The 72,089-nt window shown below is 39.5% G+C and overlaps 3 protein-coding genes, 2 long non-coding RNA genes and 1 pseudogene across 6 annotated transcripts; 3 read left to right on the top strand and 3 right to left on the bottom strand.

The window, feature by feature from the left end:
• The first annotated feature begins 10,756 nt into the window (after positions 1-10,756).
• LOC121795157 lies at positions 10,757-12,634 on the top strand. The gene is made up of 4 exons (XR_006049404.1): positions 10,757-10,912; positions 11,325-11,500; positions 11,595-11,760; positions 12,355-12,634. It is a non-coding gene; the product is annotated as an uncharacterized LOC121795157 (long non-coding RNA).
• Positions 12,635-39,480: 26,846 nt separating this feature from the next.
• LOC121795115 (F-box/kelch-repeat protein At1g80440-like) lies at positions 39,481-40,947 on the top strand. The gene has a single exon (XM_042193561.1). It carries the CDS (start codon positions 39,790-39,792, stop codon positions 40,861-40,863), a length of 1,074 nt encoding a protein of 357 aa, XP_042049495.1. The 5' UTR covers positions 39,481-39,789; the 3' UTR covers positions 40,864-40,947.
• Positions 40,948-43,951: 3,004 nt separating this feature from the next.
• LOC121795156 lies at positions 43,952-47,220 on the top strand (annotated as a pseudogene).
• A 193-nt stretch (positions 47,221-47,413) lies between these two features.
• LOC121795122 (splicing factor YJU2-like) lies at positions 47,414-49,922 on the bottom strand. Its single transcript, XM_042193569.1, has 7 exons — positions 49,583-49,922; positions 49,204-49,488; positions 49,034-49,099; positions 48,851-48,901; positions 48,655-48,774; positions 47,839-47,914; positions 47,414-47,739 (listed from the first exon to the last, which is right to left on the bottom strand). The coding sequence occupies exons 1-7, from the start codon at positions 49,778-49,780 to the stop codon at positions 47,531-47,533; spliced, it is 1,005 nt and encodes a 334-aa protein (XP_042049503.1). The 5' UTR covers positions 49,781-49,922; the 3' UTR covers positions 47,414-47,530.
• A 940-nt stretch (positions 49,923-50,862) lies between these two features.
• LOC121795099 (protein MLN51 homolog) lies at positions 50,863-55,879 on the bottom strand. Of its 2 annotated transcripts, none has more exons than XM_042193546.1 (11): positions 55,114-55,879; positions 54,092-54,194; positions 53,788-54,008; positions 52,866-53,701; positions 52,531-52,648; positions 52,191-52,334; positions 51,948-52,006; positions 51,814-51,859; positions 51,513-51,725; positions 51,353-51,438; positions 50,863-51,077 (listed from the first exon to the last, which is right to left on the bottom strand). In XM_042193546.1, exons 1-9 carry the CDS (start codon positions 55,632-55,634, stop codon positions 51,698-51,700), a joined length of 2,076 nt encoding a protein of 691 aa, XP_042049480.1. In that variant the 5' UTR covers positions 55,635-55,879; the 3' UTR covers positions 50,863-51,077; positions 51,353-51,438; positions 51,513-51,697. The 2 variants fall into 2 exon arrangements, with proteins under 2 accessions (XP_042049480.1, XP_042049478.1); XM_042193544.1 differs by having other exon boundaries at positions 50,863-51,265.
• Positions 55,880-69,877: 13,998 nt separating this feature from the next.
• On the bottom strand, positions 69,878-70,977 carry LOC121795158. The gene is made up of 2 exons (XR_006049405.1): positions 70,837-70,977; positions 69,878-70,203 (listed from the first exon to the last, which is right to left on the bottom strand). It is a non-coding gene; the product is annotated as an uncharacterized LOC121795158 (long non-coding RNA).
• Between the last annotated feature and the right edge of the window lie 1,112 nt (positions 70,978-72,089).

Below are 72,089 nucleotides of genomic sequence, written 5' to 3' on the forward strand. Positions count from 1 at the left end.
TGCAGAAACAGCGACAGAAGTAAGTCTCTCCCCATACCGGGTTCTCACAGAAGTAATCGCGTACCAACGCGGCGACTTCCTCTCGGTTACGATGGATGTAAATCCGGGATCGCCTTTGAGGCGCCGCGGCTTCCTCCTCCTCTCTACGTCGATCTTCTTCTAGCGATTCTTCCATTATTCGACGCATTTGCTCAAATGGATCCATGAATAGATTAAATTTGGGAGAAGAATAATGTTTTGAGATGAAGAATGTAGAGTGTTTGAGTGAGAATAGAGATTTTTTTTATGGTGGATTAATTTGTGGGAATGATTTGATATTTATAGAAGTGATTGAGGGCTTAAAAAAATACAAAAAAAATTAAAAATTTGTAAAAACGGCTATAAACGGCTAGTATATTTTGGGTTTTTTTTAAAAAATTTTCAAATTTTTCCTGAATCTTAAAAAAAACAAAAAAAAACATTTTAAACGGAAATTAAAGATGCCCACTCGCGGGCGTCACGGACCAACGGGAGCTCGCCACGTGGGCAAGGCGCGTGGCGAGCTGGCTCGTCAGCTTCCTCTTCCGGGCGAGCTACGGGACGAGATGGGGACGAGACGGGATCTTGCATCGCTGTCTCGATGCAGTCTCGTCTCGGAGAGATGAAATCGAGCCCGCATCGAGACGCGATGCGGATGCTCTAAGAAACTGTGGGCAATTGCTCGGTATTTTCAGAAACCAAGCACTACACATCCTAATTGGTTGTTATTAGGCGAAAAGAAAATTTTGCAAGGGATGCTATATATAGAAGCAGAGCTTCTATTTGCACAAGTAAACAGGCCCTAAGAGCACCACCAATAACATCACAATGATTAATAGTAATAATCAGGGTAGTGCCTGGAAAAATTTACAGTATATATATCGATTTGCAAGGAAGGCTATATATAGAAATAGTGCTTCGATTTGCACAAGTAAACAGACCCAAAAAGCACACCAATAACAGCACACGAAGTTATCAACAATGACACAACATCAAATCAATGCAATATCAAAATACAGTCTCAACCATTCAACATCAGAATCATCTTACAAAGCCTTAATGTCTTTCAAACTTTCAAATTGAGAATTAGAATCCAGAATTCAGTCATCATTAGGGTACCAAGTATCAATAACGTCAAAGAAATGAGCGACAACCGAAATTGCCCCGACCCCGGCCAAAAGTGGAACATATGACGTTCCGGAGAAGGAAGAAAGCAGACATAGGTATAAGAGAAAGTACACATATGGTGACGAGAACCCATGCCCTATCACCCCCAAACTCTAAGTAAACCACGGCCCCAAATGCTATCAATAAGAGTATAATTGCTATAAAAAGTGATAGAAGAAACAAGCACAACCGTTTAGGTAGTGCGATCACAAAGTCATGCTCAAAATAACGTGAGTTAAGTATAGAATGGAATACTAGCAGGGATGTCATCGAGATCACAAGTGATAGAATGTTTGCCCAGACAAACACGCCGAAAGCAGCTGATTTGGCGAACATCGGGTATCCCGATGCTTGGTCGCCACCTAGATATGTGATTGCTGCTGCACGACTATGGCGACTATCATTGCTGCTATGATGGAACACGAATTTGAAGTGTCCTTCAAAAACTTCTCAACCTCTTCCTTCATCCCTTTGTGCTCCCTTGTAAATATCATATTAGTTGTTTCTCCATTCTTGTTCTTTTGTCCCCGGATGGTAGGATCAATAACAAATTTGTCTGCTTCCTGAACCAAATAAACACAAGATTATAGTATAAGTTATCTATGTGTTTTGTGTCCGTTTATGTACAAAGAATACATTACGTACCTCAAACCACAACACCTCTTGTTGCATTTGAAATGTAGCGCTATAGATCAAGTTCCTTTTGTGCGGGGGCTGATCAAGCGTGCAGCCATGCGTAATATAGTATCTCCCGAATCATCACTTGCAGCTACATTGTATCGGAAGCCGTCGGGGTTATGCAGCAGATTAAAAATCTGTTCATTCCTATGTATAATCCCAAAATAAATAATACTTTGACCCCTTTCATTCTTGAAATATACAGCGAGTGGAAATATTTCCACTATCTTCATCACCATGATGTAATGGCCCGATTTAGCTTCTTTGAGAACCACCTTTTTACAGTAGTTAGATGCATACTCATAATCCATACGGCTTAGGTAGTTGCAAAGAGTCTTCAGTAGTTCAGATGCTTTCTGGCGAAGAAGCTTCCTTGCTTGATAATCAGAAGCTACAATTAAAAACATACTATTTATTTATTATCTAAAAAGACAAAAAACATGTATATAAATAAAATTAGGAATGTAATTAACTACTTACAATATTTCGAGAAGGAGGGATTGTCCTCTTCACATAACAGTTTTGGAAATTTTGCCATATTCAGCAGAAGTAACAGAATAGTCAGCTGACTCTCTCGGATAATATATGGAAATCTGTGCAAAACTTCTAACACCATATCTGCACATACATAATTAATTAGAAACTGTATTTTACTTAAAAAGAACTAGTATAATATAGATGATAATATAATTACTCACCATAATAGTCGTATTTAATCAGTGTAGATAGAAGTAAGCTGCAACTGTCAACTCCAAAGGGATTAGTGCCCGGAGCAATACGAGGACCACCAATTAAAAAAAAAAATTCTAAGCCGTGGTTGTCGTGGTTGCACAATGGGAGGAAGATTGGAAGTAGTTGAAATCAAAAGATGAAGAACTTGTCTATTACCACATTCAGCTGCGCATTGTTGGGGAAATTTGCTTGAATGATTCGTATAGTAAGGCAACAACGGACATCTTAACATGAGTAATTCTGCCACTTTGTAGCTTCCGGCCAGAGCGGCAATATGTAATGGATTGTTGCCAGAGATATCCTTCAGGGTGGTTAGCGCGTATTCTCTTAAAGTTGAATCTAGCAAATTGGACATATATTCAAAATTCCCAGTGGCGGCAGCTATGTGGACCAGTGTTTCAGCCCGGAACCCCAATGTGAATTTGATAAGGTCGGGGAATTCATCCGTCAGTTGTTCGGTTTTAGCCAAGTCACCTTTGAGGGCGGCATTGTACAACAACATCTCTCTTTGCCATACAAGTCCTACAAATAAACGAACAACCACTTATCTTGGTATTCATATATGTTGTCTTTAATACGTATTCTAAATGATGGAAATAATTATTTTCTATCATAGTACAAGGAAATGAAGCCTAAATTATAACCTAACTGGCGAACAGTGGGAATACTAGTCAAAATTAGAGTTCATCTGATTAAATGGTTAAAAAAGTGAAGGACTGAATAAGCAAAGTAAGTAGTAACAGTTAGACGTCACCACGGTTCGCGAACCGGCGGTTCACGGTTCGGAACCGCCGGTTCCGGTTCAAGAAAAGCATGAACCTGAACCGGCCCGTCCTAGGTTCGGCGGTTCCGGTTCTTGAACCGTGAACCGGCGGTTCACGTGAACCGTCGGAACCGCGTGCTCCTATCCGGTTCCGGGCAAGTTCCGGGCCGGTTCGTCCGGTTCGGCGGTTCAAGGTATTTTTTTTACATTGTAAATTTGTAATTCAAGTAAAAAATGTAAATATACTTGCATAAATAAAATTAGAATAAAGCGATGTACAAATACAATTTTATTGATACAAATTACAACTTCAAAATTACAAATTACAACTTTAAAATTACAAATTACAACTTAAAATTTACAAATTACAACTTAAAAATTATAAATTACAAAAGACTTAAAGTCTCGATTACAATTTACAAATTACATATTCGAAACAAAGGGGAGAAAAAAGAAATAAAGGAAAAGGACTTGTGTGACATCCCTAACCCGAAACATGCATCAATTTGCATATTTATAATATTATTTGTATAATTGTATGTTATATATATAAGTGTGTATGTGTACGTGAATTTTAGATAGCTAAAATAAATGTGTAACTTGTGTATATGTGCATGAGATAATATAGTACTACTATTATGTACGTACTTATATACACATATATAAGTTTAATATATGTGCATGTTTTTGGATAACCTAAGGTTGATATACATTAAATAAATATATGTTGTACGTGGCATAGAAAATGAGCATTTTAACATATTATTGTGTTGCCTAAATTTTTATAAAGGTTACACGTTTTAGTTTTCATTTTATACCTGTTTTTCTTATAAAATATAAATTAAAATATAAGGTGAGTCACCTAATTATGCCGTCAATGTACATGACTATAGAATATTTTTGTTCTTTATTTTAAAGGATGAGAATTAGGTAGGAGGAGGGGAGTAAGCTACGGTATACATATAATTTAGAAGGAACGAAATCTATTAAAACAAAATATGAATAGTAGAAGAACAAAACAATAAAGAGAAGGTTATTTAGGATTTAGAAGCAACAACCATATAGTATATACAATCTGAGGGTGGTAAACAGAAAGAAGAGATTTGAGTTTTTGAATTGATTATATCGTGATCAAGATCAAGGAACGTAGATCGGGAATCAAGAGCTAGTGTTCGACCAGGTTATCTATCATGCGCAGGTGTGTATGAATCACACTTTTAGTTTTACATGTGTTATGTGGTTGATTGTTATATGTTGAATTGGAGTGAATTATTGGATTATATGGTGTGAAATTGATATGATTATGAATTATTTGATTTTGATGGTCGAATATGATATGAATATTTGATTGCTGAAATGGACATGTTTGTTTAGATATATTGGATAATTTGATGGAATATGATATGGATATGTTATTGGTGCAAAGGATATGTTTATGATACTGATTATGTGAATCATTGGATTAAAGAGGATCTGTAACAGCCTTGTACTGGATCTGAAATTTTAGAGGGACCTATGAGTCCAATTACAGAGAGGCATTCGGGTCAAATACAGAGGGACCTATGAGTCCAATTACAGAGGGACCTTCGGGTAATAGAGGAATCCCGGACAGATACCAGGCTTGACTGTTACAGAATAATAAACTGAATAGAGTGGCATATGCATATGAATATGAAATGGTTTGTTTTTAAATTATGTTATATATTTGTTTCTGATTATATGTATTTATAAAAGAATATGCTTGATGTTTGTATCATGTGAGACTAAAGGTGGAAATTTATATATACTGAGTTGTGGCTCATATAAACCACTAAATCTTTCAGGAATAAGATATCAGTAAAGTTTTGACTGACATGGGTCATAGGAACTCCACGTGTTATCAGGTTCGGTGGCTGACGCATATTGGCAACCTTCTCCTCCTCATATTTTTGCATGTAGATAAATGTATAGTATATAGAGTGGTGAGAGGGTTCCACTACTTTACAAGATATTTTGAAATATGTATCGGATAAGTGTTGGTTTGAACTTATATAATATGTGTGTTCTATGAATTAGATAAATGTATTGATTGTGTTTATGATAAAGGATTTATTTATTAAAAGAGTATACGTCAGAGGGGTTGAGGTGTGACAACTTGAGCTCAACTTAAATTTAAAATTTAAGTTGAGATGCCTACATATCCTCAATGCTCAAAGTCCATGTATAATATTGTATGAAATATTAAAGTGGTGAAGAAGATTTATATAGAGAAAAAATCATCAAAATTTGAACAGTTTTTTTAATTATTTTCAACATGACATATCTACAATATGTATAATATTGCCAATTTCGTAACTACATATTTGTATCAAAGTTACTAAACTTTGATTTATTTCCAATTAGACAATACACAAAGATCAATTTCATTGCATCATGTTAAAAAGTGGAAGAAGATATACAAGAATATGAAAAAAAAAACTGAAAGTAGGCCAAAAGAATTTTTTTTAAAAAAGTGCAAAATTTGACCATGAAATCCACAAACATATGGAACATGAGATCTTTTTAATTCCACTCTCAAAACTAAAGCATAAGAAAAAGAAATTAAAATGTGTCATATTTTTCAATTCAAGTATAGAAAGAGGTAGGTTCCAATTTGGAATCCATTCATACCTATAATTCAAGAGAAGAATACAAATTGAAAATTGAGTTGGGTAGGAAGCAACCAGCGAGAAGGAGATGTGGCAATCGGAGAGCTGAACAAAAGCCAAATATAGACCCGCATGTATTATGTATACATATACATCTCATGTTGTAAAAGAGGCGATGAAGAACAAGGAAAGTTAAAACAGAGGGGGATTTACGTGGCTCGATCCAAAGATCCATATTCTTTTCTGTCGAGTGTTGTTATTCAAATGAGTGAGAGCATAGCCCTTTTATATGTGAGCTGATAACTAACTCCTCATAATCAACTTCACAGCTGTAGCTTCTTGGGCTCGACCATGGTTCCCATCCCATTGCTTCCTATTTTTCATGGATGTGCATTCTGTTATAATGTTATTTTTGCTTCTATTGTTAGGTTTCAGCTTTATAGAGCGAATTGGGATTCTAGGCTTGAGTAGGGGAAATAATGAAAAGCTCCCAATTTTCTCTTTTCAATTGTCAAATTGTTTGTTGATAATTGTTGAAGGAATATGAGTATAGAATGAACTTCATTGGATCACGAAAATAGCATTACATTTAAGTTGGGGTTCTTTGAGTTGAGGATTTTATATTTGTGGTGAACTTTAGTTTTAACTTTGAAATTATGCAATTGGAGCTATTTTATGATATTACAAGTATGATAAATATGACTTATTTTGGAAAAAAATATGTTGTCCATAAGCTTATGACTTTAATTTGAGAGATTTTTGATTAAATTGTTGAAAAAACTGATTTTTGTGATTAGTATACAATCTGAAAATATGATTTTAGCCACTGAAATGTGAGCATGAAAGTGGTTTTAATTTCTATGTAGTAAGCTGTGAAATCATAAGCTAAATTTAATCAAATAAAGTTTTCTCATTAATGGAATTTGGGACAACAAAGTTGGGGGTGCCTTTTATTTAGCAACAGTACATGGTTATTGTAAAGATGAAAATTGATTGGTAAAAGGGGACTTTCTGGACAGCCTTTATGTTGTTGAGAATTTTATGTTTTATCTTCTAACTATAGCTTGGAAATGCTTTAACTTAATATTTGTGACGCAATGACATTATTTTAAAGAAAAATGATATAGCAAAAATGCTAAATAGATGTTATGCGTTGGACCATTTTTGCTGTGTGCCTGACAAATATCAATAATATAATAGCCAACAGATGGAACTCATTAGTAATTTCCTGCTAGCTTCCTTATGCTGCTTAGATTGTAGAAACATGTTTCTGTCAATGGAACTTTATGCAGTCCAAGTTTCTGAATTGTTTTCAGATTAAGGAAGTCCAGTCCACATCTGTGAAGCAACATTGATTGAATTTGAAAGTAGACCGGGGGCTGGGCTTGGGAGTTAAATTGGACTCTAAATGGGCCTTTTTACAAACCCAAGACGGGTCTGAGCAGATGCCCATTCAAACCTCGGCCCAGGCCCAGTTTAGTAGAGCCACACTTTATTTTTATATGAATTTAGAGTTTGTGCTTTAAAGTTTAAATGAGTGAATTGATTTTTATTTCTAAAAGTATCTCAGTCTGAATCGGCTAGTTATAATTTAGAGAGCAAATTATCTTATTTTAATTGACTGATTTTGATTATTTCTAAAATTTAATACTCTTTTCGTTTCAAGAAAGATGATTCATTCCTTGGGCAGTACAAAGGTAGATGAAGAGACAAACCAGACCCATTTTATTATACTTCGTGTGCTATAGTAGTTGCAGATTCTTCCGATATGTTACAAGTATATACTATATGCGAATTATGTTTTCTATTATAATTTCTTTTTACTATTATGTGTCGTGCCCATATTAATCAAAGTTCAATTCATACACTATTATTCAAGTTCATGATTTGGTTTTTCTGATAATTAAGGCCACAGATAATTCGTTTTTCAATAAATAACGATGTAGGAAATCTCAAACACTACCAAAGTTTATGATTTTCACAAAGCAAAAATCGCTTGCAATAAGGCCACAAATTGCACCTCTAACTTGGTAACTTTTCCGTTATCTCGAAGTACCATAGCTCAATTTGTGTGTAGTGTACCCATATAACTAATTAAATTTATAACATAGCTTAATAATAAGTAGGTTGTATAGAAGAATATTAGTAATATTTTGTTTCTATTTTTTATTTTTAGAAATACTTATGAGAAATTGATAAAATCAATACAGTACAAATTAAAAATATTGATATATAGCTCGTCTGGAAACACACTTGGCTTTGTTTGTTCGTTTTATGCTTTTCGAACCTGCTTGTTATAAAGTTATTGGGGATTATAAGACTTATTCTTCCAATAAAAGCTCATCTAAGGAATTGATTGGTGCCATTAGTCCCCAAACAATTATTGCAATATTACCTCTTCGCTCGCCATTTGAAAAATACTTCAATTGTACTAGTACAATAGTTGTAATAAAAATTGAGATATTTTGTACTTACAAATTTCTTAATCAAATCCGTAGATCTTTACTAGGGTTCCTGCATTTCTAAAGTTATTTTTTACTACTACGTGAAACCTAGCTAGTCATGTTTAGGGTTGGGTCTATACGTTGTATTGTATAGAAAATTTTGTATCGTTATCGTATCAAAATATCGATATGAAAGAATTTCATATCGTTACCGTATCAAAAGTTTCGGTATAAATCCGGTATACCGAAATTTCGATATGGATAATATCTATACTGTTACCGTATCGAAATTTCGGTATATCGTACCGAACTTCGGTATACCGTTCTGAACAGTATATCGAAATTAAATGGATATCTATATACTTTTAGGGTTTCCAATAAATTTTTTTTGAATATTTTTTAATATATAAATAAATTAAATGGATATCTATTTATGATTTTTTGAATATATAAATAAATTAAATGGATATCTAGAATTCAGTCATCAACAGGGTACGAAGTATCAATAACGTCAAAGAAATGAGCGACGGCCGAAATTGCCCTCACCCCGGCGATAAGTAGAATATAAGACGTCCTAGAGAAGGACGAACGCAGGCATATGTATACAAGAAAGTGCACATATGGTGACGAGAACCCATGCCCTATCATCCCCAAACTCTAAGTAAACCACAACCCCAAATGCTATCACCAAGAGTAGAATTGATATAAAAAGTGATAGAAGACCCAAGCACAACCGTTTAGGAAGTGCAAACACATAGTCATGTTCAAAATAACATGAGTTAAGTATAGAGAGTAATACCATCATGGACGTCATCGACATCACAAATGATAGAATGTCTGAATAGACAAACACATTGAAAGCAGCTCATTTTGCGAACATCGGGTATCCCGATGCTTGGTCGCCACCTGGATATGGATATGTGATTGCTGCTGCAAGGACTATGGCGGCTATCAATGCTACTATGATGGAACACGAATTTGAAGGGTCCTTCAAAAACTTCTCAGCCTCTTCCTTCATCCTTTTGTGCTCCCTTGTAAATATCATACCGTGTGTTTATCAATTCTTGTTCTTTTGTCCCCAGATGGTAGGATCAGTAACAAATTTGCCTGCTTCCTGAACCAAATAAACACAAGATGATAGTATAAGTTATCTATTTGTTTTGTTTCCGTTATGTACAAATAATACATTACGTACCTCAAACCACTGCACCTCGTGTTGCATTTGCAATGTTGCGCTATAGATCAAGTTCCTTTTGTGCGGGGGCCCAGACATGCAGCCACCGAAAGTGTTATAACCTCAATTGAGATTTTGCCTTTTTCATTTGTGAAGTATACTGAGAGATGGAAATTTTCCATGATCTCCTTTACTATGATATAATGTCCTACACGTAATGTTCTACTTTAAGAATCACCTTTTTGTAGTAACCCAATGCATTCTCATAGTCCAAATGCTTTAGGTAGTTGCACAAAATCTTCACTGTTGTGAATGCTTATGGCGACGGAGTTTCCTTACTTGATTGGAAATTACTATAAAAAAAATTATAGAAAATCTAAAAAAACTAAAAGCATGTACAGAGTATATACATAACATCAGTAATTTAGTTTGCTTAAGAAATTTATTGAATGACCAATTTAATTGTTCGTAACAAATATTTAAGGGAACAAATTTATAAGCGGTATTTCTCAATATGTGAACTTATCTATCAAATGTTAACAACATATACTTAAAGGTCTTGTTTTCTATTCTAGGATATTCTTATTTTATATATTTAGATGTTTTATATATAAAAATCTAAAGTAATTTTATGATAAAATTTAAATATTTTTATTATAAATATTTAGATATTTTTTCTACATCATTCTAGGTAACTCTACTGCAATATCTAGATAAATTTGATGGTATCAACGTTGAGAACCAAACAAGTTGCACTACTCTGTGTCCAATCTTTGAATAGTTATCAATCACCTATGTAATTAATAAGGTCATTTATTACTGCATCCTATTCTCAGGTTGCAACATCCGTTCTTTTAGTTCATCTAAATGGGCTCTACATTTTAAATGTATGGGGCCGAAATAAATAAAACAAATATATGGGCTTATCTATATATGTCGGAGAAAAAGAGTTGGGCTGTGTTTGGTATATGGAATTCAAGCTAAGGAATTGGAATTGGAATTGGGAGTCCTAATTCCAATTTTGCTGTTTGGTATCATAATTTTCCATGGATTTGGAATTAATTCCAATTCCAATTCCAATTCCAATTCCAATTCCATCAATTCCATTATTTCAATTCCATGATTAAAAAGAAAGAATTCAAAATCCACAATTTCAATTCTACGGGTCAAAAATGAAAAACACGCGGATCCTATTGCGGGTCATAACAAAAAACGGGTCACTCTGATTTTCTCTCAACTCTCTCTCCATCTTTCTTCTGCGACGACTGCGCCCTAATCTGGAGATTTGATTTCAACAGCCGATCATCAGGTATTAATCTCCACTGAAAACCTGAATTTCTCACCACATTTTGTGTTGTATATTTATGTCATTTTGTTTTCAGATTTACCATTTCTTTTTACGTAACAGTGATTAAATATTTAGAAAGAGGGACACAGGTTTTCTTTGAAAAGGGCTTTAAAATCTTGAAACCAACCCCGGTGTTAGTTTGATTCATTTTACTTTGGGTTGTTGAATTTATGGGATGGATCATGGATGATTGATTATGTGTATATTCTACATTTCATTTTCATTAGTGTTTGAGAGCAAAATGAGGGCTATAAAATTTTTGTTGTTGCTTTAATTTTATATTTTTTCGGAAATCTTCAATATTGACACTCTTTGTCGATGAAAGTTCTCAACTCTACCTCCCCTCAAGCTACATTTTTTGCTCTGGTAACAGAACAATCATGTTAGGAGATGTGCTATGGTAGTGGAAAAGAATGGAAGAGTGAGAAGACTGCCATGTGTAGCAGAACAATCATGTTCCAGGCCATCATTTAGAAAAGTGCTCTGGTAGTTTAGGAGATGAGTTTGGGCCATGGTGATAGAATTGAAGATCTCTAGCATTATTTTGGGGTAAGCTTCTCCCTTGAGAACTTTGTTGATAATGATAGATATCGTTTCCTTATGACACTCCTGTTATTAAAAATGATGTGTTTGTCTTGAGCAGAGACATCTAGTTATGGGTATTTTGACAAGGCACGAGTTCAGGCCAGAACACGCCCTGGCTTTGCATCCGCTAAGGAAGCTCGTTGGAAGAAACTGAAGTGGTTGGAGCTAACTATTTCCCCCTGAGCAGAAAGCTGCAAGAAATTTTCATCAATCCACATACACTAGTAAGTGGAAAGTGAGATGCTTAGTTCACCTAATCATGTACAACGAGAAAGAAAATTTGTGCATTGTTGTACTCTTTAATCTATTACGAGCACTCAACATGCTCGGGAGAAACGAACTAACCTGGCTTAAGAACCAAAATAATCACTTTGAACATATTTTTAACTGCAACACCAGAAAGAAAATAGTTCTACTGTACATTTTCTCATTTATCATCTTCATCCCATATAATACTAGATCACATTTAGATTGTTTGAACCGTAACATATTGATGTAATTATGTTTATGCAACTGTAAATAGCTATGATCAAAGCCATTTCTTTTTCTTTTTGGTTAATTAGAATATGCTTGTTGCAATTTCTTGGAAACAGTTGGATTGTCTATTTATGAATAGGTATGATAGTATAAAAACAAGTAATATTAGGAAAGAAAAGTACAGTAACATAGAGAAGCTAGAGTATCCCTTGATTCTTGTGGGAATATGATTATAACTATGTTTGAGAAAGAGAGAGAGGAAAGAGGAGAGAGTGAGTATGATTAAACTACTCCATGGGAAGGCTAATGGTTCTGTAATCATGCATCGTTTCCCTTTGTAGGTTTACGTTAGACTTTATCATCACCTGCACAGAACTCTATGAAGTTACCAAGCCTCCCCAGCTCATCTTGGAAACTGTTGGATTGTCTATTTAATGTTGCTGGTGATGGCTATCCTGCTTAGCGTGGGTCGTATCAATGACTTCCTGATAAGTCATATTCTAGGCCTTGGTTACGGGTTAGTATGATGTGCTTAATTGATTATATTTGCAAAACAGTTGTTTAAAGTGTGCAGGTTAAGCATTCTAGCCAGTAGGGAAGTTTCGGAATGTTCAGGTGAAGGAGGCGCCAGCATGATCTCATACTGATCAGTATTCGTGCTAAAACGGCTTGAGATGGAGAAGACGGATAGCTGGGACGGATTACCCACAATTAAGGGCAAAGAAGTCAAATTGCAACGAGGATTTACCCTAAAATCAAGGGTAGCCTCCCTATAAAAGGAAGCCAAATTAGAGAGAGAGATATACACATTCACTCATTCACCACCATCCTTAGGTAGAAAGTTTTCTCGGTAGTTTCAGTCTTTCAGCCGTGTCCCGCTTGTTCCCAGAATTCCAGTCATCGTCCATTCCAGCCAGCAAGATCGTAGTTTAGAGTCTCATCGCCCGGAGTGGCAAACCACTTTTACATTGCTTTCGTAGTTTTAAATTTCTCGCTTTCCTTACGTTGGATCTTGTTTGCCTTTGGATATTTTCTGCTTTTGAAGTACTTTGTTGAAGATCCGAACGTGTTTATGCTATGAAGTTGATTTCCGTTTCGTTTATTGTGGTGTTTCTTTATTCCCTTGCCTAGTTAGCTTAGATCTAAAGTTTCTCGGTGTTTAAAGTGCTGAATCTCTCAATTCCGTTTACGTAACAAATTTCTTTAGGATAGATAAACAAGTACTGTTTGATCGGAAAGTAGATCGTTGCATGCAAAGCTTAGTTTTAATTTCTGAATCGTTCTTTCATGTTGACCAGTATGCAGAAGTCCAGTTTCAGTGTTTGATTTCAGATTTGATTTCTTAGTTTTGGATCTGTGTTTGTGAGTTGTTAATCTGAGTTTTCCGTGTTGAATCTGGAATTGTTATCTGAATTTTGGAAGTGTTTGTTGAAGAAGATGATGTCTATTTCAATTGGAGGGGACCACTTACTTTTCGAGATGCTTTTGCTTTTGTCCTTCACTTTTAGTTAAGCCCTGTCAGCCTAGTCATCAAACTTCCACTACACTCTGAATATTCTGTTTAGCCCAAAATAGAAACACGTACCTTCCAAATATTTTCTGTTACAAAATTGTCTCCCCATTCCTCGTACACAGTTACATTCCAAATGTTTTCCTTACCGTCTGACCAGTAGAACACCTCCTTTAAGTTCCAGCCTAGGTAGAAACTCAACCCAAGCGTGGTAGCTAACCAAATCTTCCAATTGTCACCGCGGTAGTTTAAGAACGCACCATCTCTGTGGGATTCGACCCTTACCACCACTATACTGATCAGTAGAAGTGGGTTGAGGAATCTTTGAAACCAAGGTCTAGGTTAGTTAGGATCTCTATCCTGATCAGTAGGATATATCCTTGCTTGAACGACACCTACGCACCCAGGTCCTTTCAAATGACGCCGTTGCCGGGGATGGATAGTGTTATTTGCAATTACTGTGAGTGATACTTCGGTGTATATATTGTGCATAACCTTTCTTTTTTTCTTTTCTTTTCAATTTATGAGAAGCAGTTCGGCTCCTGACCAGTGGAGGCCGAAGATACTTCAGCGAGGATCGATACTCGTAACCACTCGATCCGGGTTGTCGACGGCTTTATCTGACTTAGGTTCGAGTAGCGACGAAGAGCAATACAACATAGAAGGACCAATACCAGAGGAGATACCACTGTTGGAAGGCATTCCAGTTCATATGGCCGCCAACGGAGATGAGGATCCAGAGATCGGTACCCTTAACGCGCATACCGAGGGAGAACCATCGCAAGCCATAGTCGTCACTCCAGGGCAAACCGCCTGCGATGTGAAGCCTCATGTGAGTTTCTGCATGAGTTTTGTAAAATTTGTAGGGCGCAGAGGAGACCAGCAGGAGCGAATGAGGATGATTATAGGTTGAAGGCCTTGCCATTTGTGCTCAAGGGGGAAGCCAACACCTGGTTCATGCGCCTGCCCCCCAACTCCATTGAGACTTGGGCCGATTTCAAGTCAGCATTCCTAGGCGAGTTTTTTCCGTCATCAAAGACAAGCGCGCTGAAAAGGGAAATAACTAATGTGAAGCAAGGGTATGATGAACCCTTGAGCGATTATTGGGCAAGATACATGGGTCTTTTGGAATCATGTCCCAACCATCGCATGGCGGACATTGAAGTGCATCATACTTTCTACGAAGGTATGAACGCGGTAACCAAGGATCTAGCAAATTCATCGTCAGGAGGAAGCTTCACACAATTACGGGTCAGCGAAGCGAAGAGAGTCCTAAGGAAGCTACTGAATGCAAAGAAAGAGTATGACCATTCAAGGGAAGGATACAACCGAGAGCGGGCTGCTGTTGTCTCGTCTACTGATCAGGAAAATAAACTGGAGCAGAAAATGGCCTTGAAGATGGATGAGCTGAAGAAGTCACTTCTGAGTGCGATCGAGAAAAGCACCCCACCACCTCCCCCAGCTGGGAATTACAAAGGTGCAGAACAGGGAAATCAAGGACCGAACTATGAACAGCCTAGTGACTACCTGAATATGGAACAGGTCAATGCTGCGGGGTACTTCAATTCCAGTGGGCATTGGATTCAGGGTAGACAACGGGATGCACCATGGAGGGATCATCCAAACTTTCGATGGGGAGACGGGGGCCAAAATCAGAACCAAGGACAGAACCAGTATAACCCCAATCCAAACCAAAACCCTAACCGTGGACTAGCAAACCCAGACTACCAGCCCAACTGGTCAGGAAGAAACCAACAAACCCAAAATCAAAGCCCACAAAGCCAAAAACCGAATCCTGTTTATGTACCACCCCACCAGAGAAACTTCCACAGTTTCCAAAATCAGCCAAATCATGCACCCCAACACCATCAGAACCAAAATCAGTTTCAAGCCCAGCACCAGAATCAATATCCTCAAGATCAGTACGTCCCTCCTGCCCAGTATAACCAATACCCGCCTAATCAAGGCCAGCAAAACTTCCAGAACTATCAACACCAAGGGCCGAATCATTTCCAAAATCCGAACAGGCCAAGGAGGTCCGTTGAGGACATGATGGGTGAAATGCTAGCGTCACAACAGAGCATCAAATGAGACTTGCAATCCCATAACGAGGTCGTGCAGGGGATGCAAAATGCCCAGAAAGAACATAAGGCGAACATGGATATGATGAATAGGCAGTTAGCCCAACTGGCCAGTTCGGTGGGGGATTTGAAGGGAAATGCAGGTAAACTCCCATCTACAGTCCAAATGCCCGACAAGGCAAATGTGAGTAAGGTTACGTTGCGGACCGGAACTACTTATGACGCGCCTCAACCCAAACGACCTAGTGGAGGATCTAACGGAACGAAGATAGGAGGAGATACCGTTTCAGCGGAAGAACTAGGGAGGCCTATGCCTCAGATGCAGGATCCATTCTTCTTGGATGCTACACCAATTGTAGGAGATGAACCCGAAACCCTACTGACCAGGAAGGAACCTCATCGAGAGGAAGAGCCCAGAATGGAAGCCCAGACTCAGGAACTACCCCGGAAAGACTCCAAGAAGGTTGCTAAGGGACAAGTAGATGAGAAAAAAGGGGAGAAACCATTCCCATTCCGATTTGTTACAAAGAGGAAGAAAGAGAACCCGGTTGACTATTTGTCGATTTTTGGGAAGTTGGATGTCACCATACCATTTCTCCAAGCCGTGAAACTACCCCCTCTTGGGAAATTCATAAAGGACTTCATAGCCGGGAGAGCCCAGAAAGATGGCAAGATTATGGTGGAAGGGATAGCGTCAGCAATAGTGCAAGAGACGTTACCACCCAAGAGAGCCGACCCAGGTATTTTTACCTTACCAATAACTGTTGGAGATGTGAAGGTCGAACATGCAATGTGTGATTTGGGGGCGTCTATAAATGTCATGCCATTGTCTATCTATAACCGGTTGAAGGGAGTGAGGCTGTCAAGTACTAGAGTATTGATCCAACTGGCTGATAGGTCGTGCATAAGTCCGGAGGGAGTTTTAGAGGATGTATTAGTTAGAGTGCATGATTTTACATACCCTGCTGATTTTTATGTGATCAAAATGAGTGAGCATGAAGCGAGGGAGTCTAGTGGAGTCTTGTTAGGAAGACCATTTTGAGAACGGCCAAGACGATCGTGGATATGGCTGAGGGGACTATTTGCATTGATTTTCATGGGGAGAAGTTTACCTTTGATATAAATGATGCCATGAAGAAACCTATTGATTCTGAAAATCTATGCTATGTTGATGTGATTGACCCTTTAGTCCAAGATTTTCTTGAGACCGAACTATTGCAGGAGAGACTCCAGGCTTTAGATGTTTATGAACAGGCTGACGTAGAAGCTGCTGCATGGTGTGATCTGATCAGTAGCCAGGGGTTGACCGATGAAGAAATTGAAGGAGCAATCAAGGATTTTTGTCAAAAGTCGGAGTTCATAGGAGCCGCAGGGGCTCAGCTACCAGTCAGTATAGAAGAACCATCAGAAGGAGATTTAGAAAAAAGGGGAAGAGTCCGAGAAAAACCCCCTAACCGAAGACACACTTCCACCCCAAGTTGAGCTGAAGAAGTTACCCTCGAATTTGAAGTATGCCTTCCTCGGAGGTGAGAACTCCTATCCAGTGATCATCAACAGCAGCCTTACGAAGGAACAAGAAGCTAGGCTACTGACCGTGCTGAGCAAGAACAAGAAGGCGATTGGATGGAGTCTTACAGATTTAGTTGGAATTAGCCCCGACGTCTGCATGCACCATATTAGGCTGGAAGAGGGAGCAAAGGCACATCGAGATGCCCAAAGGAAAGTAAACCCTAACATGCGAGAGGAAATATTGAAGGAAATCTTGAAGTTGTTGTCGCTAGGGATTATCTATTCAGTGCCAGACAGTGAGTGGGTCAGCCCGATCCATATGGTTCCAAAGAAGTCGGGAATCCAAGTCGTCCAAAATGAGAGGAATGAGCTGATTCCAACGAGGCTAGTCACGGGTTGGCGAATGTGCATCGATTACCGCAAGCTGAACAATGCAACAAGGAAGGATCACTTCTCTCTGCCTTTTATCGACCAGATGTTGGAGCGACTCGCTGGGAAGAAGTACTTTTGCTTCTTGGATGGGTACAGCGGATATTTCCAAATCTACGTGGATCCTGAAGACCAGGATAAGACCACCTTCACTTGCCCATTCGGAACTTATGCATACTGGCGTATGCCTTTCGGCCTATGCAACGCTCCAGGTACGTTTCAACGTTGCATGATGAGCATATTTTCTGATTTGATTGAGGATTGCATAGAGATATTCATGGATGACTTTACGGTCTACGGAGACTCGTTCGATTCTTGCCTTCATCATTTGGATATAGTTCTTGAGAGATGTCAAGCGAAGAGTTTGGTTTTGAACTTTGAGAAGTGCCATTTTATGGTCACCGAAGGGATTGTTCTGGGACACGTGGTCTCGGAAAGGGGAATCCAGGTGGATCGAGCAAAGGTGGACGTTATATCTAAATTACCGTTCCCTACTGATCAGAAGGGGATTAGGGGTTTTCTGGGGCATGCCGGATTTTACCGACGATTTATTAAGGATTTCTCCAAAATCGCCCAACCCCTTACCAGGCTACTTCAAAATGACGTGGAGTTCGTTTTTGATGAGCAATGCAAGGCTGCTTTCAATCTTCTCAAGGAAAAGCTGATATCCGCACCTATCATACGGGCTCCTGACTGGGACCATCCTTTCGAAGTAATGTGCGACGCCATCGACTTTGCGGTAGGGGCCGTGCTGGGTCAGAAGATCGATGGGAAGAGGTACGTAATTTTTTATGCGTCCAAGACTTTGAATCAAGCCCAGCGGAATTACGATACCACTGAAAAGGAGATGCTGGCAGTGGTGTATTCTTTCGAGAAGTTCCGGCCATATTTGTTGGGATCCAAGGTCATAGTATATACTGACCATGCAGCCATTAAGTATCTGATTGCCAAGAAGGAATCCAAACCACGCTTGATCCGATGGGTACTCTTGTTACAAGAATTTGATTGGGAGGTGGAAGATAAGAGAGGAGTCGAGAACAAGGTGGCAGACCATTTGAGCAGAATAATGCAAGATGGAAACAGTGACGAAGTGCATGATAAGTTTCCAGAGGAACATTTATGTGAGGTGATTTTTGCGCCCAGGAAAATTGATTGGGAAGAAGTGTACAAACTTACTGGTCAGAATGATACAGCAAAAGGAAAGGAGAAGGTAGGGCAGGAGCCATGGTATGCGGACCTGGCCAACTACCTAGTAACTGGAGAACTTCCAGAAGCACCAAGTGTTACCAAGGCACAAAGAATGAAGATCAAGAGTGAAGCAAAATACTACTTTTGGGACGACCCCTACCTATGGAGGGTAGGATCCGATCAAGTGATAAGAAGGTGCATTCCTGACTGGGAGCAGCGGGATGTTCTAACCCACTGCCATTCGTTAGCATGCGGAGGACATTTCGGATCCAAGAAGACGGCAAGGAAGTTTATGGATAGCGGCTTTTATTGGCCAACACTCAACAAAGATGCGTACGAGTTCTGCAGAAGTTGCGAGCGTTGCCAACTGACCGGTGGAATATCTGCCCGGGACGAAATGCCGCAGGTACCCATAATAGTTTGGGAGCTTTCGTAGGCAACAACCTCATTATCACTGAGGCTGAAGACTTGTCTCCGCTGCCCATGGTGCGGCCACCGGGATTATTCGACATACCTTACTTCGTTAGGACAAATGCGGTCTACATGAGGGTGGGACGACCGCAATTTTATGCAATGGGTGAGGAAGCCACGGCAGGAGGAAGAGTCGCGTTATTGGAAAGGACGGTTACTGAATTGGCGGAGGAGAACAGACAGATGAGGGCAGAAATGATCCGATTGGCATCAGTAGTGGAACGGGTGTTGAAGGAATCTGCGGAGCAGAGGATACTGACCCAGAGGCAAGCGTCTATGGAAGTGATCGTGACTAATTTAGGAGAGGAGAACCACAAGATACAGACGGAGATGAATAGGATGTTGTCCATGATCGACAATATCCTAGAGGAGGTGAGCCATCAGAGGGCGGCTGAAGCTATGAGAGTAAGGGGCAGTGTAGCCCAGGATACCGGACCAAGCGGCCATGCTGGCCAGGATGTTGAACCACAAGTCCCAGAGACCGTAGTGAAGGAGCAAGAGGAAGAGAAAGCCGAGGTGCCGGCAACTGCCGAGGAGCCGGCAAAGGATGATGAGAACCAAGCTGGAATGGAGACAGACCAACCGGAGGACCAACCGATAGAACGACCTGCACCACCTGCCCCACGAAGGAGCAGGAGACTCCGATAGACCCCCCCTACTGACCAAGTTAGTTTTTCTTTTTAAGTTTCAGTTTTTCTTTTAACTTTTCGTATTGTTGTTATGAGTTGGTTTTTGTTTAGGTAGTATAATTTGTGTTTGTGCGCAAACCCCACTTCATAACACTTAGCCTATTCCATAGTCTAAGTGTGAGAAGTTAAGGGTTTGTTTCTTTGGAGCATGTTTTCTTTGTTTTGATGTCGCATGCATGTTAGCTCACACTTAGCCCATTGCATGGTCTAAGTGTGAGGAGTTTGTATATATGTGTTTGTGGTTATGTTTTGTTGATCTCTGTATAGGTGATAAAACCTCTCTCACTTAGCCTATTCCATAGTCTAAGTGTGAGAAGTTTTTGTTTTAGTTTTGCTGTTTGTTGTCTGTGTGCCATCGTACTGGCCATTACCTTTTCCACTTCACAGCCTTATCTGAGGGCAGACACTTGTGAAGTGAGAGGGGGGACGCAATGGCCAGTAGGATGTATGTATATATGTGTAGTCTTTGTGTTTGTGCTTTTGTTTTGTTTTGTTAGGTCTAGTTTTATGTTGTGTGTGATTGGGCTTAAAACTCAACCGTCTTGAGCTGAAGGTGAGGGGAATTGAGGGAGATAGGACATGCTGGAAAACCTAAACCATCCCCGTTAGTACCTCCTAGTCAGGATATATGAGGTGAGTATGAGAGAAAAGCCCATACTTAGAGCCAAACACGAAAGCCCTCTAAAAATGTGAGTTATAAGCCTTAAAGTGGAACCACTTTCCACATATATTGGAAAGAAAAGAGAGGCTGCCACAATTCGCCTAGGGTGAAGTGATCACGAGTAGCAAATACTGAAGGCAGTAGTAACCCCCCCTCCCCCGTTTAAAAAAAAAAAAAAAAAAAACCGCCTTTAGAACCCTTTCTTCTTAACCTTTTATATACCCAGATAAACACCCCAGCCGACTGGGACTGTGTAAGGCATGAAACAAATGGAGCTTACTGGCCAGGAAGAAGTGCGGAAAAGCAGAAACCAGCTGGGCGAAAAAGTTAGAAGAAAATCGACCAGGGAGTCATTCCCAGTCCAAAAAAGAGAAGAAGGAATAAGGGTGGCGAAGCCACAAGGAACGAAAAAAAAAAAAAGAGGGAACCGAGAAAATGAAGAAAATGGTCAGAAAGATTTGACCACAAAAAAAGAGATGAATGAAGGAATAAGGGTGGCGAAGCCACAAGATGCTACTGACCAGTGGAGACCAAAGCCAGAAGCGCCAACTAAAGAAAGCAACTGATCAGAAGCCTAATATACACAGTCCCCCCCGCATAAATAAAAATAGAAATTTTGAACCTTAGAGCCTTAGGAACATCCACCGAAAACATTACAAGCCAACAACCCCGTTACAAGCCTATAAGTCCTTCAGTAGCCGCTCGTGGAATCTAAGTCCGAAGCAATTGTGGTGAGCATAATGAGAGAATGCAGTCCTAACATTCCTGGTGAGGTATGAGTGACTGAGCGAACCTAGTGTTGGGCCGAGAGTGTGGGCGATCTTGACAAACAGATATACTGACTGGAAGAGAAAAGGGGGGTGGCAGAAGTTCAAGGCTGTCTAAGGCCGGATTGCACCTGATCTAGAGGGGAGGGATGGTTGAAAATATAGCCCGATCTATGTGTTTTCAGTCTTTTATGTGTTTATGTTTCTCTGTGTTTGTTTGTGTTTTTCTTTGCGTCATAGTTTAGAGTCTAAGTTAGGTAGAGTCGGTCAGGGGAGTAACCAGGCTAGAATTCGACTTATTCTTTTCTTTGTTTGTTCTTCACGCTTGAGGACAAGCCTGTGGTAAGTGTGAGCAGTTTGATAAGTCGTATTCTAGGCCTTGGTTACGGGTCAGTATGATGTGCTTAATTGATTATATTTGCAAAACAGTTGTTTAAAGTGTGCAGGTTAAGCATTCTAGCCAGTAGGGAAGTTTCGGAATGTTCAGGTGAAGGAGGCGCCAGCATGATCTCATACTGATCAGTATTCGTGCTAAAACGGCTTGAGATGGAGAAGACGGATAGCTGGGACGGATTACCCACAATTAAGGGCAAAGAAGTCAAATTGCAACGAGGATTTACCCTAAAATCAAGGGTAGCCTCCCTATAAAAGGAAGCAAAATTGGAGAGAGATACACATTCACTCATTCACCACCATCTTTAGGTAGAAAGTTTTCTCAGTAGTTTCAGTCTTTCAGCCGTGTCCCGCTTCTTGCCTCGCCGTAGCCATGATCACTTGACGTTCAGATGTTCCCAGAATTCCAGTCATCGTCCATTCCAGCCAGCAAGATCGTAGTTTAGAGTCTCATCGCCCGGAGTGGCAAACCACTTTTACATTGCTTTCGTAGTTTTAAATTTCTCGCTTTCCTTACGTTGGATCTTGTTTGCCTTTGGATATTTTCTGCTTTTGAAGTACTTTGTTGAAGATCCGAACGTGTTTATGCTATGAAGTTGATTTCCGTTTCGTTTATTGTGGTGTTTCTTTATTCCCTTGCCTAGTTAGCTTAGATCTAAAGTTTCTCGGTGTTTAAAGTGCCGAATCTCTCAATTCCGTTTACGTAACAAATTTTTTTAGGATAGATAAACAAGTACTGTTTGATCGGAAAGTAGATCGTTGCATGCAAAGCTTAGTTTTAATTTCTGAATCGTTCTTTCATGTTGACCAGTATGCAGAAGTCCAGTTTCAGTGTTTGATTTCAGATTTGATTTCTTAGTTTTGGATCTGTGTTTGTGAGTTGTTAATCTGAGTTTTCCGTGTTGAATCTGGAATTGTTATCTGAATTTTGGAAGTGTTTGTTGAAGAAGATGATGTCTATTTCAATTGGAGGGGACCACTTACTTTTCGAGATGCTTTTGCTTTTGTCCTTCACTTTTAGTTAAGCCCTGTCAGCCTAATCATCAAACTTCCACTACACTCTGAATATTCTGTTTAGCCCAAAATAGAAACACGTACCTTCCAAATATTTTCTGTTACAAAATTGTCTCCCCATTCCACGTACACAGTTACATTCCAAATGTTTTCCTTACCGTCTGACCAGTAGAACACCTCCTTTAAGTTCCAGCCTAGGTAGAAACTCAACCCAAGCGTGGTAGCTAACCAAATCTTCCAATTGTCACCGCGGTAGTTTAAGAACGCACCATCTCTGTGGGATTCGACCCTTACCACCACTATACTGATCAGTAGAAGTGGGTTGAGGAATCTTTGAAACCAAGGTCTAGGTTAGTTAGGATCTCTATCCTGATCAGTAGGATATATCCTTGCTTGAACGACACCTACGCACCCAGGTCCTTTCACTTCCCGGCAAAGAAATTCTTCATTGTGATTAAGATAGTTGGCATTCACATCTACATCTATGTATGGCTGCATTGTTTCTTCAGTTTTTGATTGGATATAACTATATAAGCATTGTAGATTATTAATTGTCATCTTTTAGTTGAATTCTGTATAATATAGTCATAAGTTTTGAATAATTTCTCATTTCTTTCGTTTTTTTTGAAGTAGCTCAGTGGACGATTAGTACTTTTAAATGTCAAAAGGACAGTTATTTTATAATGATGAAATCCAATTCTAAATATGTCAATTCTTGAGTTATCAAACAAAAGATTTGGAATTGTAATACAATTCTATATGAATTCTTTAAATATACCAAACAAAGGATTTGGAATTGAATTACAATTCAATTCCATCGCATTCAATTCCGATTCCGTATACTAAACAGAGCCTTAAATTAAACTGAGAAGGATAGCCCAATAGCCAATATTGACTTAATTAGAAATCAAAATAGTATTAGTAGTACTATAAAACTTCAACTACAATAAAAGAACGATGAAGAGTTATAAGTGATCAAATTTATAACTAAATCTTAATGCATAATTAGAGTATAATTCTCCGTTATTAGATTTTAAAAATTGACGGTTGAAATTGGATCGCTTTTGAAAACATGGAGTTCACTATAAAGGTGTTTTATTTCACTTCGTGTTTTCTAATTTGTGTTATGAACTAAACGTCTTTATAGTGAACTATAACACTCTTATAGTGAACTAAACTCCATTATAGTGAACTGAACTAGAACTTCTGCTATATTGACATTTTGGTTTTCTAATATGTGTTATGAACTAAACGCCTTTATAGTGAACTAAAACGTCTTTATACTGAATTAAAACATTCTTATAGTAAACTCTTTGTTTTGGTCTCTAGTTACGCATTTAAGTTACCTACATTGTATTAGCTTCCTTGGTACATTTTCCTAATTTATAATCTAAGTCTGTATCAATGAGTTTTTATTTTTATTTTTTATTGATAGTGTAGTCTTGCATCACGTAAGACAGTTTACACTTGTGTCGCAGAGCTAAATTAGGTAGTTTTGAGTCTATGTCGAGGAGCTAAAATCTTTTTTTTTTGCTTATATCTACAAGGTATTCCCTTCGTTCAACCCCCAATTATTTTTCTTCTTGGGATGTCCAATCATAAGTGAGTTATTTTCATTTTAAGTAAAAAAATACTCCTCTTACTTTATTTTTCCACCTACTTATTCTTTTCACTCCTCTACTTTTTCTCTCTCTCATACTTTTACTCTCTCCACTTTAACTCTTTAAATATCAATTCCTTAAATCTTATGCCAAAAGAAGTGGCTCGCTTATGGCGGGACAAAGGAGTAATTCACACAGTTTTGACTAATGTACTGTGTACATTGAGGAACTAAAGCAAACAATTTTGACTCGTACTGAGAAGCTACTTCAAGCAAAATTTTACACGTTTCAAATAGTTTATTTATACAGTTTTTACTCCTGTCAATGAACTAATTAAGATAGTTGTGTCCCTTAAAAAAAGGTTTTAGAGTCTTAGACAAATGGAGCATTAGTTTCTGAATTCGGCATAGCAAAGTTTTATTTTCACGTTTTAAATTGATTTTGATGATCGATTGATTCAGACTTAGTCCGTCAAATCGATAATTTAATAGCTACTTAAGTTTGAAATTTATAAATACACATTGACAACTCCAATTGAAGATTGATTTATTAAATTTTGTACAATTACAAATTAATTGAACTGATTTCGACTTCTTATCATCCTCCCTTTTCTTTCAATTTGTGTAAATTTGATGTTGATTGGTGTATTTAAAGCATGTGGAGTACGTACTTTGGATTATAAGATTAAAAAAAATTAACTAATCATATTAATTTTTTCCACAACTTTATTATATGCATGGTAAAATAAATCGAAATGAAAAAATGAAAAAATTAAATTACGGTGATAAATTAAAACACAAATGATATATAAGTTCAAACATGGTAGTAAAATATTTCGCATTTGTTTTATTCTATTACTAATTTTGACTAGTTATCTGACTAGTTCTTGAGCGGAAGCGGCTGCGGTCCGACGCGGGAATTAAATTTCGCATTAATTATTCCAATAATTTATTTATTTATTTATTTATTTATTAGATACAAACAATGGAAGGGGGAATATATTATTTAGTGATAAAATCAGCTTATATTTTTTTTGAATTAAAGAGATCCAAAATCCACTTCTTGTTTCTTTCTCTTTCTCTTTCTCTCTCTCTCCAAAAGAAATATACTACTACAAAAAATAGTTTTCCTTTTCCATTTTAATTTATCCATCAAAATTAGTCTGATTATTATTAATTTTTTAAATTCTCACTAATTTTTCCATCAACTTTATTAATTACGTAAAATTAATCTATTTCATAAATGAAATTAGAACTATAGTTTATATGTAATCACTTTTTAAAAAGAGTAAATGTCAAAACAGGTTCTGAACATATGCTCATTTTACGATTTTGGTCATATACTTTATCTTTTGAATTTTTGCATCCTGAACATTTCAACTCGAATCACAATTGATCATATACTAACAATTCCGTCAATTTTTAAACGGTTTTAGCCCGATTTTGATGGTTTTAACAGTTTCATTCGGGTTAAAACCGTTTAAAAATCGGTCAAAATCGGGTTAAAACCATTTTAAAATTGACGGAATTGTTAGTGTAGAACTAATTGTGATCCGAGTTGAAATGTTCAGGATGCAAAAATTCAAAAGATAAAGTATAAGACCAAAATCATAAAATGAGCATATGTTTAAGACCAGTTTTGACATTTACTCTTTTAAAAATTTGCACTTATAAGAAAATGAGACCGTCAATTTAAACAGAAAAAATAAGTATTACCAGTTTACTCATACTCCCTCCCCTCAGCCCACCAAATATTATCCATATTTAGTTATGTATCAGATTTAAGAATTGTGAATTCTTTAATTTTTATATATTGATTTTATAATAAAATGTGAGTGTAATGAATTAGTGGAAAGTGATATCCACTTATTAAAAATGGAAAAAATGGAACATATTCAACTCATCTTCACGCGTCCATTATGTTAATATATCTGTCAATAATAAATCGACGTCTAATTGTGCACGTATTTATTACTATGATGTAGTCCCGTATGAATTGATCGCCACTAATTATAATGATAAGAAAAGTTCTTTAGTCAATTAATCATCTTTATAGTACTAGTACAATTTTTTATTGAAATAATTAAATGTTTTTTTCTGTACTTTCTAATCAACATTATAATTGATATTTTACTATTTTTTTGAATATACATTTATATTAATATTATATTCTCATAGCTTGTAAACTTAAAATGTTTGAATATACTACAAATATGCACACATTTATTAAATTCAACAAGCTTTAGCTTGTGTAAAGACGCCACTAAGCTTCGAATATTTTTATTGAAAAGGGCGTGGGTTTTTATGGACTTTTGAAGTACTCCTGTAATTTAATAATTTCGAGAGCGTATAATATAAAATAAAAGATATGATATGATATGATGTTGATGGGGTACGAACTAAACAACTAAACCCTAATGGCGAGCCCAATAGCAGTGACGGCCCATTAGCCCAAAACCCAAGAAAGAGTATCAGTTCGGCACAACCAAAGAGTTCAGTTCGGTTCGGCACAACCAAAGAGTTCGGTCGCAGCCTACAGCTCGGTAAAAGCCAACCAATCAAGCTCTACTCTCAGATCGGCAAAAGAACCAATCAAGCTCTACTCTCAGATCGGCCAAAGCTGATCGGCAAAGTTCAGCAGTTAGGTCTCAGTATTCGACCGAACAAGGAGATAGTGGACCCATGCAGGACCTCCACGACCTCCACTACACCCACGATCTATTTAGTGGTATGAAGCAGTTGTCAACCTGCAAGCCACGATCTTGGATAGTGGACCCATGCAGGACCTCCACGACCTCCACGACCTCCACTACACCCACGATCTATTTAGTGGTATGAAGCAGTTGTCAACCTGGAAGCCACGATCTTGGTTCACATGTATAAATAGAACTTAGATCAGATAGACAAGGGTAAGCTCTCTAGATATCGAATCTCATATAGCAAGTCAGTATTGTAAGCTGTAATCCAGATCAAGCAATACAAATTTGCCCTCCTTTCTTCCCGTGGACGTAGATTTACCTCAGTAAATCGAACCACGTAAATTTCTGTGTCGTGATCTATATTTATTACCTGCATTTATTACCATCAAAAATTCGCCCAATCATCACTGGCGCCGTCTGTGGGAAACAGAGAACCAAATCTGTGATAAAAGCGAGTTTTTGATCCTCTTCCACCAAAAAAATGCATACCAGATCACATAATACCCGTGCTTCCGTCCGTGATAACCATGAGGAAGCTAGTCCAGCCCGTAGGTCTGGAAAACAGCCTCGTGAGAAATCTGTCTCCAGTTCTCACGGTGAAGGAACAAGCCACTCCAGAAGTCGTCGCACCGAGTCTTCCCAGCAGCCCGATTTGAACGAGGCTGTCAAGTTGTTTTTGGCCGAGAAGCAGGATGAATTCTTAACATTCCTGCAAACAGGCCAAAAGCCGGAGACGAAAACGGCGGATTCTCCCTCTCCATCCAGACATGAAAGTCACTACCGCAGTAGTGTCGCATCTCCCCGGAGAAAGAATCCTCACCACCGACATGTTCCTCTTCCTCCTCGTTACCGGAATCACAGGAGAACTCCATCTCCACCATACCGAAGAGATGTCGGGTTCGCCATGTATGGAGCGCTGAAGACTCCATTCTCGGATGATATCACCCGAACTCCGTTGCCGCAGAATTACCGAACTCCGTCAATGACTTATGACGGGTTAGTGGATCCTCATGATTTCTTGGGACGCTATCAGTATAATATGGCGAACCAAGGTCTCAATGAGGTTCACATGTGTAAGCTGTTTCCCGAGCTGCTCATCGGGAACGCAAGGAGGTGGTTTGATAGCCTCCCTCAAGGCAGCATTAGATCTTACAGAGATCTAATGGATGCTTTTCATAGGAGATTCTTCCAGAAAGCGGAAGCCCGAATCACTTCGGCTCAGCTGCTTTCTATTCGTCAAGGTCGCGATGAAAAAATTAGCGACTTCATGACGAGGTTCCACAAGGAATGCCTACAAGTAGATGATCTCAATGATCTACTTGTCATTTCGGCATTCCAAAATGGAATACTGCCAGGAGCTCTCTACAGGAAGCTCGTTGAATGCAGTCCGCAAACAGCTCAAGAGATGTGGGACATTGCGGACCAGTTTTCTCGTGCCGATGAGGCAGACCGTCGAAAACGGTCTTTAGACAGCTCATCTAGAGAAGACAAAAAGAAGCCCGATCATAGCGATCAGAGGCTTCCTCGCCGAACTCCTTTTGAAAGAATTCAAAGGGCACCGGTACAAGGCAGATTGGGACCACGTCTCGATCTTGAGAAACCGCCCGCTCAGTTCGTACCTTTGAACAAGTCGAGAGCGGAAATTTTCGAACTGCATTCCGATATGTTCGAAAAGCCAAAGCGGATGACGAAATCGACCGCGCGCCGAAGTCAGGATAATTATTGCTCCTTCCATCAAGACCACGGTCACGATACCGAGGAGTGCCGACATTTGGCTGCAGGTATTGATGTTCTTGTGAAAGCAGGGACGTTAAAAAAATACCAAAGCAAGCAGCCGAAAAAGAACAAGAAGCAGAGAAGTGCGAACTGCGCTCCTCAGGATCCGAAAAGGCAACAGGATCCCGAAGACGATGACGAGCCGCAATATGATGGAGTAATCCAGACTATTGACGCTCTCCCAGCCGGGAAGACTAAATCGTCCCTGAAGTCAGAGCGCAGAGGCTTCAATCGAGAGGAGCCAACGCATAAAAGGCTGAAGCAGGACGAAGTGATTACATTTTCAGATGCCGATCCCGTCCCGGCCATCTCTCCTCATCAAGACGCCATTGTCATTCAAGCCGGAGTGGCAAACAAACTGATCCACAGAGTGTTCGTGGATACAGGAGCGTCAGTTAGCATTCTTTTTAAAGAATGTTTCGATAAACTGGAAGTGGATCCAGCTCGGCTCAGTCCGGCTCCGCTTCCTCTGAAAAGTTTCGCCCAGGAGGACACCCGCCCTGAAGGTATTATCAGCCTTCCGATTACGGTGGGAAGAGCGCCTACAAGCTCCAGTACGATGATCGAGTTCTTTGTGGTAAAAGCTCGGTCCCCGTACAACATTATACTGGGAAGAGACTGGCTCAACACAGTTCGGGCCATTTGCTCTACTTATCACCTCACCATCAAGATCCCCACTAAAGGAGGAATAGCGGTCATCCGAGGTGATCAAAAAAGAGCAAAAGAGTGTTTGCAGATTGCGCTTAAAAGTGCCGAGCAATCAGATCGGCACCATCAAGCATAGCAATCACAGCAGCCGGAGTCAGAGGCAGGCGAAATGACCGAAGTCACACCGGAGCCGAACTCGATGGAAGTTCGGTTATATGAAGATGATCCATCCAGAACGGTGAAGATCGGTTTCGCGGGAACACCTCTACTCCGGGAAAAGACCATCCAGCTCCTCAAAGAGTACAAAGGCGTTTTTGCGTGAACTCCGTACAGTCTGGTGTACGGCACTGAAGCCGTGATTCCGGTTGAGATCGGCATACCCAGTCCCCGAACTCTTAATTTCTCAGCAGAACTGAATGAGGACGGACTGAGAGCCGAACTAGATCTTGCCGAAGAAAGAAGAGAATTGGCCTGCATAAAAGCAGCCAAGTACAAGGAGCAAGTAGCCCGGTATTATAACCAAAGGGTGAAAAAGCTGCAATTTCAAGTGGGAGATCTCGTCTTGAGAAACAATGAAGTAAGCCGAGCAGAAAAGCTGGGCAAACTCGAACCCACATGGGAAGGTCCATATCGGGTGTCAGAAGTCCTCGGCAAAGGGTCTTATAAATTGACTCACATGTCAGGAGAACAAGTACCCCGAACATGGCACATTTCCAACCTCAAGAAGTTCCATTTGTAAGAGACAGTCCGGTCAGTCAGTCTTGTGTCTAGTTCGGTCCTAGGGGTATGTGCTTTCTTTGTTTTTTACTTGTTTTTCATGTTTGTCTTTATGTGCGTTGTCTCTCTATGTGCGTGTCGTCTCTTACAAATGTTACTGAGGTATCTTGTTCTTTAAAGGCTGATCCCCTTTTTAGAACATGTATTAAAGACAATTGTGAGTCCAAGCTTCTCAGGAAGATACAAGACTCCACAATTCAGCTTAAGAAACAAGCAGTTCGTCTGAAACGAACTGCAAAAAGGGAAAGTCCGATCCGAGCGATAAAACTCGCCAAATTAGGACAAAGGGAAAGTCCGATCCGAGCGATAAAACTCGCCAAATTAGGATAAAGGGAAAGTCCGATCCGAGCGATAAAACTCGCCAAATTAGGACACAAACCAAGTCCGGTCAAAGAAGTTTATTTCATAAGACCGAGGACTAAGTCCGGTCAAAGAAGTTTACTTCATAAGACCAAAGACGAGTCCGGTCAAAGAAGTTCACTTCATAAGACCGAGGACGAGTCCGGCCAAAGAAGTTTACTTCATAAGACCGAGGACGAGTACAATAAATGAAATAAAAAATCGCTGAACTGTAAGTACGCAGTGATAGAAGCGAAATGAAAAAAAATTTTCATTTATTAAGTCTTGTTCGGCATACAACTCCGCTGCCCTACGAGAAGGCGTTACGCTATTACAAAGGACTATTCTACTGTCCACGGTTGCTAAAGTTGAGCCACCTATCCGAAAAATCCTCATGATGCTGAGTTCGGGCGTTCCGAGCAGTTGAAGAATAAGTAGGTGGACGAGCTGCTCTGATCGATCTACCGCCTCTTCCCTGAGTCCGGGAAGTTCTGGCACCTCGGCGGCGAAGAGTCTCTTCACGAAGCATTTGTTGATCTTGCTCACTCATAATCACAGCTCCTCTACGAACTTCAGTCCGTCCTTGTCTTGACGTTTCCGGTTGCTCCTGAGTCCGTTCTCGTCTTGACGTTTCCGGTTGCTCCTGAGTTCGTTGCTGATTTGGAGTAGGATTTTGAGCAAGTGGATCAGAGGTTTGAGCTGGAGTGTGAGCATCTGTTGGCGGGAAATGCCTAAGGAATCTCTCGATTGAAGGACGCCGGGAAAGAATGATGTCGTACCGAGAAGCCCAGCGCCGCAATGATTTCACAACTTGTTGGCAAGCCGAGCTCTCCAGCGCATTGTTCCTCCGGAGTACATGAAGCTCCTCCCACAGTTCATCAACTTGATTCTGAACTTCAGATATGCTCATTCCCCCGCGTCCGCAGATGAAATCCTCATATGCAGTCCTCTCAGCGACGACAATATCCAGCTCGGCCTCCAGATCCTTCCTTATGGACTCTAAGTCCTTATTGTCGGACTCCAGCTCCACTGAACGAGCCAAGAGTTCGTCATACTTCATCTGGTCCTCTATGGCTTTTTTCTCAGCTTCGTTTAAAGCCGAAGAGTATAGCCGCTTCCAGTGAAGTACCTCCAGCTCCTTAGAGTTAAAGAATACAAAGCAGCTAGGTCAGTTCGGCATTTCAGCTTACCGAGCAGGCAGTAAACCACAACAGGAGTAAAAGAGGTCAAGAAAAGCTATACGAAGACACGAGTGTAGAAAGAAAATTTTTTCATTCATAAGAAAAAAAAATTTTTACACAAGGAGGGCTTCAAGGCCATTTTACAAGAAGGAAGAAAGAAACTAAACTAAGAGAAGGGAGACGAAATCATACTCCGCCAGTTTCATCTCCGGCTCCCCTCCGAGTTTCAGCTTCTCCCTCCTTGTCCACCTCGGCTTCAGCCTCAGCCTCCCTACTCCCCCCAGCCTGCTCGGCGCCCTCATAGCCGATCTGCTGCACCTCCTGCTCGGCCTGCCCGTCGCCGGTCTGCCGATCCGGCTGCTCGGTCTCCTTGCCGGCCTCGTTTTCCTGCTCACCCTCTCCTTGGAAAATTGGAGCGGGTGAAACAGGTCCCAAGGAGGCAAAGATGGCCTCCATGTTCTCGTCCCGGTCAGCTCGGCAATTACGGACTCGGTCAGCAGAAAGCAGGACCGAGGAAGACGCGAGCTCGTCAAGGAGCGGCAGACTCTGGAGACGAGCTGCAATTTCTCGGCCATACAGCGGCAGGACGACTTCGGGTCCCTGCTCAGCATTATCGGTCATCAGTTTCAGCAGATCACCGACAAAGGCCGAAAATTGATTGCTCAAAAAGAGTTTCTCCGCGAAAGCACGGAGAGCCTCCCCTTGGGCAACCACGGCAGCAGCCTCCCTCTGTTTCGACTGCTCTCTCTGGATAATGAGCTCGTTTTTTGCCCGCTGTGCCTCATCCTGAGCTGAGATCCTAGCAGCCCTTGCCTTCTCAAAGTCTGCCCTAGCCTGTTCGGCCTGGTGACGAGCAGCAGTCAACTTCCTCTGCATCTCAGCATAGTCGCTGGACGCTTTAGAGAGTTCAACTGCGACGAGCTTGCTGAGCATATCGTTCCTCTGAAAATGGAAAAAGGAAAAAGTCAACCGGGGGGCCACAAAAAATACAGGAAAAAAGCAAGGCCAGAAAATCAAGAAGAGAATTCACCTCGGCGAAGTCCGTGGGCCATAAAAAGGGCTCACAGATATGTTCCGAAGGAGGCGCCAAGACCACGTCTTTCTCTGGCGCTCTTGGGGGCTTCTGAAGCTTCGCCTTCCCCCTTGCCGAAGTCGACTCCGGCTTCTTTGGATCCGAAGAGGTCTTTTGCCTCTTCGGATTCTTCTCGGCATCAGACGCCGAGCTGGTGGTTTTCGGCCTCTCCGGTTCCTTAGATTCGGAGGATTTGCGACCGAGCTTGTTTAGCAAATTCACTGCCAAAAAGCAAGAAAACAAGGTTAGTTTTCGTCGTCAAGGCAGTAATGCATAAAAAAGAAATCCTCACCCTCAGTCTCGTCGTCCGAAGACGAGGAGTCGAACACGAAGTCGCCCTTGACGAGCTCAGACTCCAAGTACGGCTTCCTAATCATGGGAATCTTATTGAGCTCGGCCTCGAGCTCGTCCAACGGTTCTACCCGAGGATGAGGAATAACGGACTTCGGCCCTCTCCAGGAAAAGTCCGAAGCCGAAGTCCTATTATAAAAAAAGAAACGATTTTGCCATTTCGGCCATTTGGTTTTACAAAAGGCTCTAAAGGGCTGTAAAGGGATCAAGTAAAACCAAGATCCCTTCCTCTTAAACTAGAAGAAATTAAGGATTGCCCTCAGAGACAGATCCTTATCTAGCCTACGCAGTTCGGCAGCAAAGGCCGATAAGTGCCTCCAAGAATTCGGAGTCACCTGACCTAAAGGGAGTTGGAAAAAATCAAGAAGCTCTACAAAAGGTGGGGGAAGAGGGAAACGAAGCCCGCATTCTAAGCAGGCTTCGTAAACGGTGGCATAACCCTCCGGCGGCGAGTTAGCCCTATGATCGTCGTTGGGAACCACCACCTTCCCCCCGGGAAGAAGATATTTTCCGTGTAGGGATATCACAGTGTCCTTACTCAAGATGCTGTGAAAGTATTCTACGGTCTTCTCCCCGGACTCTTTCCGGCTAGAAGATCCCTTACCCCCTTTCCTACCGCTACCTGACTCAGAAGAAGAAGTAGAAGACATGATTCTTACTCTTTGAAAGTCTGAAGAAGTTCTGAAGAAATTCTTGAAGGAGCGGAAGGAGATTTTGCGCAAAAGAGAGAGAATGCAGAAGAAACAATAGCAAAAGTGTTCCAATGATGGAAAATGGTAATATTTATCAGATTCACAGAGGCATTTCAAATCCGTAGCGCCGTTTCAGATCCCCCTTTTTCTGGATTCAACGGCCGGATTTGCTATCGCATTTAATGCAGACACGCGCATGGCACGTCCCCTGACGTCAGCCTCCCCCTTACACTCATCCAAAATGCCGAAGTGATTCACTTCGCTTTTCGGGGGGGTAGTGATGGGGGTACGAACTAAACAACTAAACCCTAATGGCGAGCCCAATAGCAGTGACGGCCCATTAGCCCAAAACCCAAGAAAGAGTATCAGTTCGGCACAACCAAAGAGTTCAGTTCGGTTCGGCACAACCAAAGAGTTCGGTCGCAGCCTACAGCTCGGTAAAAGCCAACCAATCAAGCTCTACTCTCAGATCGGCAAAAGAACCAATCAAGCTCTACTCTCAGATCGGCCAAAGCTGATCGGCAAAGTTCAGCAGTTAGGTCTCAGTATTCGACCGAACAAGGAGATAGTGGACCCATGCAGGACCTCCACGACCTCCACTACACCCACGATCTATTTAGTGGTATGAAGCAGTTGTCAACCTGCAAGCCACGATCTTGGATAGTGGACCCATGCAGGACCTCCACGACCTCCACGACCTCCACTACACCCACGATCTATTTAGTGGTATGAAGCAGTTGTCAACCTGGAAGCCACGATCTTGGTTCACATGTATAAATAGAACTTAGATCAGATAGACAAGGGTAAGCTCTCTAGATATCGAATCTCATATAGCAAGTCAGTATTGTAAGCTGTAATCCAGATCAAGCAATACAAATTTGCCCTCCTTTCTTCCCGTGGACGTAGATTTACCTCAGTAAATCGAACCACGTAACTTTCTGTGTCGTGATCTATATTTATTACCTGCATTTATTACCATCAAAAATTCGCCCAATCATCAGATGTCAACCGTGAATTAAAGAATTTCACCTGCGTAATTAAGTCCTATGAAATTGATGACTACTACTATCTATTACTATTTTGTATCTACAATTTTCAAAGCACGGACATAGAATTTGTTGGTCTTCTGACTTTGTCTCTATTGGTAGAACCATTTTATTGCGCGACTCAATTGACCAGTCAAATGAAATAACACATCATTACGAAATTTAAGGGGTGCTTATTTGGATTTAGGATTGGATTTTTATCTAATCTGAATTCATCCGAAAAGCCGATTTAAAGATGGTTAAGTAGGATTTATTTGAAATATCTAAACTAACTAAATCTGAACCCAAAATAACTTTCTAAAAAATTCTGAAAAAAATATGAACATCCTCAAATCCAAAATAAATTCTATTATAAATAATTCAGATTATTTGTTTTTTATTTTAAAAAACAGTGAACCAAATTTAACCGAGATATCAAATTTTGAAAAATGAATAAATATGATTTAACCCAAAATCAAATAAATCCAAGTCGAATTGAATATTTTCATTTGATTAAGCTTAATTATGAAATTACAGTACAAAATGTTTAGCACACTAAGTGGCAAGAGTTTTGCTTCTTATAATAATAGTATCGGCTTGCTGTTGGAACTAATCAGGATATAATTCTAATAATAATAATAATAATAAGGCTTTTATTATTCTTATCTTTTATTATTATATAAAGCAAATATTCTTATCTTTTATTATTTATATTATTATTATTATTATTAATATTAATATTATTATTATTATTATTATTATTATTATTATTATTATAACTAAAAGGGCTTAAAATACGGCTATTTATAAGGCTTTTGTCTTGTCTTTCCTTTCAATTATGCTGTCCTAATTTTAAACTTTGTCCGGTTTGGAAAATATATTCAATACTATGTTTAGGTTACTTCAAAAGCTTAGACTCATATTCAATATAATATATCCCATATGGGAGTGATCAATTACTAACTAATTAGCAATTACAAATTAATACTAAATCTTAGCCATTAGATTAGAAGATTTAATGGTTTAAATAATGCCACATGTATTATATTTTAAATTTAAAAAATTATTAAATAAACTTAAAGGATATTAATGTCAATTCTCTCTCATTAAAATCATCTCAAAACTTTAAATTTATGTAACTCTCTCGATTTAAATTATCAAATTAAAGATATTTTATAAGGATTCCAACGAGATCTCAATTGCATATGTTCCGACTATGTTCGGGTGGTGAAATTTGATAAATTATATTTCAATTTGTGTACATGTTGATAAGCAGATTTTATCAACAAATACAAAAAAATCTCAATATAGTGTAGGTAAAATATCAATAAAACTGTGTTCATATTTTCTTGTATTTGTGTTGATATACTCATGTCATATTATTGATATTTGTAATACACTATGTCGATATAAAAAACACTCACGAAAATTATCATATGATAACATAATGACGATATTACCCTTTTGTTGATATTTTGTCTATTATTTATTGAAATTTGTGAGCTTTAATCTCATACATTCATTTTAAAATCCAAGGATGTAGATTTAATCTTAGTTTTGGATTATGGTGTTATAAGAGAACCATACTAATAAGTATAATAAAATAATACCACTCATATTTAAACTAAAAAGAGTTCAATACGGCATTATATAAAGGTGTTGTCTACTTGTCCTGTCTTTCCTTTCAATTATGTAATTTATAATTTAAGATTTTCGCCGGTTTGCAAAATATTAAATACATAATATACTAAATTTATTTCATTAACTGAACTTTTTCCCAACATATGGACCAATTTGCCTCCTCTAGCAAATGTGCGTTACCCCAAATTCACTTTCATCTAGAAGACTTTTTGCCATTTGCAGAGAACAACATTTGTGATTAATTTTATTCAAATTTCAAAAACAGAAAAGAAAAGGATGTCCACTAACTAGCATGGGTTGCATTCTGATCATCATCCCCTGCCATTCTTTTTGTTAAAGGAAAGCTTCACCACTTTCACTTTAGTCGATTACAATATCAACAAAAAACAACAAAACTAATAGATTGACATGACACATGTGTGTGTATATATATAATATATTGTCCTTCCATTTTTATATTGATCAATAACGAAGTTTCATGTATCCAATTATTAATGTTATTCACTGCATCTTGGTCGAGTTACTAAAGTACAAAGGTTTATATGTAATGATAGAGCCGGACATTTCACGATGAAACTTAAGAAAATATTTGACTACTACTTATTTAGTCGGTAAAGTTTCTTTTCAAATTGAAATATAAATCAAACTAATTTATAAAAAAATAATAAATCTTTAAGTATATACTTTCACATGTGCAAGAGCATATATATATATATATATATATATATCAATTGGGAAACAATCATATGAATTTAGAATATCTTGTAACAATATTAAAGTAGCACTGATGGTGCCATATATTTCGTGTTAGGGCTTTCAAGAAAACGTTTTACTGACTTATGTGGTAAGGTTTATTTTGAATAAAATATAAATGAAATTCAACTTTATAAATTTGACAAAATTTTAAAAAAGATTGATAGGATAATTATCTTAAAAGAATTAGGAATCAGAAAAAATAACTTATACGGTCGAAGTTCCATCATGAAATAATTTTTAAATTTAACTAATTAATTAAAATTATTGGAGGACTGTGACCCCCACACTTGCATGTTGCTTCAAACCTCAAACATTGATATTTCTGTTCAACTTGGTTTTACCATAGAATAAAATACTAGTGCTATTCAATTCAAGGTCAACATAAAAATTCACAAATGGTCTTCATGGCTTAATTCAACTGTCCCCTTATATTAAGGAGCATATTTTAATATACTGCAATTTCCCAAGTAATCCATGTTGACAAGAAAAATCATTGACTTCTAATTGATTTTGGTAAAATGAAAAGACCTAATAACAGAACTATAATTAATTACTAGTACTCACTATTATACTATGCTAAAGTCAAAGCCAATTACGTCACACGACACATTTTGCAAGGCAAACATATTTCTCTTATTCGTAGCTTTGAATTTATAGGATCACTATTTTGATTTTGATGATGGATTCATTCGGTGGGAATTATTTTGAATTTCTTAATTTCTCATTCCTAGAATAAACTTTTTCACCTGAATTTCTTGCTTTCATTATCATTTTGAGTTTTACCACCTCCGATAATAAAACAACTACTTGGTCACTCCTATAAGGCTAAAAAGATATAATAAAATGGATATTTTTATTTGTGTTTCAATTGCATAAATATGTACTGTACTTTGTAAATTTCATTGTTCATCATTTAGGTAATTAATTGAGAGAGAGAACAATAAACACATTGGGCCTAATTGTAAATTCAAAATAACCGTTAAAACTCACATAATTAAGACGCTAATTTTGTATTTTCACATTATTCAACATTCCCAAATTCAAAACGAGTCAAACTCAATCGCATAAAATCTTAAATTAAAAATGTGTAAATAAAGCATAAATTCAACTTCGAACCAAGAAACTGGAATAAAGTCAAAGCTCATTACCATACACCACAAATTATCCATAGCTTTGAATTGATAGGAATATACGAAAGCTATTTTATTTTTTTATGATAGATTCATAGGGTGGAAAATTTTAATCTCTTACAACATTAATGTTCGTTGTAGGAAGACTTCCAATTCCATTTCTCATTTGTAAATAAACATTTTCACCTAATTTTATTGCTCGCATTAACATTGTTAATTTCATCAACTACTTCGCCACTGGCTTTAATAAAATACTCTCCCCGTCCCACAAGAGTATGCATTCTTTCTTTTTTAGTCCGTCCCACAAGAATATACACTTTCTAATTAAATTTTTTTCTCTCAAATGAGGTCAGATCCATTATCCATTAACAATAATTTAATTACATTTTTTTCTACTTCTCTCTTACTTTATCAATTGCGCATTAAAACTCTTGCTCAATTAAAAATGTATACTCTTGTCAAGCGGACGTATAAAATAAATTTAGTTATTTTCTGTGTTTTAATTGTATAAACATCTAGTTTTAAATGCCATTGGTTTGCGAAAACAAATGCAATTAACTAAGACACTAATATCATTTTTGACATCATTTAACAATCCAAAACTGAAATGAATCAGGCTCAAATTTTCAATTCAGCATCTATAATTCCTGTAGAATGCCCTAATTCTATATGATATTAATATTCTAATCAAACAAAATTTAATAAAAAGGTAGTTATGGGGCTCAAAAATGGCATTCCATGTACCAACCCAAAAAAAACAAGACAAAACACGCACCTAGACGAAGGATACGACAATTGAATTTATTTTATAATTAAATAAGAGTGTAATAAATAGGTGGAATTTGAGATCTGATTTATATTAAAAGAGAAAGTGAAATTCCTTTTACATTCCATTAGGTAGATTTCTATAATCATCAAATCTTGATCAAAATCAAGTGAGTCACGTACAGTCTGGAAATATTACTGTTGCAAGATGATTAAATAAAATTCCATAATGGTAATATTATGTCAAGATTATAAAAAGTTTGAAATACTAGTGCTTGTGTGCCCACATAGTAATGATGTCAATCATCCATTTGTTGTAGAACACTTCTCCAGTTGCATACCACTCTCTCTATATATAAACAAATAACCTCAATTCAAGCGAATGTCGATTTATTCTACGTTCCTTTGTCTTCAAGTCTTCACCTCAAACCCTGTTCCTTCTAGAAGCTTTGTTCTTCACCTCTCAATCCAATCCACACAATAATATCTAGACACTAAAAAAGGCTCCCGTCAATTCAACCCAAAAAGAGGAATAAAGGGTATTTTTCACTTTGCAAAACTGTATATAAAGAGCCAATCTTGATTTCCTCTTTCACACACACGTCCCTTTTGATGGATTCGGATCTTATTCCGGGTCTCCCTTCGGATTTGGGTCTTGACTGTTTAATTCGAGTTCCCCACAACGAATTCTCTTCCGTCGCATCGGTTTGCCGGAGATGGAAGCGGGAGATTCAGCTGCCGGAGTTCTGGCGCCGCCGCAAGGCCTCCGGGTTGACCCGGAGAGTCGTGGTAATGTCGCAGGCCGGGGTCGACGCGACCCGGGATCAATCCGCCCGCAAATTCGTTGCGGTTCCGTCTTACCGCCTGACGCTTTGCGAGCTGGAAACGGGTCTTTGGGCGGAGCTCCCGCTGATCCCGGGTTGCCCCGACGGGCTGCCGATGTACTGCCAGCTCGTCGGGGTTGGGTTGAGCCTCGTGGTGATGGGCGGGTGGGACCAGGACACGTGGCGGGCCTCGCCCGCCGTCCACGTGTACGACTTAGTCGCGGCCGCGTGGCGCCGCGGCGCGGACATGCCGGGCGGCGAGCGCCTCTTCTTCGCGTGCGCGTCGGACGGCGCGGGGACGGTGTTCGTGGCAGGAGGGCACGACGGGGAGAAGTGCGCGCTGAGGTCCGCGCTGGCGTATGACGTGGCGCGGGACGAGTGGAGGGCCGCGCCCGACATGGCGGCCGAGCGGGACGAGGCGAAGGGCGTGTGGCGGGGCGGCATGTTCCATGTCGTCGGGGGCTACCCGACGAACGCGCAGGGGAGGTTCGAGGCTAGCGCGGAGTCGTTCGACGTTGCCGCGTGGAGGTGGGGCCAGGTCCGGGAGGACTTTTTGGAGCCGGGTGCGTGCCCGAGAGACTGCGTGGATGTCGGGGACGGGAGGATGGTGACGTGTCGGGGTGCTGAGCTGGTGGCAGGGGAGGGGACCGCATGGCGGGTGGTGGCTGAGCTGCCGTGCCACGTCAGGAGCACGGCGTACGTGGCGGCGTGGCCCGGGAAGGTGGTGGTGGTTGGGTCGGAGAGATTTGGGGAGCCTTACAATGTGTTTGTGTTTGACATGAAGAGATGTAAGTGGGAAAGAGTGGAGGCAGAAGAGGAATTCAAAGGGCATGTTCAATCAGGATGTTGTATTGAACTATAGGATTTAGTGTAATCATTACTCAATTCTGTGTCTCATTTCACAGATTCAAGTGAAAATGCTACAAATGGAGTTTTGTTTTTATTATCAGTTGTTCCTAGTGAAATTACTATGGGGGTTCTATTGAGAGTGAAATGGGAGATTGTGACAATTATAACTCAAGAATTTGATACAACTCAAATAAAAAAAGAAATTTGGTAGGAGTAAGAAACAATACAAAAAAAGAGAAGCCCAAACGTTTGAAATAGAAATTTAGATATCGAGTTTCCGAGGATTATCATTCGGAGTTCGGACACTCTCATTTTCTAATTCATTTTGGTATTTCAAACTAAATGAAGAAATTCATGACATCAAGATCTAATGAATAACACAACTTTCCAACTCGATGACACATCAATCAGATTCAATAGTTTTCTTAAGGAAAAAAGAACCTAAAATGTAATGACCGTAATAATAAAATGTTGCAAAATCAATCTGAATTTTTTTTGATCCTCATCAAATTATCTTGGCTTAAGCGGAAGCATGCTCAAGCATGAGCGTTGCTTGTTACATGCTACCACATGTTTGAGCCAACACCCCCAATTGGGTAGATAATACATGATCGACTAATAGAAATATAATTTTGAAAAAAATGATGAAACTCATAGTGAAAGTTAAATTATTTTTATCATAAAATATTTGTATATAATGCTCAAATGTATGAATTGAACAAGTGATCAAATTATTTTTATCATAAAGTATTTGTATATTGTGCTCAAATGTATGAATTGAACAAAGTGATCAATTTCTCAATGTGCAGTTTTTTATAGGAGTATTTTTCTGAAGTACTACAAGGATTATATCACTCATCTTTTAAGTATGTGGTCACACTACGTTTGTACATACGTCTTATTAAAGTATCCTTTGATTGATACAGACGGTTTAAGAGCATCCGCAGTGGTAGAAGGACGGCGTCCGTCCGTCCGTGCCAGCGAGCAGCTGACATGGCGGCTCCTGATTGGCCAACGGCAAATCCGTTGGAATTTTTATTTTAAAAAAATCGGATTTTAATTAAAAAATCTGATTAAAAATAAAAAAAAATATTTTCCTACTTCCCAAAAAATTATATCCGTTTTCTCCCCACTTTTAATTTATTTTCAATTTTTTTCCCAAAAATACACATTTTCACCTATAAATACCCCCACTTCCACACAAAAAATTTCACACCACACTACACAATTCTCATCTAAATTCTCTCATTTTCATTCTTACAATTCTCAATCTTTCTTTCACTCTTAACAAAAAAAATGTCCCGCTCTGGCGATCACCCCTCCGGCTCCCACGGTTGGAACCGCGAATGGTTCGGTTCACAACCATTTCCTAGTCCGAAAACGAAATTTTCGGCCCCTCCTCAAACCCAAAGTTCGCAAGCCTTACCCGATTGACGACCAAGATGCCCCCGATGGGCAATACGGGTGGACACCCGAACCACCCGTACCTAGAGAGGGAGGGAGCGACGGCTCTCAAACTCCTACTCTTCTTACGAGTGGTGTTCGCACCTCGTACACCCCGGGGAGATGGAGCAATTATTCAAGGCGTTTTTGTCTATCTCCGAAGATCCGGAGATTGACACGAACCAATCCTAGGACCATTTTTGGTGGCGCATCTGTAGCTGGTACAATGAAAACCGGCCGGCTGGAACAATCGAGCGCAACGAGAGTATGGTGCGCAATGCCATATACAGAGCAAACGAAGAAATCCAAAAGTTCTAGGGGGTATTACCTCCAGGATGAGCGGTCGGCGGGGAGCGGCCGAAGCGAGGTCGACATCATCAGTGCCGCGTTGGCGACCTACCAATCCCAACACTACAAACCGTTCAAGTAACCCAATGTTTGGTAGGAGGTGCGTGGGCATCCGAAGTATAGGGGAGGCGTAGCATCCTCCTCTAGCTCCTCCGGCAAACGGTCGAGGTCGGTATACCTATCCGACGCCGGCTCCAATGAGGTGTCCACCCAGTTCGCCGGAGCTAACTTGGGTAGGCCCGACGCTGGCCCGAGTAGTTCCCAACGCCGGCCGCAAGGAAGGAAGAAGTCGACGGCCAACCGCCGTCGCGCTGCGACTCCATCCGCCCCCGCTCCCGATCCCTTTGTGCCACCTCAACCCCCCACCAACTCGTTGTGGGGGGGGGGGGGGGTTTGGCCCAACTCAATTTGGTCGATAGGTCAAATATGACCCTCGAGCAACTTCGATCGCATGTGTCAATGATACGGGGTCTCCAAAGAACATTGGGGGTAGAGCCGGATGAATAGTCTTCCACGGGGGTATTTTAGCCTTTAATTATGTAATTTTTATTTTTTAGGAGTTTAATTATGTAATTTTTATTTTTTAGGTGTTTAATTATGTAATTTTTAATTTTTATGATTTTAATTATGTAATTTTAAATTTTTAGAATTTTAATTATGTAATTTTTATTTTTTTTGTAATTTGTAATATTATTCCAGGTATTTTTAATGCATTTTAATTTTGTGGAAATGTTTTTATTTAAATTGAATAATAGAATGGTGTGACCCTTGCGGTAGATCACGGATGTGGGTGTTGTGATCTTGCCTAAGAGCAGGGAGTAAAAAAGTAATAAAAGTGGATCCGTGCCCACATCCATGCTCGTTGGCAAGAGCACGGACGGTGATGCTCTAACATTTTGGAAACCCAATTTTGAAATGATTTATTAAATGCAAATTTTGAACTGAATTATTAAATGCACACAAATTGACTACATTACATTCTTGTGTTACAATTTCTTAAACAAGTGTACCTAACAGTATTCTTTGCGTACTTTCATGGATTATTTTATTTTGAGATTTTCTATAGTATTTTTTTCTGTATGAATTATAAAAAATAAGAAAAACAAAAAAAATATACTCCATATCATATTTTTATATACTTCATTCATTTATAAAAATGAATCTTATTTTTTTTATATTTTAATGTATCTATCAAAATTAGATTCATATGGAAAATTATCTCACCCCATTTTTCTTCTATCATACTATGAAAAAGAGCATAAATTAAATTCAAATAATATTATTAATTGTGTATTGTGTATTCAAATTGTCCCATTTTAATTTCTCTTTTAGCCTTTTTATCAGCAAACGTAAAATAAAAGGAAAATCTAAATTAAGGTTCCTCGCAGCCTTAAACCCAAAAACCTTCCGCCGCCGCCGCCGTCACTGGTAAATCACCCTCTGTTTCCGCCTCCTCCTTCTTCCTCTTCACACCTCATACCTTAGCTGCATCCAAAAACCCTCACCAAAATGTCTCATCACAGTAATTCTCCGATTCAAATGGTAGAATTGGAAAACAGAGGAAGAGCATTAGTCTCCACCAAGCCGCTCAAAGCGGGAGAAATCCTCCTCAAAGACTCCCCAATTCTCCTCTACTCCGCCCTCCCCTCCTCCTCCGCCGCCAATTACTGTTCCCACTGTTACAGAACAATTGCATCCCAATCCACAACAACCCTCTCTTGCCCTAATTGCTCCGCCGCCTCCCAATTCTGCTCTCCCCAATGCCAATCCGCCGCTTTCTCCTCCTCCCACACCCCTTTGGTTTGCTCCGCTTTACGCCGCCGACTCTCCCCTCCTCCACCACCACCACCACCACGACGACCGCCTCATCCAAGCTCGGTTCCTCATCGCCGCGTACAATCTGGCAATCGCGTCGCCGCCCAAATTTCAAACCCCAATCTCACTCCAAGGCGACGCCTTGGCTGGCGACGCCTCTGTTTTCCTACATTCCGTGATCTCGACGATTTTCCAGCTGCCGAATTCCGGAGAGCTAGGGTTTTCAGTCGAATTGACGGCGGCGCTGCTAGCGAAGGATAAACTCAATGCTTTTGGGCTGATGGAGCCATTCAATCAGGGGAAACAGAGGTCTGTTAGGGCGTACAGCCTTTACCCAAAGGCGTCGTTTTTCAACCACGATTGCCTCCCCAATGCGTGTAGGTTCGATTATGTCGATTCTTCTTCCGAATTCAGCAACACCGATATTACAATTAGGGTGATCCATGATCTCCCTGCAGGCTGGGAGATCTGCCTGAGCTACTTCCCTGTCAATTTTAAGTGTGTGGAGAGGCAGCAGAGGTTGAAGGAGGATTACAGTTTCGTGTGTGATTGTGATCGCTGCAAAGTCGAGGCTAATTGGTCTGATGATGAGGAAGAAGGGGAGGGGGAAATGGACCATAATGATGGTGATGATGATATGGATGAGGATGGCGAGGAGTAGGGGTGTGCATTCGGGTTTCGGTTCGGTTTTTTGCCAAAACCGAACCAAAATCGAAAAACCGAATTTAGTTCAAAATCCAAACCGAACCAAACCCGAAAAACCGAAAAAACCGAAACTGAAAAACCGAAAACTGAACTTAAAAAACCGAAAAACCCGAACAAAACCGAAAAAATCCGAAAAAAAACCGAAAAACCTGAAAAAAATAAATATAATATAAATATATATTTATATATGTGTATTTTATTTTATATATACTAATAGAATATTTATATAGAATATAAAATTAATAATACATATAATATATATTATATAGTAGAATATATTAAAAGAATATATATATTATATATAATATAATATAATATATTAAATTAATAGAATATATATATAATTCGGTTTTTTGGTTTTTCGGTTTTTTTATTCGCCCGAACTGAACCGAAAAACCGAATTTTTTTTATTTTTAAAACCGAACCGAACCGAAAAACCGAAAAAACCGAACCGAATTTCAAAATTTCGATTTGGTTCGGTTCGGATATTCGGTTTTCGGTTTTTTTGCTCACCCCTAGCGAGGAGGGTGATTTGGAGACGACGGACTGTGGCATGGATAAAGAAGGTGAAGATGATAGCTTCCCTCACGCGTATTTCTTTGTCAGATACATGTGCAGTGTAGACAACTGTGGGGGTACATTGGCCCCTCTGCCTCCGGTTGATAATCGCCCGTCTACTGTCATGGAGTGCAATGTTTGCGGTAGCTTCAGCAAATGTGAGGACTGAAGCATCACTTCAAAATAAACATTTTCAGTGAGTTTCTTCCCTTTTCCTTTTGTTTTATTGTTTATTAATAGTTTCTCTGATTTTGCGTTGATAGTTTTTCTGGATAGTCTGCAGTATTTGCTTTACGCTTTTGTGTGACTATTTTTGCTTTTTGAGTAGAAGTACGACATTCATGGAAGAGGAGAGTCTTTTAGAATTACAGTAACTAAATGATGTGTATATTCAAGTTGTATTCAAGCTGAATATCTTTCTTGTTAGAGTCTGTATCGTTGAACTATATGGTATGAGGATAAAAATGGTATCAAGTTATGAAGTGGGGAGCTGGTAATTACAGTGTCGATTGATGGTTAAAAATGGTTAAGAACAACCACAGAGCTTCATCTCTGTGAATGTATGTTCTTGTTAGTGCACTGATTCTTGGTGGCGAAAAATGGTCAAAGCTTCAGCTTTGCTGAATGTTTATATTTATCAATGTTATTTTTTGTTTAAGAGCACTGGTTCTTAATGGTTAAGAACAACCACAAAACTTCACCTTTTGTTGAATGTTTCTATTTATGAATGATGTTCTTGTTTTATTGCTCTGATTCTTGATCTTGATGGTTAAAAATGGTTAAGAACAACCACAAAGCTTCAGCTTTGTTTAATGTTTCTATTTAAGAATGCTGTTCTTGTTTTAGTGCACATCAGCTGGTGTATCTACCTTGAATTGTAATTAATGATATGGATAAAGTTTCCAGAATAAGATTTCTGCAACTGTCCCCGGCCCTGTTTCCTGGTAGGTTTGTATGGCATGAGTAGCAATGCCTAGATTCCTACTACCTTCACAAAAGCAATTGAAAATTGCAACTTCATGTGAGAATTAAGATGCTTGAAAACTAACTAGTGATGAAAATTGCAACTTCACGTGAAAATTATGGTGCTTCTCAATGACTGTTTCTTTTCTACCATGTTTTCTGCAGTGAACTATAGAGTATTTAGCGAGCACGGGATGCCTGCTGCAAAGGCTAGCTCATCGTTGCTTGGATTATTGTTGAGAGAGAAAAATCAACTTGTTTACTCGGTTGAACATATATGCTTTGATCGAGCGAAATACTCTGTTGTATGCTCCATGATCCACCACATTATTTGACTAGAACCAAGTACAGTAGGCGAAAGGTATTGTTGTGAGACCACATTTGAGACTGTGTATTAGATTTTACTAATCATTATGTGAGATTATGGTAAACCAAAGATTAAATTGGGTGTTTTAATACTTACGAGGATGTTTCAGTCATATGTTATTCACTGGTGAAACATTTAACAGAATGTATGACAGTTTCATTTATGTATCAAGTTACTGAAATATGTGTTGTTTTGTTTAGGATGACATTTATTTCGAAAACAAAACAACTCCTTTAATTTGTTTTAGCAGTCAGGAGATAATTTTACTTATTTATTCAGAAGGCTTTTATTCTTCAGTTCATGGATATCTACAAAATAATTTCATGGACTATTTTATCAATCAAACAACATGAAAGAAACAATATGGAAAATTTGATTGTTCTAAACTTGATTTAGTTTATATTTATATGATTTTGAATACATAAATTGTGTACTACATGAATTAGTCCAGACTTTTGGATGCCTGGTTACATATGTTAGTCTAGTCTTCATCGCTTCCATACTGTTGGAATAAAGATTGGAGTACATTGCTGGTAGCAGCAGCCGCAGCGGGTTCAGCATCTTGCTGTCCTTTCTCCGGGCCTATAGTTGAGGATTGTGGTACAGATTTCTTGATTATCGAGAATTTGATAGAAGAAGTCTTCGAAACAGGTTTACCACCATCAGAAGCCCCATCAACACCAGCTTTACCTATCAACAACATACATGCAGCTGTAACTCATGTAGTACTAGATGACAGTTTGCTGAAACACAAAATCTCAAGCTAAAAACAGTTTTAAGTTTGCAAACCTTGAATGTTGGAGCCCTCACTGCCACTCTTCTCCGTCAAAATATCTGTTGGTTCTTCATCAGACACCTTCGTCCTCTGCATCAAAACACAAGATATCTAAGTAAAACCACAATAAAAGTGGACCCCTATCTATGTGCACAGAGTCAAATAAGTTTCTATGAAGATAGATCAGCACAAAAGACTTTGACGGCTGATGCTGAATGCTGCATATATACAATATGGTTTCAATTTCTGTCGAATACAGACTAGATACGTGCTGCTGAGATAGCAAATCCTTCCTGCTGCAGCATAGTGAGTCTCAAATATCACGGGGAGCAAACACTCACCACTAAACTAACTGAGCATGCTACTTTATTAAGGTGAACCCATAACCTAGTACAAACATAAAGTGGAAACTAAGCTTGAGAGGTGCTTAAATGTTTCTATTGTTATCAGTGACTCAGGTCAGCTCTACAGTCTACTTATATATAGTTATTCTCTGCCTTAATTAGAAAATAACACAAAATCCATTTTGATATGAACACAGGTCAGTCCTACTTATATATAATTTTTTTATCAATCTACTTACAATAGAAGTGAAACCCCCATCAACGTGTTACTCAGTGTTAGCTCATTTAATGGCAGGAGAACAACTACGGACCTCGACCTCGACCTCAATCCAGTTAGTGTTGCTTCTATGGAAAATTCAATAGCACAAGTAGCTAAAAGTTTTGAATTGTTAAAAGCACAAGGATGAATATTATGGACTGCAGCTGACACATCCTCAGCCCTATAGAAAAGCATACTCAGAAGATGGTGTATGAAAATAAGGATACCTTTGATGGACGAGATGAAGATCCCACACCGTCAAAAGAGAAAAACTCCAAATCTTCGTCGCTGTCATCATCTATATCTTCATCATCGATCCTTCGAACAAAAGGAGCCTTTTTCTGACCCTGAATTAGAGAAGGAACATAATGAGAACTTCAGTGGAAAATAAAGCTCAAAACAAGCTGTGTATTTTACCCTTACCTGAAACACTGCTTTTATGTAAGCTTCTTCTTCTTCTAATAGCTTCCTTTCCTAATAAATATAAACCACAGTTCAGTTATTTGCGTGAAGCAGATACGATTTCACACGCATTTGTTATAACTATCTAAGATGGCAATGTTGAGAACATTCAGGTTATTCAAAAGAATAGCATTATGATAATACCTTCTGCTCATTCGAGCGCTGCAGAGCTTCCAGCATTGAATCTACACTCACAGTTGCGTGCCGCGACTGAATACAACAGGAAAGAGGAACATCACATTAGCATCAGAATAATTGATATATAAACTAGTCTAGTATTCATAGCTGGTAAATGATCTGAATTCAACTATTACCTTCATCGATTTCATTTCGTCCAAAGCAGCAAGGATATCCATCTCTCTCTTCGAGTCTAATGTTCGATTCTCCAAAGACTTCATTGCATCTCCCATCTCTTCAGCATTCCTCTTCTTTTTCTCTTCCTCTGTTTCTTCATCCTCTGCACGCCAGGGCTCGAAGTTCCTCGAAGCTCCGGATTCAACTATGTAATCCGAGTTCTGAGGATCTGTCTTGAAGGTCATCTCAGCCGAGCATTTAGTGCACTTGAAATAAAACCTAAAAATTTGGATCCCTAGGTAGGTCTGCAGCAGATAAACAATATATGTCAAATTCTTAAGAGAATTAATAATTGAACACACAAAAAAGAGGTAAAATTAGAACGAATTGAAACCCTACCTCTCCGACTACGTCTTCTTTGCGAGAATTGAATTTGGTTCCCTTGTAAATGTAATTCCCGCAGGTGCCGCAACGGATGCTCATCGGAAGCATCATTCGTATCTTCATCTGCTGGTTCTTCGGCTGGCGCCGCCGCGGAATCTTCGCCGGATCGAAGTCCGGCGGGTAGTACTTGTTCAAAACTTTCCGTTCTCCCATATTTCCTGCTTGCTAGTCAATTTGAGGGAGTATCGAGCTTGGGCGTCGGAGGTGGAGAGAGAGAAGTGGCCAGGAGAGGTGAGGGGGAGGGCTGCCGTCGACGGCGGTAACTGGAGAGGGAGAAGAAGCGCGTCTGGTTTGTTTTAATGAGTTGGATAAATGAACTGAAAACCTTTAATGGGCCGATCATGGGCTATATTAATCCATAACTGCGACTAATTGGACTAGGCCATTTTTACTGGGCTAAAAGATTTTTATACTAGTTTCTATTATTCACTAATTTATGGAGTAGTAGTTAGTATAATTCATTAATTGTCTATAAATTATCGATTTGCTCCATCATTTGAAAAATTAAAAATATTTTCATTTTGAGCCATTCCTTAAAATAATGCAATTCTAATTTTGAAACTTTTGACGTGAGTAAAGCCAAAGCAACAGTAGTATTTATATCATTCGTAGGTGCGGCTAACTCTCCATGAGGTAATTCTATGATTTTACAGGGTAAGCCAATTGTCTTGATTGTGGAATATCACTGAGACTAAGAATCCGTGTTATCAAAAGATTTCCTACGATTATTTCTATTGTGGAATGAGTCAATCATCCATTTAACAACATACTCCACCACCACTATTACCACTACACTATTTACAATTTATATTATTAGAATTAATAATTTAATATTTTATAAACCTCAGTCTCCACCACCAGTATTTCCTTTATTTTAAGTATATTCAGAATATAAGAAGAGTGAAAGAAGTTATACTAAAAAAATACTCTTAACCATGAAGCCCAATTTAATTTGTGTGAAGCTTTCTCCAACCAATAGGTCAAAATTTTTAAGTCATCATATAGACATAGAACATAACTTAATTGGCAAGAACAACGAGATGCTTTTAACATGAGCAAGTATTTCTTAACATGGATCGTTTGATGATCCCAATCTCAATAGCCAAAAAGAAATAAAGTATCGAAGAATATTTGTTTCTCAATCTCAATAAAAAAATATGCATAGTTTGATAACCTCGATAACAGAAAGAACAATCTTCTTCAGTAAAATTTCTCATAGCAAAATAAGGCAAAGCTTAAATCATAAAAAGTTCAAAGAATCCAATACCATGATAGCAGAATATTCTAAACTCAAGTGTATATTAACATAGACGAACATCATGTTCATAGGTAAAGAATAAAACTTTCGAGTTCAACTCAAGCCGAAATACCATAAACTGCAAGACGACCACCGGGTTCATATGTGAAGAATAAAACTTTTAGAGTTCAACTCAAGCTGAAATACCAGAAACTGCAAGACGACAAACCCTTTGATCAGAAAGATAATAACATCAACGTTAAATAACAGGTGAAGCGTAGTTCGATAAATCAAACAGCAGCTGCACAACAATATTTTGTTATTCATTTTTCTTTTTCTTTTTTCGAAAGCTCCATAACAAACTTCTTGCATGGTTCAGGTAACGATTAATGCACAATAACCTGCATCAAATTATTAAAGTCATTTATTTGTCTACATTGCATTAAAAGACCAAGATTTCATCTTCCCATATCTGTGTTCTCACTTACATCATAAAAGAACAAGGAACTGCCACCCGTCAAGCTGCAGTGTTCTTCCTCAAATTAAGGCAGCATGATCAGGCGTTTTCAAGTACCTTGCACAAAAATAGACCGAGTTATCAAACTGTCACGGCCAAATTAGATAGTAGATTACAGTATTAGTCAATACCTAAAATATCAGAAAATGCAGTAGCCCAAAGTACTCCAGATCAACGACTGGAGAACACAATGGGCCTCGGAAGAAGGCCTGGATCAAAAGCACACCCAACAACTCTTCTACACCCAACAGATGGAAGGACTCTAAAGATTTTTGTTTATATGCTTATTCCAAGGCAACCAAGCCATCCAGTTACTTCACTGGTCAAATTTCATCTCCGTATATCTGCATTTTAATGCATATCAGGTTAGATGAGAGAACATTAATTAAAAAACTACTGACAGCATTAATTAACATAATAGATCACACTTGCCTGCGAGGATTCTTTTGCCTCTGCCCAAAATCATCGTTTGCAAGCTCTATACAGGGAACAAATAATTAGGTCCGTGAAGGGAAATGCATGGAAATGTACAGTGTGTAAGGAACCAAAAGTTTGATCAGACTTACCAGGCCTCTGCGAAGGTTTCCAATCGCTACCTACTTTTGTTGCACTGTTATTCTCTTTGCTGCAACCAAAATACAAAGTTTATATGTAGGCTGTGGCATACCATGGATTTTTATTTTTTAATTTCATAAAAGCAGAACTGTTTTTAAAAAGCATGCAAATAAGAGAATGTGTGAGGCTGGTGCTTCCGAGAAGGTAATTCATGTAAAAACAAAGTACTAGGAATTTACAGCAATCTTCTCTACCTTGAAGCAGCTGCTGTAGAAGATGCCTGTCCAGATGGCCAGGCATTATATGAACCATCGACCGTTACATATGGCGGACAATATGTTGCACCTAAGGCTCCAACAGCACCCAGTGCTCCAGCAGCACCCGCTAAAACAGGAAGCCTGAATTGTATTACAACTAAGTTAGGGATGAAAACCATACAAGCAAAAAATACATCTGGTTTCTTAGCCAAGAGGATGTATCCATATAGTCAAAGATAAACAAGATATCCCTCTATGTCAACCAAAAATCCAGTTGAGAGTTAGCAGAGAACATCTACGTAGTATTTAGAAGACTGGATGACGTTAGAGGTATTACCAAGTCATTTCAGAACTCCCTAGACCACCAAGTTGTGGTTGACCAACATATCCAGGAAAGGCCATGCCAACGGCAGGAACCCCAATTCCCCCCGGGTGCTGGCCTCCAAATTGCATGACTGCAAAATTCCACCAAACAGCAGTTATTAAATGAAATTAAAAATAATGTTAATTGGGAAATAATATAGATAGCAATAGTATAGTTACATAGAACAAATCAATGAAGTTTTAGAGAAGTTGGATCACAAACCCATTCCAAACAACTTAACAAAGAAAACAGAAACCTTGCACTAAATGAATATATTTCCTTTGTCTTTTTAAAGACAGGCGTAATACCTGGTAAGAAAGCTGGGAAATTTTGATCACCTGGGCCACTGCCCATACCGCTAGAGGATCCCATAACCTGAGCTCCACCATATAGGAATGAGCCCTTTGCGCTGCCTGGAGCATTCCCTTTTCCTTTAGCGACCAATGCTGACTTAGGCTGATCTAATTCTGAAGCAGATTCCACTTTCCCTGACTCAGAATTATTTACAGCACCAGAAGCTTTAGGTGGAGACAAAGCTTGTGAATTACTGGGCCCATGTTGTGTATACTGCTGGGCAGAACCATGCTGAGAAGACGGAGCACGACTTTGACCAGGATTCCTCTGAACATTTTGTGGCCGGTTTGGTGGATGAATCCTGTTGAGTTGGTTATTAGAGACAGCCGGTTGGTAAGCCATCTGCGCAAAGGAAGCCGACCCTCTTCCTTGGCCCCTCAACTGAGGTTGACCAGGATTGAAAGATGAAGATCCAGGTGTTGGCATTCGCATAGTATTTGAAGACTTTCCAGCCACTGAAGAAGATGAATCACCCATGGAGAGATTTTCCAGACCGATGGAATCCACTATATTTTTTCCTCCCACCGTAACAGTAGATTGTGACATAGTAAAATTTTCACCCACCACTGATTGCTGGCCATTTCGATTAATTGTGCCAGCTTGGACATCCCTATTAGGGGATGCAGTGTTGTCTTTTGTGGAAGAACCAGTGGGATAAAATGGAGGAGAAGCAATGTTCAAATTTGAGGCTACTTGTTTTCTGGGAACTACATCAGGTTTTGCATTAGATGCAGGTTCACTATTTCTTCGAGAACTGACATGGAAATGTTTTTCAACTGATTTCCCAGGGCTATAAATAAAAATAAAGTGAGAATGAGAACTATAAACAACATCAAAAGAAAAAAAGGGAAGAGGGAAAAAGAGGATTATACTCACTATTTGTTCTGTGTAGCTGGAGCATCATTGTTGTTCTTAAAGGACGGTTGATATCTTCGAGGTCCTCGTCCCCTAACACCCTTGGGAGCACTGCCCTGAATATTATTAATCTGTGTGCTGTTATTGGTGTATTCTTTAGGTCTGTTTACTGGTGCAAATCCAGGGTCTGTGGCTCTATTTCTGTTGCGGCCTCTATAGCGTCCCCTAGCACCCCTTCTACCCTGCAATTTAATTCATATAAGGAATGTGCTGCAAAATTTTCATCAGAGACACAAACAAAACTAGCATATGTTGACGTATTCACCCCTTCATGATGCCTTTCGAGCATAGTCAGCTCTTCAAACTTATCATGCCCCCATTTCCTATCATCTTTAGACTCCCACAATTTTCTTCCTCCAAGGGTTCGCCTAATAACAACCAAAGCCACATTAATAAATTATTACAGTTACGCTGCTATCACTGGCTTGCTGCAAATGTATACTTCATAAGCTTGAAATAGGGTTCAAAAATATAAAAGTATACTAGACAAAGCATAGGCACATGAAGAAACGAACTGTAGTAAGCTTATGAAAACATGATTAGGCTTCAACTTCAAGTAATAAAAAGTAACTAAAGAAATGTCGGATCCCTATTAAAGATCTAATAGATATGAGTTCTTCAATAAGAAATTTGAACTACAAAATATCTCCACTTTCTTATTAAAAGTTTAGAATTATTGTATACTTAAAGTTTTTCAACTTGCGAGTGAAGAGGTAATATTGCAATTAGCAACAATTGTTTGGGAACTTGATGGCACCAATCCTTTTCTTAAATGAGCTCCTATTGGAGGAGCACGTCTTAATCCTAAATAACCTTATAACACCTGTTCAAGAGCAGGTTCAGAAAAGCTAAAAATGAACATACAGAAACAAAAACGAGTGTGTTTCAGGACAAGATTTATAACCACAAGAGTCCGAGACAGCCAACTAAGAAACCGTTTCAAGAACATACTAATCCTACCATATACTTTCTTCGGCACTTTCTACTCATTATAAGAAACTAATATCCATTGTCCTCAGACAGTAGAGCAGGAAAAGAACTGTCATACTGTCAGAAAATATTCTAATAAATCCTCTCATGAAAGTGAAAGCATGGTTAAAACAAAGCAACAGTTCACAAGTTAGTTATGGAAACACCCAACTACCTCTCTACACCAAAATATTTCCTACGAAAAATTACCAAAATGCAAGCAAAAATATCATTAAAAAAGCTCACATTTTAGCAAGTTAACATCCTAACACAGTGATATACAACACCAATGAAAAATTTGGTAAAAAATTGCAATACCTATGTCTCCCTCCAGAACTGTCTCGAAATCTGTCATCGTGCATGTAAAATGCTCCCGCAGTTGGCACAGAGAAAGGCTCAATTACCTTCCTCTCTTCCCCATCAGCAGCATTCTTATCTTCATCATCATTTTCACCTAAATCGTCAATCCCCCCCTGCTTCTCCTCCTCCTCCGTTACCTTCCCCTCAAAGGTTCCTTCTTTCTCACTCTCCCCCCTCTCCACCACAACCACATCCACACCAATTCTTCCACCACCGCCGCCATCTTCGTACTGAACAACTACCTCCTCCTCCGCATACTCCTCATCCAAATCATAATCTCCCTCTTCCTCGTCCAATTCCTCCTCATACTCCGCCGCCACACCTTCAGACTCCCCGTCCGACTCCGACTCAATCCTCCGCGGCGGTTTCCCCCCTTGCTCCGCCTCTTCTTCGTCGTCGCTCGCCTCCCTCCGCCGCATCTTCAACGACAACTTCGCCTCCTCCGGATCGCTCTCGTACTCAATATCCTCCGCCGACATCGCTAGTAAGAGAAAGAGTTCAACTTTCTTCGATATAGAAGTAATGAAACGGCAGTTACTGCAAAACTTAGGGTTTGAAAGCGTTCGGAATTGTGAAAAACCCTGGATTAAACAATCAAAACGGCTATAATTTATAGGGATTTTGGGTTTGAAACGTTGAGGGAGAGTCAAATTTCATCAATCAATGATTGATTTCGCGAGAGAGAAAGAAGCATTGACGGATGAAGTTGAGTTCTTCACTTCAATTTGCAAGCCACCAAATCAAAAACCTAATAACACACATGGAATTATCTTTGGTTCCAGGGTGTTTTTAGTAATTTACTCTTACGGGATCCAGATCCGAACCCAGATATAAAATCAACCCATCTTGATTTACTTATCCATTGGGCCTCAAATTTATCATGCCCATAATAAATTTCGAAATTTATATTTTTAATAATATGTATTGTTTTAATTTATCACATCCATCTCAATATTTTAAGTTTATACCAATTTAACAAACAACATCTTATTAGCTAAAGCTAGCTTTGATCTCCACAAGTTACACAAACAACAAAGTAACATGATACGCATTCAGGTATACACTATATTGCGACAAATGTAACAACGTTTGTTGAGGGTGATGTAATTGTATGCGAGGGGCCGGGGTGAGGGTGAACAGAATCCAACTCAAATCGACGCCCGAATTTGACATTTCGGTGAAAACCAGATTCAGTGGTAAGATTGATCGCATGGTCGGCAGTGATACATTGGTTTCTTGGGATGCAATTCTTCTTCACAAAACTCGCAATACAAATCAGAGGGATGGTCTGCTGAGGCATCGCTTGTGAACAACAATGGGTGGTGATCCCACTCCGGCTTTCTTACAGTAGGCGGCATTGGCAATGCAAATTCACAACCATCTTTGCTGCAAATATATCCAAGTGTTCTTCCAATGGTATTTGCACACTCTGGTAATCTACACATGATGAGGTTTGGGTGAGTATGAGAATGTTGGAAAAGAAGATGACATTAATATGCCGCCCACATTAAGTAGTGTAGAGTTCCTAAGTGTTGTAAAATACCAACCACATTTATTGGTGTACTAGAATGTTCTCATTCACCCTATAAATACTAGGGTGAATGAACATTTGTAACATAAGGGAAAAACAAACATTGAAATATTTCTCTATACACTTCTTTCTATCAAATAACTAACCAATCTTTCTCCACCTCTCTCGATTACCAACTTTAAGATGGTATCAGAGCAGGAAATTTCTATTTGGGGACTCAGAGCAATGTCATCATAGTCCCATACCCTTCTCGGCCTTTCCTTCATTATCCCTGCAAAACCAAAACCAAAGATGTCAGATTCTGACATAGAAAATACCAAACCATACTCTGCCGATACTGTGGCAGATTTTGCTGCACAATTTGCCGAATTCATGAAGTTCATGAATAAAACCGGAAACATACCCTCCAAAACTGTCACCACAAAACCTGGAGTCTTTGGGAGAAATCCGCTTAGAAGACAAACTCAATGGGGATAATTATCCCCTTTGGATAAATCTGATGGAACGAGCTATAGGTGGAAAGGGACTGATTTCTCACATTTCTGGAGGATCAGAACCCCCCACCGCCAACGATCCCGGCTACGCGATATGGCAACAACGGGATCATTGTTGCTTCAATTGGATCATCAACAACATTGAATCCAGTTTGAGGAATGAAGTTTCACAGTATAAAAAAGCCAGAGACCTATAGGAAGGTCTGGCAATCACCTATGGAAGTGGAGCTGACCCCTTTCAAGTACATGATCTACACAGGCAGGCGATGACAATTAAGCAAGGAGATATGAGCTTGGAATCCCTCTGGAATAAATTCCAGGACTTATGGATCTCAATAGATGCAAGAGATCTCAATCCCATGGAAAGCCCCAAAAGCATCGAGAAGTACAACAAACATACACAGAGGCATCGACTCTACCAATTCATATGGGCTTTAGACGACAAATACGACAAGATCAGACGGGAAATACTAAATACAGATCCGTTACCATCCGTTCGCAGAGCATATGGTATGGTGAGAAGGGAAGCTGTCAACGAGAAGGTTCTCAAGCCCGAACCAGACCCATCTGGAATCGCAACCGGCCTGGGAGCTTTCCACAGAAACCGCCCAACTCCAGCGGCGCAAACCCCACCGGAAATCTACACACCATTCCTACCAAATCGAAAACAAGATGAAGACAAGAACAAGCTTATTTGCTCACACTGTGGAGGAAAAAAACACACATGGGATACATGCTTCCACCTCCACGGATACCCCGAATGGTGGCAAGAGATGAAGAGAGCTCGCCAAAATGAAAAACGAGGTGGCGCCGGGAATGGAAGGGGAGCAGCCGCCATTATGATTGGAGGAGACCGAGCCACCTACACCGGAGGATCGGCGGGCGGCTTCGGCAATCCCACAAGCGGCGGCGGCTTCGGCAAACCCATGGTCAGCGACGGAGGCGGCGGCTTCGGCAACTCCACAGGCAACGGCAGCGGCGGCTTCGGCAATCCCTCATCCAGCGGCGGCAACGTCGTCGCTCCACCACCACAATACCCTAATTGCGGCGCAGCACCAGGGGGTGGCGGAGGCGGCGCAAACCCAGTCAACGTGGCCAAAGCATCAATTGCATCGACTCAAACCTGGATGGAAGGTAAAATTAATGAGGGGAAATGAGGGACCAGTGACCACCGGTCTCCGATCTCGGCTGGGAAGGCCGACGGTGAGAGGGAGTCGACGGGTGTGGGAGCAGAAATGGAGTTGGAGAGTGAAAGGGGGGGACGGCTAGGGTTTTTTAGGAGAAGACTCCATTTTTTGCAAAACAGTCCCCCAATCCCACATAAATCCTATAAAACTAAATACAGTAAGAACTCTTCTTTCTGTGGCTGCATGCAAAGAATGGCCATTATACCAGTTGGATGTGACAAATGCCTTTCTTCATGGTGAACTTGAGAAGACCAAGGAAGTCTATATGGAGGTCCCACCAGGTCTGTACGAAGGAAAAGGGCAGGTATGCAGATTGAAAAAGACCCTATATGGGTTAAAGCAATCACCCAGAGTATGGTTCGGAAGATTTTGTCAGGCAATGTTCAAACATGGCTTTAAACAGAGCCATTCAGATCACACACTATTTCTGAAAGAAAAGAATGGAAAAATGACATGCTTGATTATTTATGTTGATGACATGATCATAACAGGAGATGATATTGAAGAAATCCAGAATCTGAAAGAGAATCTTTTCAAGGAATTTGAAATGAAGGACTTAGGAGCTTTGAAGTACTTCCTTGGGATCGAAGTGTTGAGATCCAAGCACGGAATCTTCTTAAGGCATAAGAAGTATATACTTGACATGCTCACCGAAATAGGTATGCTTGACTGCAAGCCTGCTGAAACTCCAATGGTACCCAACCATGGGTTGAAAATTGTAGATGGAGCTAAACCTACAGATCGTGAAAGATACCAACGGCTAGTAGGAAAACTCATCTACCTTTCTCATACCAGGCCAGACATCGCATATGCCGTTGGAGTTGTGAGCTAATTCATGCATCAGCCTCAAGAAGATCACATGGATGCTGTCACGAGAATTGTGAGATATTTAAAAGGAACATCCAGTTATGGGATATTCCTAGAGAAAAAGGAAGATTTGGAAATTGATGGGTACACAGATGCAGATTGGGCAAGCAATCCAGTTGATAGAAAATCAACTGGAGGGTATTTTACCTTTGTTGGGGGCAATTTAGTCACGTGGAGGAGTAAGAAGCAGAAAGTGGTTGCCTTGTCAAGTGCGGAAGCTGAATTCCAAGGGATCAGGAGCGGTCTTATGGAGATACTTTGGCTTCGAAGATTATTAACAGACATTGGATTCCCACCGACACGGAGGAGTCAGCTTTTCTGTGACAATAAAGTTGCAATTAGCATTTCAGAAAATCCCGTACAACATGATAGGACCAAACATGTGGAGGTCGATCGTCACTTTATCAAAGAGAAACTTGAAAGCGGGATTATCGAGTTCCCATTTGTCCGATCTGAGGAACAACTGGCAGACATTCTCACCAAGGCGTTGAGTCCTACAAAATTCAAAGAATTCCTTGGCAAGTTAAGTATCGGGGATACCGTTACTCAACTTGAGGGGGAGTGTTGGAAAAGAAGATGACATTAATATGCCGCCCACATTAAGTAGTGTAGAGTTCCTAAGTGTTGTAAAGTACCAACCACATTTATTGGTGTACTAGAATGTTCTCATTCACCCTATAAATACTAGGGTGAATGAACATTTGTAACATAAGGGAAAAACAAACATTGAAATATTTCTCTATACACTTCTTTCTATCAAATGACTAACCAATCTTTCTCCACCTCTCTCGATTACCATCTTTAAGAGAGAATGAGATGCATGTTTGATAGTCGTTGGTAGAGATGCGCACTTCACATCTATCATCATCCTACACTCTCCACATCATTCCATTTGTAGGATTACCACAAAGGCACTTCCGGATCCTCGTCATTTTCTTCATAGCTTGCATACAATGCAAACTTATGATTTGTTTCATCTGAATCCGAGCACTCAACGTATTGAGAGATGGAAGAAGACGATAACGTCTTGGGCAACAAGTAGCAAATCAAGTGGATAAAATAATGGCATGCATTGCATTGGTAAAATGGAGGAGAAGATATAGGTGTTACGCACACATCGCATATCTTCAACTCTTCATCTTCATCCTTGTCATCCTCTAATGACTTATCTTCTGAAACCAAACTTAAAGGATGTTTGTGATAATTGAATAAATATGAATAACTTGATGTGGTTGTTGGCATCTCATTCACATTAAGGATATTAATGCCTCTCTCATTACTAAAGGTGTGATTAACATTCTGGAAATGTCAGCTAATGGGAATTGGATCACATCACTTTCATCTATACTCCTGAAATCAACAAGTGAAATATAAGCAATCAATGGATAGTAAATTAACTAGGAATTAGTATAGAGCAAGTTGTCTTACAAAAAAATGTCTTGTTTTGTTGTGGATCCAACACATTTGAGATGGACAAAGTATCTGCAATCACCACACAAATAGAGCCAACATTTCATGTCAAAATCTTTATCACAAACAGCACACTTGTATTGGTATCTGCAATGTTTCATTGGGAAACAAAAGGCTAGAAAAAGCGGGTGGTGGTGTTGGTGGCGATCTTGCAAGAGAAGGATATGCAACGAAGCACAAGTCGTGTGCACCCAGTATTCGCACATGCTGCAGATATATGCCATGTCCACATCGTTTGTACCGCAACCATCACACATAAACGGAAGTTCATGATTCCTCATCAGAATCAACGGATGGATGTGACTTGGGTGTTGCAGCTCTACTCTCTCCTTTAACAACCCCGAATTTCTACATTCTACATGGATGTCGAAATCACAACTAGGGCACCTGTATCCTAACTTTATACCTATTTCGACACCACAAATATTACATTCGTGTGTTATAGGCAAATGTCAATAATCAAATAGGTGAAGAGGATGCTCAGGATGAGAGGGATCCGAAAGTAATCGACGAGGTAACTCTCCACATCTTTTATGGAGGATAACTCGAACATTACTTCTCCATCATATTGATTATTAAGGAATAAAGGATGTTCATGACAGAAAAAATTAATCGCCTTCTCCATAATAAAACTCCTACATAATATAGATCACAAAACTAGGGCAAACATGCATATGTACAAGCCAAATATTGGTAAACTGTGACTTGTGAATTTGTGTGAATCAATGGACCATGAAATCACAAAAGTTAATAAAGAAAGACAAAATTAACAATAATGTATAGTGAAGAGCTATACATATATGTTGGGTGGGATAAGAACCACAATATATAGACATGCATGCTCAAAAAGTATATACTAATATATACTATATTAATGGTAGATTGACATGAAAGCAAAGAACTCTTAAACATATATTCTTCGAATAAGATTTTGTGGGTCCCAAATTAACCTTTATTTAGTTTCCCCTTCTTTTAACTTGAATGCGATACCTTTGAAATATGGAAAATTAAATAAACCTCCAGTACTTTTCAGTATTTTTAATACTATAAAACTGGTTATTGTTTAATAATTAATAATGTAATCAAACCACTAAATGATGAATATATATAGTATTGGAAGTAAAGAAGAGAGAATTGTGTTTAATCAATCGTTGTATTTGATATGTTGATACCTCCCCCTTAATATAGGGCTTGTTACAATCTAAATTAGGTAGAAAATAACTCTATTTCTAGGAGGTTTTTTTCTCTATCAATTACAATGTTTTCCTATAATGTCTTCTCACATATTTGGTAAGTCTTGGGCAAGGAGGTAGGGTTGACACTCCCCCTCAAGTTGAGCAACGGCATCCCCGATACTCAACTTGTCCAGAACCTCGCTGAAGAACTTCAGATTCACTGCCTTGGTGAGGATGTCAGCCAGTTGTTCCTCTGATCGAACAAATGGAAGTTCCACAATTCCCCCTTCATTTTTCTCCTTAATAAAATGACGATCGACTTCCACGTGTTTTGTCCTATCATGTTGGACTGGGTTCTCGGAAATACTGATGGCAGCTTTGTTGTCACAGAATAATTGGCTTTTCCGTGTAGGTGGAAATCCAATTTCAGTGAGTAGTCTCCTCGGCCACAATATCTCAGTTAGGCCACTTTTTATTCCTCTGAATTCTGCTTCTGCACTTGATAACGCCACAACCTTCTGCTTCTTGTTTTTCCAAGTGACTAGATTCCCTCCAACAAATGTGAAGTATCCACCAGTCGACTTCCTATCTATCGGATTACTTGCCCAGTCTGCATCAGTGTATCCATCTATCTCAAGATCTTCACTCTTCCTCAATAGTACTCCATATCCTGTAGTTCCCTTCAAGTATCGTACAATTCTCATGGCTGCATCCAAGTGGTTTACTTGAGGACGGTGCATGAACTGACTTACAATTCCAACAGCATATGCGATGTCCGGTCTCGTATGCGCTAAGTAGATAAGCTTACCCACCAAGCGTTGATACTCTTCACGGTCGGCCAACTTGGCACCTTCTTCAAACCTCAATCCATGGTTCATCATCATAGGAGTATCAGCAGGCTTACAGTCCAACAAACCTGTTTCAGCTAGGAGGTCGAGAACATATTTCTTCTGTCGCAGAAAAATTCCCTTCTTTGACCGTAGTACTTCTATTCCCAGAAAGTACTTAAGGGGCCCTAGATCCTTCATCTCGAACTCTTGGAATAAGTGTGCCCTTAGGTTGCTGATTTCCTCTACATCATCTCCTGTGATGATCATGTCGTCTACATAGATGAGAAGACATGTTGTTTTTTCACCTCGTTTCTTCAAAAAAAGGGTGTGGTCTGAGTGACTTTGGGTGTACCCATACTTCAACATAGCCTGAGAGAACCTGCCAAACCACACTCTAGGCGACTGTTTTAGCCCATAAAGTGTTTTCCTCAGTCTGCAGACTTTCTTATCTCCTGTGTATCCTGGTGGCATCTCCATATAGACTTTTTCATTATCTTTTAGCTCTCCATGTAGGAATGCGTTGGTTACATCAAACTGGTGAAGGGGCCAGTCCTTGCATGTAGCTACAGCCAGCAGTGTTCTGACCGTGTTCATTTTGGCCACTGGAGAGAAGGTCTCTTCGTAGTCAACTCCGAACGTCTGAGTGTATCCTTTTGCAACTAGTCGGGCCTTGTACCTCTCAATTAAACCGTCAGCTTTTCTCTTGATGGTGAATATCCATCGACACCCTACTGGTTTTTTTCCTTCTAGCAAGTCACATTCCTCCCAAGTTTCGTTTCTGATGAGGGCATCCATTTCTTTTTTCATTGCCTCCCTCCAGTGTTTGTGTTTTATTGCTTCAATCCATGAGGATGGTATCTCTTCGTCTTCATATAGGGCTGCTTCAAACGCTCGTGCCATTACAGTGAGCTGTCCCTGTGCAGTATTGACTATGGAATACTGCATTTTCCTTCCTTTCCAGTCTGGTGAGTACCTCTTGGGTGGTACTCCTCTGGTGCTCCTTGGAGGTAAAGTGAAACCTCCCATGTTTCTTCCACTGGTCTCCGCGGGTTCACTGAAATCTTCATGTTCCTGTCTCAGATTGTTATTTTCAACATTATCACTATTGCTTACCAAAGGAGTCATAGACGGAGAAGATGGTGTAGCATTGTCACCGAGCTCTTCAGGTTGACTATGGGATTCCGTAGACGGCTCGATGGGACTACTGTACGCATCGTCTGTTGGACCAACGTCAGGCACAGAGACTGGATTTGGCGAATGGTCATATGATCCCAGTCGCCGGAGCAGGCACTATCAAACTATCTCCTACACTGCAATTGTCGAACTGTCTCTATGTTCCCTCTCTGGCACTGAAACTTGTCTCTGTTAGTCATGTCACTAAAGAGCTACATTGTAACCTACTAATGCAACCAAATTTTTGTGCATTACAGGATATCAAGACGGGGATGATGATTGGGCGTGGCACTGAGCGTCAAGGGCTTTACTATGTGGACAAGATGGCTCAACACGGGACTGCAATGCTGACTCACGGACCGACTGACTCACAGGCCTGGATGTGGCATCGCCGGTTAGGACATCCGTCTATAGGATATTTACGATTATTGTTCCCTAAACTTACTAGCAAACTTAAGTTTTTAAATTGTGATACTTGTTTTTTGGCTAAGAGCCATAGACACTCTTTTAAAATCAGTAATACTCGAGAGAAATCCCCATTTTCCATTGTTCATTCTGATGTTTGGGGTCCCGCCCCTGTTTTGGGTGGTAATGGGTTTAAGTATTTTGTTCTTTTTATTGATGATTGCACACGTATGACTTGGGTGTATTTTTTAAAATCAAAATCTGAGGTTTGTGAAAGGTTCACTCGGTTTTATGCTCTCGTGCAAACTCAATATGGCCAAAATATTAAAATTCTTAGGTCAGATAATGGGGGTGAATTTGTTAATTCAAATATGCAAGCTTTTTTTTCTGAGAGGGGAATAGTTCACCAAACCACTTGTCCTCACACTCCGGAACAAAACGGAGTAGCAGAACGGAAAAATAGAACTCTCCTTGAAATGACTAGAGCCCTAGTAATTGAATCCCATGTACCCAACACCTTCTGGCCAGAAGCCTTAGCTACTTCCGTGTACCTCATAAACCGACTGCCGACCAAAACCCTTAACTCTGATACCCCTCTTGACGTGTTTAGCGCCCACCATCAAATACCAACACCCCTTAATCTCGAGCCCCGCGTTTTTGGCTGTTCTGTTTTTGTCCATATTCCGAAACATGACCGATCCAAACTTGCTCCCCGCTCTGTTAAGTGTGTTTTTGTGGGATATGGGACAAACCAAAAAGGGTATCGATGTTATGATCCTAAAGCAAAACACCTCTACACAACCATGAATTGTGATTTTGTTGAGAGTGAATACTACTACACCCAACTTCGTGGTCAGGGGGAGGGAAACAATAGTAGTGACCACCTCAGTTGCCTTCCAGTTAGCGACCCAGTTCACCTGAATCCTTGTTCTTTAGTGACATGACTAACAGAGACAAGTTTCAGCGCCAGAGAGGGAACATAGAGACAGTTCGACAATTGCAGTGTAGGAGATAGTTTGATAGTGCCTGCTCCGGCGACTGGGATCATATGACCATTCGCTGTGCGAACAAAGCTCTTTCGAGAAGCAGAGATGTTAGTAAAATCAGATGCATCGAAAGACATAGTGTCCGTGGCGCCACAGTCGAAAATCCAATTGTTCTCCTTGTCCAATTTTGTTGTGACAGAGGAATTAGCTAGGACATCAAAGGAATTCCGGCAAGTAATGTTGGGCGAAAAATCAAGTGTAGTGGGCTGAGGGTTGGTTTTTCCAACGTTTTTGGATTTTGTGAATATTTGGGGCTTGTTCGACAATTTATCTGGTCTGGGGGGTTTTTTTTGGATAAATTAGGACTGGGGGGTGGTCTCTGGAAATTAGGTGAAATACTGGGGCGGAAGTGCGAGGAATTTTCTGGGTGGTGCTTGGTTTGTAGTTTCTTAAGATTGGTGGGGTCAATGTGTGAGGGTTTTTGTATGTGGTGCCAATTGTGTAAAAAAAGGTTTTTTGTGGGATTAAATTGAACACACTTGCAATTTAACCCCAAATTGATACCTGCAGCGGAGAAAATTCTTGCCGCAGCCACGGAACTGACTCCGTCGTCTCCGACATGGCGATCGTCGGCCTGGGTGGAGTGCGCCTCCCCGGAACTGCTCGCTATTCTGCCGGCGTCGGCAGTCCGGCTGTCTCCTACTGCGGTGGCCACTCGTCCGCCGCGATTCGCTGCTTTTGCCGCTCTACTCCGCTTCATTTCATCCCACCATTCCGGAAACCCGATGAGGAGGAAACATCCTTCCTTTGTGTGCTTCTTCCCACCGCAATGTGTGCAAGTCAGACGACTCTTGTCGTCCTCCGGCCGTTTCTGCCATGGGCGATTAGTTGGATTCTGAGGGCGTTGGTGATGGGTGAGCGCGAGGCCGGAGCCTATGCCTGGGTTCGGTGGGCCGCTTGTGCCGATCCCCTGAATCTGGTTATTGACGGACTCCCGGCGAACTCGCGCGTATGCCTCTCGTGCCGACGGTAACGGGTCTGACCTGATTAACTCCTTCTTGACTGCCTCATATTTATCGTCTAGAGCAGTGACGAATTGGTATAGGCGTAGCCTTTCTTTGGTCATTGGTGTTATTTCCCGTCTGTCAATGGAGATCCAGAGATTCTGGAGTTTGTTCCATAGCGATTCTAAGGACATCTCGTCTTGCTTGATGGTATTTGTCTGTCTGTGCAGGTCGTAGACCTGGACAGGGTCGGCTCCGCTGCCGTATGTTACGGCCAGCCCATCCCAGAGCTCCTTGGCTGTGGCATATTGTGAAACTTCGTTCACGAGGTCCGCCGCCATGTTGTTGATTATCCAACTAAAGACGCAATGGTCTCGTTGCTGCCATTGTTGGTAGTTGGGGTCGGTACGGGGTGGAGGGACGGAAACTCCATCGATGTGTGACGTCAGTCCCTTTCCCCCGATCGCTCTGTCCATGAGGTTGGCCCAAAGGGGGTAATTGTCCCCATCGAGTTTTTGTTTTTACCGTGATTTCACCCAACGATTCGGGGTGATGATTTTTTTCTGGTGTTTTGTTTGGGACTGAACTCAGGCTCTGCAGCAGGAACTCCACAAATTGTGCGGCGAGTTCCGCGGGGAAGGGTGATGGGTTTGGGGATTCGGTGGTTTTGTGTGTTTCTGTATCGGATGGGTCTGACGTATTTGTTGTTGTGTTGCAGAAAGGTCGGGAAAGGTTTGTTATGGGCGATGATGAAGTTTTTCTGAGCCCGAACCTGCTCGTGATACCATATTGGAAGTAAAGAAGAGAGAATTGGGTTTAATCAATCGTTGTATTTGATATGTTGATACCTCCCCCTTAATATAGGGCTTGTTACAATCTAAATTATGTAGAAAATAACTCTATTTCTAGGAGGTTTTTTTCTCTATCAATTACAATGTTTTCCTATAATGTCTTCTCACATAGTTGGTAAGTCTTGGGCAAGGAGGTAGGGTTGACATATAGATCTTAGCTCATATATATAAAAAAGAATAATAATTGCATATAATTATAGCATGATATTTAAATTGTTGCCATCAAAACAACATTTAATAATTTTTTAAATTAATTAGACAGATGGAAGATGCTTGTATGTGTGCGTAATTCAAATTAATTAGTAAAAATCACAAGTTAAAACCACTACATACACATGCATGCGTCTATATTACAAAAGAAATGTCCTTAGATTTATAACAAAGCAACTAATATTATCTTTTTAGTAGATATTTATTCTCACTAAAGTTAGTAGTGGGCCTTCTATAAGTTAACCTTATGAAACACAACGGAAGCTAAATGTCTTTGATTGAAAAACACCACTTAATTTAACACTAATGCATGAGTTTAAAACAATTATGATATTTAATATTCAACTATGATAGATGTAGGTATCATGCCATTCGGGATTCACTAATTATTGGGACCTCTTTTATTGATTGTGGTCTGAGATGGCTAATCTCAGAGCTACAAGCCAAGTACAACCGTGGTATCACTCATACACACTAACTCAGTACAAGATTTACAATAAAAAAAACCCTAGACTAGTTTCAAGTGTATCACAGCACTTGAGACTCCATCTCTTTCGATGTCCTGCACACTGAGTAAAGTAATTAGTAAAAGAGACAAAATTCCGAAAGATCTAAGAACAAATCAGAACATATTATATCAGAGAAACGGGCCACAGATTGCTCGGGTCACAGCAGTGACTGCACTAGGCCTCAGACCTCCCCAATCCTAACTGTAAGTCACAAAGGAGAGCACCGTTGAACGAACCGCTCAACCAGAGATCTGTGAAACCCTAGATCTCACTGGTCATCGCACACCACAGCCATCTCAACATGCGGACTTACAAGCCTCTATCAGAACACAGTCTTGAACACAAGAAACCCTCACAAACACTCCAAGCACAACAGAGTAGGTCACACAAAAAGGACCGAACCCTAGGGTTTGAGAAGGAAATCGAAGAAGTTGTCTAACACTCAAACTACACCGATAGATCTCTTAGGAACTGAGAATCATCGGTGGAACCAAAAGCTTGAAGGAAATCTCCGGCTAGATTCGCCGGAAAACTAGAGAGAAGGTAGAGAGAAGGCGGAACAGTTTCTGAGAGAGAGGGAGAGTTGTATCTAATGAGATAAGTGAAGAGTCGACTCCTCACTTAACAAACACAACACAAATCCAACGGCTGGAGTGTAGGATCCACGTGGAGGTGCCAGGTGGCAACCATCCAGCGAGTCTGGTAAGTAACCGGGCCAGCTAGTGTTTGGGCCACAATATAATCACATGGGCTCAACAAGTAATCAGCCCAACCGATTAATAATAGAAGCCCAAAGCAAGAAGTCCAATATTCAACAATAGATATCAGCGCTGATATCAGCGCTGATTAATTCTTCGTATGACCATTTAATATATTAATTCATGATATCTTAGAATGAACGATCAAATAGCAATATCGTTCAAAAAAGTAAAAGATTTACTCAAAATTGAGAAAAAGCCTCATGATTCATGAAACCACACATGTAATTATTCATGCTTCCTATTTTTTGAGAACCGAAATATGATCATATATAAATTTATCAGTAGATTTAGGGGAGGAAATATAAGATAAGATATCTCTGATAAAATTATATTTCGAAATCATTATCAAAATGTTGTTATTATTTCAAAATTAAATATAATCGTACTAGGCTTCAAATGACATTCTAAATCATAATTGGTGGAAGTTGGAAGAATGGAAGAACACTAGTTGACTGGAAGGAAGCAGCTGTTAAAGTCTATATATTAACCTTTAATTTTTTTCCCCTTCTTTTAACTTTAATTATCACGATACCTTTGAAATATGGAAAATAAACCTTCAATGCGATTTTAGATTTCAATATTTTAATACAAAACTTGGGTTTGTTTAATATTTTGATACAATAAACCAATAATTTATGAATATAGTTCTTTGTTCACATATATCACGATATTTAAATTGTTGCACCCAAATCAGCAATTAACAATTTTTGAAACCAGACAAATGGAAGATGCTTGTGTTTGTAAGTGTGTTGCAAATTAATTTGTAATTATGAGACTTGTGTTTGCTTAGTTGAATAAATATGGTATGTGTCACAAGTTACACCACAAAAAAAACGTTGATTTGCAAGCACCAAAGTGCTTGCAAATAAGCATTTATGCTCGCAAAAACATCATTTTGCAAGCACTTTGCGAGTAGAAGGGGTGCTAGCCTTTTCGCTTGTCGCAAAATTTGCGAGAACAATAGCAAGCACATTCTGAAAAATTGCAAGCACATTGACTAGTGTTCGCAAACTGGCTTGCAAAATCTGGTGGCCGTTGCAAGAATTTTTTGCTCGCAATACTTTCTCAATGTTGTCACAAATTCAACTTCGGCGAGCATTCTCGTGCTCGCAAAAATTATTCCATTTTCTGACTTCATTTTGCAAGCACCGCTGTGCTCGCTGTTCAACATTTATTTGAAAAAACTTTCTATTAAATATTTGTAATTTTTTTAAAAATTAATATCAAAATTTACTTTTTCAAATCATAGTATGAAATAACTCAATTGAATGAAGAAAATTCAAATTTTACATAGATACAAAATATTGTTTCACACTTCAATTCAATCAAATCACATATTAAGTTCAAATACTACTAGTTTCCACAATTTAGTTCAAATACTACTAGCCACTTCTTCTACACTCTTGAACTTGCTGACGGAGGACTTTTACTAGCTCCCGCAATTCTTCGATCTCTTGATGCAAAGGTTGTACTCGTCGCTCGAGAAGCTAAGTCAGGTTCATTTCTTCCCTACTAGGAACAACAAGTGGGTGTAAACATGATCAAAAGAAAAGCACCTTGGCGACAATAGAACTTGGCTGCTCTGGTAGCTTAACCTGCAATCAGAAGCACGAATTATTAAAACAAAACAAAAAGAGAGAGAGATGCACCGAGCTTCACGGCTTCAGGAATATAAAAGGACACCTCACAAATTTAACCAAAAACAACTCCTCAAGTTTACAAAGCATGCTATATGTATATGTGCATTGGCCTCTTAGACTAACTATGTTTGGACCAATAGCATCTGAGTTTTATGTTTCCAATTCAAGTGTATTGATGTGTGAAAAGAAGCATACAAGCTATTTATCCTAAGGGAAAATATGGCAATTCACGACGGGGATAGCACAATTTAATTGGACATAGTGAATTACAAGTAATTTAAATGATGATTTGAAGAAATGAATTGATAGTAGAGAGGGAAATTGAAAAGAAAAGCTTAGGAAGGAAGTGGTGCCGAGATTCAGCGAGGTGAATGAGCTCTGAAGATTCAGAGTTACACATAGAATCATAAAGCAAACATGTTTCTGCATTGAAATTCAGAGTTACACATAGAATCACAAAAACTCACGGATCTGCCGATGAAATCATGGAACTCGCGCTTCAAAATCAAAAAATTAAACAGAATTCCCGATGAAAACACATGTGGATCTACCAAATCGAAGACGAAACAAACCGGAATAGAAAAGCACCTTAGATTTTGGCAACTATGCGGGATTCATGGCCGAGAATGAACGGAGAAAGAGTAGCGGAAGGGTTTTGAACGGAGAAAGAGTAGCGGAAGGGTTTTGAGTAGATGGAAAATTCATAGTAGCGGAAGGGTTTTTGGGCATTTTGACTGATGCACTTTTGCTTGGACTTTTCTTTTTCATTTTTTAATAAATAAATATCTATATCCGAATACATGTAACCAAATAATCACAAAAATATTTATTTTTAGCATTTCTCATCTTGAACAAAAATAATAAATTATTTAAACCATAGAATTAGAAGAGCAAATAAAAAATAAAAAGTGTACCTTGTAATAATGGGAAAATGGGAAGCTTACCCAACCATGAGCAAAGAAACACTTTCAAATCTAAAAATTCGCTAGGAAGAAGGAAGAAAAGAGAAGAAAGCAGAACTTAAAATGAGAAAGAATGACAGATGCAGCAGGTACAATCTGGATTAGATCTAATATTTGCGAGCACCATAATTTGTGCTAGCAAATTTTCAAGCACAATTTATTGGTGCTAGCAAAACAGCGACGAAATTGCAAGCACAATTAGTTTACTAGCATGATGTCAGTGATTGCGACCAAACATACTTTTGCTAGCACCGTGTGCTCGCAAATTAGCAAGCATAATTAATTTGCTCGAAGTAGTTGTCGCAAAATTATTAGCAACCTTCTATTTTGCATTTTGGTCGCTTTTTTTATCGAAATTCTTCCAGAAATTGCAAGCACAACATGTGCTTGAAAATATGTGCTTGCAAACAAGCATTTTTTTTTGTAGTGTTAATAATATACTAGTATCTTTTTTAAAGTATAAAGTAGATATGTATACTCACCAAAGTATAACTTAACCTTATTGATTTAGCGCTAATTAAATATTTGTATGCCCATTCAACACATTATTCCACATCTTAAAATCAAAGATCGAATAATATCCTTCTTAACAAGTTTCCATCTGTCCCTTATTTGATGTCCCATTTTGACTCAACATATGAATAATAACTCTTTTTACTCTTTTTTTTCTTCAAACGTTTATGTGAATAATAGATAGACTGATGAACTTAAATTAAGATATCAAAAGCCCAAATGACAAAATAAAATTTTAAGAGAAAAAGTTTAAATTTAAGTGTTCCTTTTGTCATTGAACATTATCAAAATGACTTCAAATAAAATTGTGTACCATTAAAACTATATAACCATTTGGTTTCTCAACATGCAGGGTAAATATATGCA

Source organism: Salvia splendens, chromosome 3 (assembly GCF_004379255.2).
Source record: "Salvia splendens isolate huo1 chromosome 3, SspV2, whole genome shotgun sequence".
Lineage (NCBI taxonomy): Eukaryota > Viridiplantae > Streptophyta > Magnoliopsida > Lamiales > Lamiaceae > Salvia > Salvia splendens.

Bases quoted from the DNA above. Each gene is read 5' to 3' on its own strand.
- LOC121795115 (XM_042193561.1), top strand. From the start codon at position 39,790: ATGGATTCGGATCTTATTCCGGGTCTCCCTTCGGATTTGGGTCTTGAC.
- LOC121795122 (XM_042193569.1), bottom strand. From the start codon at position 49,780: ATGGGAGAACGGAAAGTTTTGAACAAGTACTACCCGCCGGACTTCGAT. The intron at 48,775-48,850 runs GTAAGGGTAAAA...TCTCTAATTCAG, and splicing joins ACATAAAAGCAGTGTTTCAG to GGTCAGAAAAAGGCTCCTTT. The intron at 47,740-47,838 runs GTTTGCAAACTT...TGTTGTTGATAG, and splicing joins TGAGGGCTCCAACATTCAAG to GTAAAGCTGGTGTTGATGGG.
- LOC121795099 (XM_042193546.1), bottom strand. From the start codon at position 55,634: ATGTCGGCGGAGGATATTGAGTACGAGAGCGATCCGGAGGAGGCGAAG. The intron at 54,009-54,091 runs GTGAATACGTCA...ATTAAATTGCAG, and splicing joins TCGAAAGGCATCATGAAGGG to GGTAGAAGGGGTGCTAGGGG. The intron at 53,702-53,787 runs GTGAGTATAATC...TTTTATTTATAG, and splicing joins CCAGCTACACAGAACAAATA to CCCTGGGAAATCAGTTGAAA.